Here is a 71,403-nt window from a genome sequence, read left to right on the forward strand (position 1 = left end):
ATGAGTATATCACACTCAACAAACTTCATGATTACCTAAATGAAGAAAGGTGTAATCCATTGAAAGAATGTTCACAAGTCCATAAGAATTATGAAAACTTGGACGCAAGTAAACATGGGTTGAATGTGAAGGATATAAGAAAAGCTTGAAATTCTCAAATGATAAACTTGAACAATATGATAAGGCTCTCCAAAAGCAACCTCAAGATGTAGTTATGCTTCATCAAGAGACTGAAATTCTAAAAGAGACTTTATCCAAATTTGTTGGACGCATTGAGAAACTTAACAAAATGTTAAGATACAACAAATTCCCAATTGATGAATTTGGAAATGGATATAAAGGAAAGAAATATGTTCATGATGAAGAAAACATAGTATGTTATTTTTGTGGAAAGGTTGGACACATGACATCCAAGTGTAGACATCTACCAAAGATTAGATCGTCCAATGCTTTTGAGAACTAACAAGAAAGGACCTGAGAAAATTTGGGTACCTAAAGAAAAAATAATTCATGTTGTAGATTTTTACAACCATGGACACACCAATCATGGTACCTGAACAATGGTTGCTCACGTCACATAATAGGAGAAAAATGTATGTTCCAATGTCTGAATGTTCCAATGTCTGACTCCCATGCATGGTGGAACAGTCACTTTCGGAGGAAACCATAAGGGGAAGATAGCATGAGTAGGAAAGAAAAGTATTGACCCCTATCCTCCCATTGATAATGTACTTTTTGTTAAAGGGCTTAAACATAATTTGCTTAGCATAAGTCAATTATGTGATAATGGACTTGATGTTTTCTTTAGCAAAGAAGGGTGTGTCGTCCAACACAAAAATGGGACCCAACTCTTCATTGCTAAGAAGAATGGTAACATGTCTATTATCCATCAAAGAAAATTACTAGGTATGGCACAAGAAACTTGAACATGCAAGCTTGAGGTTAATATCGAAAAACCAAAGCAAGAAAGTGTTCGGGTTTTAAATCATATAAAATAGGCACTGATACCAAATTTGAGATAAATAAATTTATATGAGTTTAAAACACCGACACAACACTTACTTGTTGAAGACATGATCTAGAAGATGAGAATTGTCTATGCGTAGTGCGACCTGCAGAAACCCAAAAGTCAAGTCTTCCTTTACCTGATCACACTCTTCTTATTCTAGAGTTTTAAATGGGGAAAACCCTATAGAGCAATTGATAACCTAACGACAAAGGGGGCCTAGCCTTGCTATTTATTTACTCTAGGAACCTCTCATTATGGGCCCAGTGGTTAGGCACACATTGTTTTCTCACACTAATTGGAATTAGATGTCCAAAGCCCATAAATAATTAATTACATTATTAGTGGACTTATGTATCATCAAATGGATCATAATATTAGTCATTTTTAGCCAAAAAATATTATAATTAGTTGTAGCTCACAAGAATATATATAAAAAATTCTAATAGTTGAGAGATTGATCAACACAAGCTCCTCCACTAGAACATCATTGTTGTCGAATTTGACACTTTTGTGAATGATTTTGATCCACCAATTTAGCACTTGGGGATCAACAACAACTTACTTGGTGGTATCCCAATTTATAGAAGGTTTGATATTTATAGCAAAATATAGGGAAGATGGGGCATGCCTTGATAACTTATTAGTTATTACAAGGCTTTTGCCAAACTCCTCACTGGTCAAATGCTCATGAAGTTAATGTGGGGTGCTAGAATGATAGGTCATGGCTTTTTGATTGGTTCATCACCTTCAAAGGTGCTATTTTATGATGGTAGTTTACCAATGATATCTTCGGGTTGGGTGGGAGTTTATAATGGTTACTTAATATTTGCATATAGATTGTTAAATATGGTGTAACTAGTTGTTACCTTCCTTGGACTCTTTGTTGTATTTGTTTACTGGGGTATCAATTATACCCGTTCAGCACACCAAAAGTAGTTTTTAGTGGCAATGATTTTACGCTTTAGCGACAATCTATTTGCCACTAAAACATTTACCAGCAATTATTGTTTGGCCGTTGTATCTGGGGTCCCTATAAGGTAAAAGGCTGCGGTTATTGTCAGAAAAAATGTGTAAAATTAACAGCAATACTAGCGGCAATTGAAATGGCCAGTAGAGGTAGCTTTCCAATTCTTAGGTCATCCCCTCCACTGAATTTTATCATTGCGTTAAAAGCTATAATTATCCACATCCAGACAATACTAAAAACTAGCAATATATAAGATCAAATACATAATGTAAACTAGTGTCATGATCTCAAACAGACAATGAAACAAGCCAAACAAGTAAATAGTAAATTACAAAAAGACTTGTGTTAGGGATCGATTTTCCAAATGGCCAAGTAAAAACACAAACTTCAAAATAGTATTAGGACTGGCGTCCAAGAAGTCTCCCAAAGGACTAGTGTTTATCCAACCTATTCTAATTAAACAACTATGGTTTTATGAAAAGTATTTTCTCAAAGGTTTGTTGAGATCAATTTAGATAACAATGAATAGTAAAATAATTAAATAAAGAATAATTGTAAAAATAAGAGTAATGTGAAATGAAGTAACATAATTGATCATAGTGTTGATGTGAGAATGAAAGGTTCAAACAGTCAGGGTTGGACTTGGTTTCCCCTTATTTCAATGTAATAAACACAATTAATCTAATTATGCATGTAGTTTATCCTCAATTCACAAATATATTCTAATCCTAATGTCTTAAGTGAAAGAGCCTAAATTATTTAAATTAATCCCCAATGTCTTGCCAAATTATTCTAAATAATCAATAATGTTGAGTAAGAATTAATAGAGTCTAATAGGTATTGACCTATGTCTCGCGAGCCAAATTAGGTATTCATTTTAGTTTCAAGAATCAAAAGAGTATTTGTCATCTAAACTAACAGTTCATATGCTCAAGCATTAACAATAGAAGAAGAGGAATAAATGCATAAACAATTGTATTAAAAGGGAGAATTACATGAAATTAGATCATTCGTTCCAACCCCGACAAATGAGGAGATTAGATGCTCATAACTTGATTAAAATCCTCCCAAGAATTCATACAATGTGTAATGAATATCAAACTAAAAGCCTAGAAATGATATACTCTCTCACAGAACAACTGCTTCAATTCGTCCACTGATGACTCTTCATTTGCACTCTAGGTTTTTATAAATTGCTATGGGCTTGGGCTTAACGTGACATCCTCTCTTAAGCATAAGTAATGTCTTGCTTAAGCAAGACCCTCTAATTTCTTTCAAGGCATATTCTAACTCTTCTTGCTTGAGCGTGAATAGTGTCTCGCTTAAGCGAGCAGATCTCCACTTATAATTTTTTACTTAATTTCTTGCAAAATCTCCACAAAAACATCAAGAAATTCTAAAAAGTAACAAAACAATGATCATAAATGATAATTCCTAATCTATCCTGTTAAAACAAGACTTAATATATAAAAAAAATGTGAGATAATCGCCTCAAATCATGTGGGAAATTAAAGCATATTTGGTGGTTATCAACTTGTAATTCCAAGACCTTTGTATTATAGTCAATGGCACTAGCTCAGATTCACCACCAAACCTTACCATCAAAATCAAAAACAACAAAACAACATTGATTCGACTAAAGAAATAATTTACAATTGCTTTAGTATCTTCTGTTTGTTTGGGTTGAAAAATTAAATGTCCAAACACAGGTGGTTCTCTGTGAGGGTTGAAGGATTTTATTCCAACTCCTTGGGTTCAAAAGGCATGGCCTTTTCTGCACCAAAATTGAACAAAAACCATCATGTTTGTTAGGCATGGATGTGGAAGGATAATAATATACTTTTATTATAATTTTTTTTCTTTTTACATATCAAACCCTTTTAATTTCAATATTTTTTTCTCTATTATCACTTTATTTCTCTTATGCCAAAAAACCTTTTTTTGTCTCTATTTCTCATATTTTTCTTCTTTTCTTTTTGTCAGCTACCTTTTTTATAACAATGTCGAATTACCATCAAAAGCTTTTGGGATCTCCAAAAACTTTCACAACATAGGGCACGACTCTAGGTCATTTCTCAAAGACAATTCATCAAGTACTCATATTCTAATTCAAATATAGGGGGAATTTTTATTTGTTCAATGTATGTGTGTATTAAAAGCATAATATAAGGTTCAAATATTAGATGAATCATAAAAATGAATTTTAAAAGCTAAAAGTAAAGATTAATATATTTATAAGAATAAAATTTTAGACACAAAATCCTTAATGAAGTTGGCCAGTAGTTGTTGGTCAAATCAACAATGAAGCTGAAGGTAGAGGAAGGGCAACAACATAGTAAAGGACAAGCTTTCTGATGGAGTTGTCGGTGATTTCGAGCTTGATATTTGCATATACAATTGATTTCACCATCGTCGGAGTTGTCGGTTTTAACATGCAACCCACTACATCTACCACTGCCTCGCAACAAATACTACTTGCTACCACCACTGTAACCTCATAAGAATTGCGTAGCACAACACCAACCGTTTGTCAGGGCTGGCCCTCAGTCTTACTTGGAAGTGCCAGGACATAAGACCCACATAAAAAAGGACCTAAAAATTTTCAAAACTTTTTTTATATTATTTAATTTATTTTTATAATTAAATTAAAATTATTATTTTATTTTATATCTCTTTTAAGATGTGATATGTGATTAAAAAGGATTAACATGTTGGTTGTTAGTTTTTTTTTATGTACTATTTTAATAAGTTCATACTGAATGAAAATTTTCAGTTCATTATAACATATGTCAACATGTAATTGATTTATGATAATAAACTTTAGATATTTCTTTTTAACAAAATGAGAAATAAACAAAAGCTCAAATTATAAATTAATGAAGAAAAATAATAAATATTAGTATATTAGTAAAGAATAAAAATGTGAAATATTTAATATGAAATAATATTTTGTTAATGATACATAATAACGACCGAAATAAAATATTTTCTTCAAGAGAGAAAATATATCTTGAAAAGATAAAACTAAATCAAATTATAAATATATAAGTAAATTATAGTTATAAAAAATGTGATAAGTTCTCATGATTTTCCCAAAATATGTAAAACATATATAGTTAGATGGAGATAGATTTTGAAAATATAAATATATCGTTTTAAATGTGAATTTATCATCCCTTCTACAAGGATGATGATATGGAAAGTCAAATTTATTACCGATTTGTCTCATTATCATGTCTATTTTATATATAGATACTTATATTATATAATTGTTTTATAAATAAATTATTTAATAAATGATAACATAGAAATAAATTAAATTAAAAATATGATATCATTTTAATATTTATTAAAACTACATTATTCATTTAATGTAATTATGCATCTATTTTTTATATAATATATATTTTTATTTTTAAATATTTAAATATAAAAGGTCCAAATTATTTTTCCCCTTAAGTTCATAAAATTTCCGAATCGGTCTTGGCGTTTGTCCTCTTGTCTATGGGCCTGTGGGTCTACAATGTCAGACAAAGTACTTGTCAAAGATGGAAAAAAGAAGGGTGTTGTTAGGGGCACCCAGCAACATTGCTGGTGCACCCAAATTTTTTTTATAATTCTCAAAATACCCCTCACCGTGTTTTTTCTATAAAAAGCTGGTTTATTTCGTTTTGGTTTACATTGTTGCTTTCTTTGTATGTGGTGAAGTTAGAGATCTCTGTTGTGGTGTGTTATTATTCGACCAAGGTACATATTTTATAGCTTTTTTGGGTATGTTTTTTTTTTGGGGTACGGGAATGTTGGAATACACTGTTTCAAAGGCACGGAAGAAGTTCTTCCACACGTCTTCACGGAAGAACCTTCTTCCGCAGTTGATATTAACAACTGCAGAAGAACATTCTTCCGTGCATTCCTGCGGAAGACTTCTTCCGCAGGAATGCACAGAAGAAGGTTCTTCCGTGAGTTAATTTGTTTTTTGGTTTTTTAAATTTTTAGATTATTTTGTATATGCCTATGTTATATTGGTTAATTCTATTTGTAATGTATGTCTAACATTAAATACGTAAGATATGATTATATTAGTTGGTTGAAGTGTTGATTTTTTCGCGTAGGTTGAAGTGTTTTTTGGTGATATGAACTATGTAGTTATAATGTTGAAATTGGGTAATTAAAAGTTGAATTTGTTTTTTGTTGAGTTATTGATGTAGATGATATTTTTGAATTAGTTTGTTAAATCGTGAATTAGTTGAAATTGATAGTTTGAAGTTATTTATTTAGTCAATTTATTTAGGTTGTTGTATTGTTCAAATAATTTACTTGTATGGTTAATAGTTGATTTTTTGGTGTAGGTTGAAGTGTTTTTTGGTCAATTGAATTATGTAGTTATAATCTTGAAATTAGGTAATTAAAAGTTGAATTTTTTTTGTTAAATTATTGATGTAGATAAAATATTTGTATTAGGTTGTTAAATCTTGAATTAGTCGTTATTCATAGTTTAAAGTAATTATTTAGTCAATTTATTTATGTTGTTGTATTGTTCAAATTATTTAGTTGAATGTTGAATTAGGTGATAGTTATAGTTTGAATTAAGATGGACGAAGATCAATGGACATATGACAATACGATGTCTGAAGAAGTTGATATGGATTTTGAAGATGAACAATATTGTGGTGTGAATGAAGGACATGTTGATTGTTCAGACGCTTTTAATACTTCTTAGGTAATCATGTTGATCAATTTCAGTCGTTTGGTTTAATGTATGATTTGTGTAAAAATTAATATGTCGAGGTTGCATTGTAGGTCTTTGCAACCCGAGATGACGTTTTGCATTGGGCTCAAACGGTTGCCCATGAAAACGGTTTTGTTGCAGTAATTATAAGGTCTAATACATATACTGGTAGTAGAGGAAGAACTTCATTTGTGTTAATTGTGTGTGAAATGAGCAGTCAGTACAAGTGTAGGAAGAAAGAATTTGTTAGAAGAGACACAGGCATTAGGAAATATGGTTGTCCCTTCAAGCTTCGTGGGAAACCAGTGCATGGAGGAGAAGGTTGGATGGTGAAGTTGATCTGTGGGATTCACAACCATGAATTTGCGAAGACCTTAGTTGGACATCCATATGCTGGGAGATTGACAAATGATGAGAAGAATATCATTGCTGATATGACAAAGTCAAATGTGAAACCAAGAAACATCTAACTAACGTTGAAGGAGCACAACGCCAATAATTGCACCACAATCAAACAAATCTACAATGCAAGAAGTGCATATCATTCTTCAATCAGAAGAGATGACACTGAAATGCAACACCTAATGAGGCTTCTTGAACGTGATCAATACATTCATGGGCATAGAATGAAGGATGAAGTTGTGGTGTGTGATTTGTTTTGGTGTCACCCAGATGCAGTTAAGTTATGTAATACGTGTCATCTTGTTTTTTTTTATAGAAAGTACCTACAAAACAAATAGGTACAAACTCCCATTGCTTGACTTTGTGGGGGTGACACCAACAGGGATGACTTTCTCTGTTGGGTTTGCATACCTGGAGGGTGAGCGTGTGAACAATATTGTATGGGCATTGGAACGGTTTCGAGGCTTGTTTTTAAGAAATGATCGCCTTCCAGTTGTTATTGTCACAGATAGAGACCTAGCCCTCATGAATGCACTGAAAATTGTGTTTTCGGAGTGTACAAACTTGTTGTGCAGGTTTCACATAGACAAGAATGTGAAGGCAAAGTGCAAATCGCTAATTGGTAAAAAAAAATGTCTGGGAATACGTAATGGATAGCTAGGGTACTTTGGTAGATTGTCCTTCAGAATAGCAGTTTCCTGAGTGCCTTCAAAAGTTTCAAGTAACGTGTTCCCCGTGGCCAATGTTCATTGACTATGTATGTGAGACATGGATTGTCCCACACAAGGAAAAATTTATCATGGCCTGGACGAATAAGGTGATGCACCTAGGCAACACAACAACAAATAGGTATTTAAATGTTTTATTATTTTAGTCAAGTTTCTTTTAATGATTGTTAAGAACATGATTGTTATTAATTTGTCTTGTCTGTTGTGTGTTTTAAATGTAGGGTTGAATCTGCTCATTGGGCTCTGAAAAGGGTATTACAGAATAGCCTTGGAGACCTCTGTAGTGTTTGGGATGCCATAAACAACATGATCATGCTACAGCATGCTCAAATTAAAACATCATTTGAAACAAGTACGCATGTCGTTGGACATGTATATAAAAAAACCTTATACAAGAGGCTTCTGGGAATGGTTTCAAGGTACGCTTTAAATGAAATTGCGTATGAGTTTGAGCGTGTACGCTGTTTTGGAAACAATCCGTCTTCTTGTGGTTGTGTTTTGAGAACCACGCTAGGTCTTCCTTGTGCATGTGAACTACAAAGGTATGATGGTTGCAGCATCCCACTTGATGTAGTCCATATGTACTGGAGGAGACTTAGTTTTTCAGACCAGGGGTTATGTGAGGCCGAAGTCAGCATCAAGGAAGAAATGGATAGAATATATAAAAGATTTGAGGAACTTGATGTCTGCGACAAAGTTACTTTCAAGAGTAAACTTCGAGAATTCGCGTATCTTGATGAAAATTCTATGTGTCCTCCTCTGTCAAAGGTTAACACCACTGGTGCACCGAAGAAACTGATGAAAAGAAGCCAAAGATCGATAAAGCGTGATCCGTCATATTGGGAGTATGTTGATGCTTATCATTTAGTTCAAACAACAACACCTTAGTTAGACGTACTGCATCATCTTCTGAACCACCAAAGCCAGCAAGGATGATCCCGATGTTGGATCAATTTGCGCCATTTATACAGGGTTTCATTGAGGACGTTGTTGATGTGAAAGCGGATGGTAACTATGGATATCAGTCAGTTGCCGCTTTGTTAGATATGGGAGAAGAATCTTGGGCAGTGATGCGCAACGAATTGATTAAAGAACTTGGCAAATGATCGCAAGACTACATAAACCTCTTTGGTGGCACGGAGAACAGTTGAGGTTGTCCCTACATGTGGATGGGTTATCCAAGGTATGTTGTTTATGCTTTTTTTTATAAATAATGTTTACATGACTGGCACATGTATGTTTTTGTGATTTAGGTTAGTGTGGACAAGTGGATGGATATAACGGAGATGAGATATGTCATTGCATCAAGATATAATGTAATCCTTGTATCGTTGTCACGACAACAAAGCTTCACATTTTTTCCTCTCAGAAGTCAACCACCACCCGATTCTTCTATGCACCACATGATATGCGTCGGTCATGTGTTTAGTAATCATTTTGTTCAGGTCCATTGAAAATTCATTTACTAAAATATTTTCAATTATGCAATAACTTGGCTTGTTCGTTTAACTTATTATTGTTATTTCACTTACAACTGGTTTATCTCAAAGATCGTTGTCCTTTACCGCCTATGGCGTTGTTATGGTCAATCAATTCATATCCTCAGGCAAAAAACAGTGGCCAACTGCATACGTAGGTAGAATGCAACAATACTTAAGCCTAATGACAATTAAAACAACGCATGTAGACCTAAACGAACACTGAAGTTGTAACATTTATGTATCTGTATTTACGATTGGATTTGTCTTGATGTATTACGTCAGTATTAAAATACTAATGAATTGTTGCGTGAACAAATCGATGAGCAGGTCCATTTAAAAGCAATGACGTGCTTGTCATGCATCAGTGTCGTAAGTCACAAAGCGTTGCATGACGTGACTCGACATTCATTGATATGACAGGACAAGTAGTGATGCGATACGACAATGACTAACGTGACATGACATGACTATGAATGATTTGACTCGACATTGATTTACGTGACACGACAATTACTAACATGACACAACAATGACTAATGTGACACGACATTGAATGACGTTACATGACATTACTTTACTTGTAAATTTAAAAATGGAAAATGGTCACGCGTCTGTTAAAAGTGAAGCCATGCACCTGCTCGCCATGTATATAAATGAGACATGGCCAGGCACCCATGAGTCGCACATCAAGTGGTATTCACATTCTGTCAAAAAAAAATTCGACAGACAATGACATTCTTAGGAGAAACTCCCTCTCAGACGATCGTCAACTCAAGGTTGGCCTTCATTTTTTCAAATGGATTCGTTATTTACAATGAGTGTGGGGTTTATTTTCAAAGTTCAACTCCAGTGCCCATGCGAGTACCAAACATGTGTGATTTTTCAACTCTTAAACGCAGAATACACAACACCCTTCAGCTGAACGACAATCAATTTGTGGATGAAATTCATTATCGGTGACCACTCGAAGATACAGGTAACAAAATTCACTTCCAATGTATGCAATTGAAAGATGACATGGATGTGAACACAATGTTAATGTCTAATGATTGATTTTCATGTGTTGGACCGATTGAGTTGTTATGCACCGTTGGTAGAACACCAGATGGAATTTTAAACTTACTTGAACGCACTAACCCCTACTCGTGATGCAGTTCTGTATTACAACGGAAGGTGGAACATGTTACGCCAAAAAAACTTTGTAGGTTATGCGTTCACAGGAATAAATCTCCAAAAATTTGATATTCCAGAAGGATGTACCATAGATGAACTGAAGGATTTGATAAAGCAAGTAGCACTTAAAGGAAATCCTCCTCATGGGATTCATGAATCCCAACTTGTAAGGTGTTTGTTTTTTTGACAACCTGCTCATTTGGAGTATTCAGACAAAGTTTTAAAATTTGAAATTATTGAGCTGAAAACTGATGACGACATGCTGAAGGTGTTGGTAGAGTCCAATTACTGGAAACAATTTGTGCCAATAGAAATTTTGGCTCTCTTTAGTAAACCGGTCATGGAAAATGAGGACGAGGTGGTTACGTCGTTGCAGGATTGAATGCTAGTTTTATTTTGCGGTGTTTCATGCGAATTATATTTGTGTCCACCATGTTCAACTAAATGTAATGTGTTAGTGTGTAAACAACTCTTTGTCGCTTTGTTTACGATTATTGTTTGTAAACAACTCTCCACAAATTCAATTTCAAATCCAAGTGAAATTTGAATAGAAATTCAAATTTTCCTCCAATTTTGTGTGACACTTAGGCTATAAATAGAGGTCATGTGTGTGCATTTTTTTAACTTTGATCATTTGAAAATTAAACTTCAGATTTCAGAGCTCTTTTAGAGCACAAAATTTCGTGTTCTTCTCTTCCTCTCCCTTCATTCATCTTCTTCTTCCTCCAAGCTCTTATCTATGGCCTCCTATGGTGGTAAGCTTCTTCTAGACTCATCTTCTCCTTGAAGTGGCGTCTCCTCTCTCTCTTCCTTCTCCATTCCGCTGCCATTCATCTTCCAAGAAGCAAAGGAATCCATTGATGAAGAAGATCCTAGGCCTACAAGCTCCAATGGAGCTTACATCACTGATGCACCGTCGGAAAGTGCTCGTATATCCAGCACTACAAACACAAAGTCAACATCAATAAAAAAACATGTATTTCGTTCTAGTTCAATTTAAATTATAAGTAACACAATATTTACCTGAAATAATGCAATGTAACTAGCCATCTGTCGTGTAGGGGTCTGCGACGCTTCATTCAGATGGTCGTACAAGTGCACCAATGTTGCCACTCCCCAAGAGAATCCCCCTGTCTGGGCCAGGTCCCTGAAAGCCTCCAAGTGCACGACATGAACATGAGTTGCACTCTTGTTAGCGAAAAGTGTGCAACCGACCAAGTGGAGGAGATACGCGCGGGCTTCTACAACCCACCGTCTGGCCCGACACCTGTTCTGGTACACCTCCCGAAGCCAGGACAACCGAACATGAGGCCTAGACGCCTGATGGGTCTCAACTCTAGCCTCCTCAGGGCTAACCTCAAGCAGCTCCGTCAACAGCACGACTGCGTCGAAAGTAACCAGCGGCTCGAAGCTATGTAACGTACTAGTGATGGGAAGGTGTAGGAGTGACGCCACGTCATCTAGAGTGATCGTCAACTCTCCTACTGGCAGGTGGAAGGTGCTGGTCTCCCTATGCCACCTCTCGACGAAGGCGGATATAAGTCCAGGATCAGTGGTGATTACCGAACACCTGATCAGTGGACTCAATCCGGTGGCCGCAATCATGCGTTCTATCTCAGGCGCTGGTCTCCCAAATTTATCTACTTTTCTATCATGGGAGACCAACTTCAGCTCGGGTCGTTCCTAAATTGAATAACACATAACAATTTATAAAAATGTTTATATAAAAAACAATCCAACTATAAATAATTATCATATAATTACTCAACGTCAAAATGTAAGTACCTCTCCATTCCAGATGCTATGTGCCACGTGCTCGACAAAACCAGTCAAAACTGATGGGTCACGTGGCCCACCAAGGAATCCCTCATCGGCAGCAGATGACCCCTCACTACCAACAGTAGCCACTCCCTCTGCGTCCGCAGCATCGACGGCGCCTGTCATCTCCGAAGTAGCATTAGACACATGAGGAACATCCTCATTCAACTGAGGCACATCCTCAGGTGTCTGAGCAACGTCCTCAATCACATGAGAAAATGAACCCGTTGCATACATACTGAAGCAGTTGGCCTACAATGTTGAGGAACTTCAGGTTGATGCGCATCCTGACTCATGTCTCTGCCTTTACCAGTTCCTAAGGCACGACCTAAACCTCTTGTTCTAACCATGATCTGAAATCATGAAGAACATTTACTTTTTTTGGTAAAATTAAGTATTAATATAATTGGTAACAAAGTTTTGTCATTACTAATTTGTTCAAATACAAGTTTTGTATGTTTCTTACTAATTTGGTCAAATTAAGTTTTGTATGTTTCTTGGACATGATCTTGTCATGTGAAATTTGAACATGAGAGGATCCATTCCCAATTCACCACTTACTACTTTTATGATTTAGAACTATTGGTTAACCTATTAAGAGTGATCTAGAGGTAACTTGTTTATCTTTGTAGCTATTATTCACCTCGTAGGAAAAGATTTCGTTGTTTTTGTGCATATGTTTATGGATCAGCTTCATTGTTCTTAGTATTATTTTAGCTACTCATTATGATGACAAGACTTTGTTATTGTTTTCATAATTTTATTTATTTGGATTGTCTTGTGTGTATAGGGACAATTTTTTCTCGTCTCATGATATGTGTGACATTGTCACTTGTTGGCAGGGGTTGAGTTGTCCCCTGAGTGATTTGGCTTACTACAAATAGTGCATGATGATTTTTATACCAATTTGTTAGGTCCTGATCTCTCATATGCACATTATCTTTCTGAACTACATTGTCATGTTGCCTTATTGTTTGTGTGTGTGTGTGTCTATTCTATTACTTACACAAATATCAAGAGTTCCTTACAATGAAATATTATCTCTATTTTGCAGTTCCTTACAATTACTTGCACAGATATCAAAAGTTTTATGAGGAAGGGGAGAGAGAGATTTTATTGACTGAAGTGTCTTCTTTGAGGGAACAGGTACTTGTGTTTCTAGAATTAATAAAGAAATAATTTCCCTTCTAGATTCCTTGTTTTTTAAGATTCTATGATTTACCTTTGTTCTGTAGTTGTTTCAATATCATGGAAGAAACTCCATGAGGGTAATTCAAATCATGATATTCAACCTCAGGTTAGTCTATAATTACCTGAAGTAGTTCATGATTTCCATTCCATTGAACATTTTATTCCCTTTTGCCTGTTAAAACAAAATGTATGCTGAAATTGTGTTTCTAAACCAGACTTACAGAGGGATATATTTGTACAAGTATGGTATGGAATTTAGTCATTGTTAGAATAGTATCTTTAATCAATTGCTTAAGCCAAAGAAGTTGTTCAAGTATATGAAGTAAAGCTGAAAACAGTAGTGGCAAAACAAGGGAACAAAATAGTTATTGAAAGTGCTAAGCAACTGAAGTATTTTCAAGATGAGGCTAGATCAATACAGAGTGATAAAAACTAAATGCACAGGTGATGCAGCAATTCTCAAGGAAATTATTGAGCATGACAGAGTCTACAACTTCCTTGTTGGTATGAATTCCGAGTTTGATCAAATCAAAATTCAAATTTTGGAAAAACAAATTACATGTGTCAATGACATGCCAGTTATTACACAAAGTGAAGATGGCAGGAATTTTCCTATATCATTGGCTAAGTCAAAAGGAGACCATGAAGCTCAAGTGTAGCATTTGTGACATAAGATAGCCTGGTTTCATGGATAGGTTTATATATAGTTGTGTTTCTGCAGATATATTTTCTTAATTTTCTCTATGAATAAGTTTTTTTGGTGTACTAATGCCTTTTGTTGACCAGAGTATCTCTAGCTAAGAGTTAAAGAAGCTATAACATTGTAACTTGGTAATATAAATTCAATTTTTCATTTCTCATATACATATACACTTTGTAATAGTAAATAAATAAAAAACTAACTAATAATATGAATAAAATGATGGTTCAGGGATAATTTTCAAAATAAAAAAATAATATACAATAAAACATGTTGCTGCGGAAGAAGGTTCTTCCGCAAGAAGGATTTCCTTCATGTGGAAGAACCTTCTTCCGTAGAAACATATGGAAGAACCTTCTTCCGCGACTATGTGCGGAAGAAGGTTCTTCCGCACGTTCACATGACCTTCGTCTTCTTCCTTGCGCAACAAGCAAAACACAAAGGTCATCTAACCTAAAGCCAGCATACACGATTAAAAGAGAAAGGAGGTTAGAACACTAACCTAGACGGCGGAAGGCGACGAAAACGCAACAAAAAACCTTGGTAGCTTCGGCAATGGAGGAAGCGCGGAGAAGAAATGGACGCCTGAGGAGAGGAAGGAAGCGCGTGGAAAAAAAATTTGAAATCAATGCTGAGTGCAATTCAGAAACATTTTTTTTTATAATTTTTAATAAAGGGTAATTTTGTCCATTCAACTAATTGCTGGGTGCACCAGCATTATTGGTGGGTGCACCTAGCAACACCCCAAAAAAGAAAGACATGTTGCAGAGAAGCAAAATCAAACCAGTTTTATAATTCTTAAATTTTAAAAAACTAAATTAAAAAAAAAAACTGTTTTAGAAAGAGAAACGACAAACAGGCTATCTATTAATTATTATCTACTTTGCTTTTTTAAAGCAGGAAATTGAAAGTAGACGACGTCAATTTCTATGTGCATGCATATGTATAAAAATATTTATTTAATAAACCCACAATTTCCTCGAACTCACTGAAAGTGGACTTTTCTATAGTTGATTTACTTAGACTAGTTTCTGATCGAAATACTTTTCAACTTACACCAGTCACGGATTTTAATTTCTATTTACACCATGCAGGAAAAACAGCCCTGTACGTAGGCCATTTAAATAAATTAATAAAAAGAAAAGTCTTCACTTTCACAGTTACGTGGAAGGTCGCATGAAGAAGACCACTTTTTTTTTCCAACGTGCAAAAGGCATCTAGCCCCGACCGATGAAGACGATATTAAAATATTGAATAATAATATATAAATATTTTATTATTTTATAAATTCTATTAATGTTTTTAATTTTTTTCTATCTTATCACAAATTCTAAGTACTTATATTATTTTTTTCTTTTTTAAGATGTTTGCATAAGTGTATGAGATAACCATTAAAATTTTCGCCCAAGTCATTTCAAAACATTTAGTTAGGAGTCAGGCTAGGGGCCAATGAATATATATAATCATCCATGTATTCCCTTCAAATATAACTTTCTCAGGCCTACACTTATTCCTAATAAATCAACCATGTTACTGTTAGCTACCACGTCGTGTATTCCCTGCTTGAAAACTTTTCTTCTTTTGCACATCCTCATCCTTCCAATAATTGTTCAACCACTTTCCTTCAACATAACCAACTTTAACGATACTGAAAGCACAAACCTGATATTTGGTGGCGAATCCAGGATTATTATTCAGAACGGAACCATTGTTCTCAACTCAGACATCGGCAATGGAGTTGGACGAGCCACCTATGGCCAACCTCTGTGCTTCAAAAACTCTTCTAACGGACATGTCACAGATTTTTCTACTCGCTTTTCGTTCACCATTGATGTGTCCAACAAAACCTTTTTCGGTGATGGCTTTGCCTTCTACGTGGCACCTCATCCCTACCAGATTCCACTCAATTCAGGTGGCGGCCGCCTCGGCTTATACGATGATAACGCACCGGCACCACACAGTAACATCGTTGCTGTCGAATTTGACACTTATGTAAACCGTTATGTTGATCCAAATATGAGGCACGTGGGGATCAACAACAACTCTGCGATGTCTCTTGCTTATGACAGGTTTGATATTGAGAGCAACATAGGGAAGATGGGGCATGCGTTGATAACTTACAATGCTTCTGCCAAACTCCTTTCTGTGTCGTGGTTCTTTGAGGGAACTAGTTCTGGTTTTACACCTAATGCTAATTCTCTTTCGTACCGTATTGACCTAGGGGAAGCTCTACCAGAGTGGGTCACTATTGGGTTTTCGGGTGCAACCGGCTCGTTAAAGGAGGAAAATGTTATTCATTCCTGGGAATTCAGTTCAACCATGAACTCTATGCATTCAGAGGTAAGCAATGAAAATGATGATAGGATCATGGTTAAATACAAGTTTCAAGTCAAAGCAGTAGTTGTTGCGGTGATGACTACTTGTGTTTTTTTTGTGCTCGTGATTATTGGAGTTTATTGGTTGATCATCAAGAAGAGAAGAAGTGAGGATGGTTATGATCTGGATAGGGAAACTATACCTAGAAGATTTTATTACAAAGAACTAGTAGCAGCCACCAATGGATTTGCTGATGATAGAAAGCTTGGACGAGGAGGCTCGGGACAGGTTTACAAAGGGATTCTGAGTTACTTAGGAAGGGATGTTGCTGTCAAAAGGATTTTCACTAACTTGGAAAATTCCGAGAGAGTTTTCATCAACGAGGTTAGGATCATAAGCCGTCTTATACATAGAAACTTGGTGCAGTTCATAGGGTGGTGCCATGAGGAAGGAGAGTTTGTGTTGGTTTTTGAGTACATGCCTAATGGAAGCCTGGACACAATCTCTTTGGGGAGAAAAAAGCTTTGGCGTGGGATGTTAGGTAATGTTAGCTATTTTGGTTTAATAAATTATTTGGTTTACATTTAAATTTCTGTACATGTACATGTACATTTTAACTAATTTTAATCCTTATATATACATTTCTTAATTCATTTTAGTTCCCACAATTTTAGATATTAAGGACGAAAACATATTATAAAAAGTGTATGTATATAAGGACTAGCTAAAGCGTCTAACTTATAGATGTAGAAATTAAAACATAAAGATTATAAGGTATAGCAATGAAATGAGTAATTAAACCTAGTTATACTTTTATCTTCTTTTATATGTTTTTTTTTCCAGCTTAACATATTTATCTACTCTTATTGAAACCTTTGCGATATTTTACGTTCTCAATTCTCTTTACAGGTATAAGGTAGCTTTAAGCGTGACTTTAGCACTTCGTTATCTTCATGAGGATGCAGAGCAATGTGTTCTTCATAGGGATATTAAGTCAGCAAACGTGTTGTTGGACACGAATTTTAACACCAAACTTGGTGATTTTGGGATGGCAAAGTTGGTGGATCCAAGGTTGAGAACTCAAAGGACAAGGGTGGTGGGGACTTATGGGTACCTTGCTCCAGAATATATCAATGGAGGCAGGGCTAGTAAGGAATCAGACATTTATAGTTTTGGTGTTTTGGCTCTTGAAATTGCATGTGGAAGGAGGACTTACAAAGATGGGGAGTTTCATGTGCCTCTTGTGAAATGGGTGTGGCAACAATATGTGGGAGGGAATGTTCTGAATGTTGTTGATGAGAGACTAAACAAGGAGTTTAATGTGAATGAAATGACAAGCTTGATTATTGTGGGGTTGTGGTGTACTAACCCAAATGACAAGGAAAGGCCCAAGGCTGCACAAGTAATCAAGGTTCTTCAGCTTGAAGCGCCATTGCCAGTGCTACCACTTGATATGCATGATCGTCCTCCTCCTTCTCTAGCTATGCACGCACAACAACCCACTAATTATTCCTCACAATCACTACCTTTCACTAACAGCATTATAAGTGTTGGACGTTAATTTGCTAAGTTAGGCTTTGAACTCATCTATTTCAAGCAGTAGGTTTAAGTAGTTATGCGTTTTATGTATAATTCATTTTGTTTTATGATTTTGATTTCTTTTGAGACAAAATGTAATGGTTGGAATATATAATTTACCTTTGAATAATGTTTGTTTCACTTTCTTAATTAAGTTTTTACACTAACCATTAATGGAAAGCAGTCATGTGAATTATCATATAATTCTTAAGCTATCAATTCCTTAAAAAAAGAAACATAAAGAGAAAAAAAAAATCTAAAATTTAAAACAACTAGACAACAAAAGAAAACGTGCAAGACTAAGCAACAAGATTGCAACTACCTAGAAAACTACAAAAAACACAACTCCACATATATGTTGCGCCACATGGAAGACCTTGACCAGCCTGCTCTATGACAAGGTTACCCGAGGTAAAAGTTGCTTTATTGAGCAACACTTGAATTATGAAATTAATAAACAATATACACCTAAAAGGGGGAGTTTAATCGGGTGTTCGTCAACATGGAAAACTTTTTTTTTCGCAAATGACTTTTTAAGTTAATAGAAAAGGAAATCTTCCAACATTAAAACATAAGAAAAGGGAAAGAAAAAGCATAAAACAAGAATTATATTAGTTTGCTCAACTTTGAACCACATCTAATCCCACCACCCAGAAGGAATCCATTTAGCCTAACCAGGTTAGGCTAAGTATTCTTCTCAGCTTGTTCGGGCCTTACAACAGTGATCTTATATATAACTCAACATCACAAAACCTAACTATTTGTTCATCATCAAGCCTTTCCAAGTTTACACAAACAATATGCTTGATGTAACAAAAAATCAACTCATTTATGAGAATATATATATATATATATATATATATATATAAGCGGCAAAACGATTATATATATAAATAAGAGGGCACTAGAAGTGCCCTTGAATGTATACATAGTAAATAACTATCCCTAAATCAACATATATAAATGGCCACTGGTTACAGAGAATTTACGAGAGTGATCAAATAAATTCTATGTAACCAAAGTCAATAGTTGATCGAGAGACCCCCAAACCTAACTCCGTGATATATATAACAATTACAACTACAATGATTAGATGTCCCTTCCACCAATTGACGGATTCAACCAAGCTATACTATTGTAGCTATGAAATGGATGTTAGCAGTATCATCCCACTTCCAACACCTAAATCCACCGACACACAAGTCCACTCAAAACACCCCATCAGAAACTATCCAAATAGAGAGTCCCACATACTCGAGTTAAGTCTAACAGTAACATCAACAACACAACACACAACTCATATTCCAGGAATATAATTAGTCATGAAGGCAGACACTTGGGTTACTAGCCCACTGAACATACAAGAATTGGAAGCTAGGATGTTTGTTGGACAACCACGTCTATGATAAGAAAAAAGGATATCATCAAACAATTTTGTAAAAGCAACCTCAGTATCATTGAAAATGGCTGCATTTCTGGCCTTCCAACGCAAAAACATAACTGCGCGCCATATGATTTTCCAAGGATTTAACTATGAAGGGCAATGTAGTCAAATTCGTAGCTCGAAAGTGGAACAAAGAGGAGATAAAAGATCATGATTAAGATCGTAACACGACTCGTAAGAGTTATACAGGTGTATAAAAAAATTATATTTACAAACATATACATACATTAAAAAAAAGTTATAAAAGTATTATCAAAATGTATGTTTATTTTTTTATTTTATTATACCGCTTGCAACGGCAATTATTTTCTTTTTTCTTTTTTGGAAAGGCTGCAATTATTTTCTGAACCTCAAGCATGTGATGTCGGCCTAATCATTGCTTTTTTAAATCTAGTCGTATCGATTAATTATTTAATTCCTAGATGTAATTTTTTTGGAGTATCGTTCGGATTTAAAATTAAATTTTTTTTATAGAAAATATATATATATATATATATATATATATATATATATATATATATATATATATATATTTATAAAGTTCCATTCCAAGTTAACTCTTATTCAAAGATGAAGCCTGTCCACAGCTTTGAGCCTGCTATTCTAAGTCGTCCTCGTTCCAAGTCAAGAAAGATGAAATCAACAGTCATATTCTTATATCACTAAGTCAAGGCCATTTCAAGTACGTTGATGAAGCTTGTCCACAGCTTTGAGCCTGCTATTCTAAGTCGTCCTCATTCCAAGTCAAGAAAGATGACATCAACAGTCATATTCTTATATCACTAAGTCAAGGCCATTTCAAGTACGTCCGGTTAGGTAATATATATATATATATATATATATATATATATATATATAAAATTCATATCTTAATTATTTTAAAAAGTTTAATTAGATTCCTTAGTTATTAAAAGATTTAATCAAATCCTTTAACTACTTTTAAAAAAAAAAAATTCAATCAAAAATTATATATTTTATTATACAGAAGAATCTAATTACAGTGTTTTAAGTAATTAAAGAAACTAATTGAAGTTTCAAATAACTAAATGATCCAATTGAGGAACCAAAATGAACATTTTAATAATTAAGAAATTAAATTAAACTTTAAAATATAATTAAAAAACCAATTGTATAAAGAGTATCTTAAATGGGTGTTTTTGAACTAAGTTTTTAAGCTCAAAAGTTCTCTGATAGAGGTTGGATTCTAGAAAAAACATTTTCAAAAATTTATTTTTTTCAAAAAAATATTATTTTTTAATATCTTTTTTCATAGTTAACTTCAAACGTGAAATCTAAAAAAAAAAATTATTCAAGAAATTAAATTGATATTAAAATGTACTGTTAAAACATCAACGAGAAAAATTCTTAAACCCTATAAGACAATATAGAACCTAAAAAAAATCATTCAAAAATTCAAAATAAATTCTTCCACTACAAAACAAAGACTATTGTATATATAGATCCTAGTCTATTTTTACGCGTCATATAAATTATAAAATAATCGGTTCCATGACTCCCCTATATATATATATATATTGGTGAATCCCCTAAAAATATATATAAGACAATGATGAATCATCTTTTTCTCAAGCCAAGTCTCATATCACTCAGCCGTAACAAACAAACCATGTTGGCTACCTCTGCATGTTTCCACTACTTAGAAACTTTTCTTCTTTTGTGCACCCTTATGATCCTTCCCATTGTTAAACCACAACCACCACTTTCCTTCAACATAACCAATTTCAACGACAGTACTGGAATCGCCAGCCTCATTGGATGTGTAGGCGTAGCCAGGATTGGCAACGGAACTATAGTACTCACCAACTCACTCAACAACAACAACGACAACAACAGTAGTTTTGATTTTGGACGAGCCATCTATGGCCAACCTATGCGCCTCAAAAACACTTCTAACGGACATGTCGTCGTAACGGATTTTTCTACTCGCTTTTCATTCTCTTCATTCTCCATCGATGGGTCCACTGAATCCGATTTCGGTGAAGGCTTCGCCTTCTACATGGCACCCATTGCCTACCATATTCCGCTCGGTTCAGGTGGTAGTCGTCTTGGGATATACGGTGACAAAGTACACGACCCTACTAACATTGTTGCTGTCGAATTTGACACCTTTCAAAACGTTGGTTTTGATCCACCACTAAACCAGCACGTGGGGATAAATAACAACTCTGTGGTTTCCCTGGCTTACGCAAGGTTTATTTTTTTTTTTTAATTCAAAAATATTAATTATTAGTTTATTAGTTTTTGTTAATAAGAGGCATGGAATTCACCATATTACCCTCCTTCTTCTTCTTCTTCTTCACCACTTAATCAATCTTATAATTCGTGTCAGGTTGGATATTGAGGGCAACATAGGGAATATGGGGCATGTCTTGATAACTTACAATGCTTCTGCCAAACTCCTTGCTGTCTCATGGTTTTTTGAGGGAAGAAATAGTTCTAGTTCTGCGCCTGAAGCTTCTCTTTCACACCAGATTGACCTCGGGGAAATTCTACCAGAGTGGGTCACTGTTGGGTTTTCGGGTGGGAACGGGAATTCCAAAGGGAAAAATGTTATTCATTCCTGGGAATTCAGTTCAAATATGGATCTAAAATCCACTCGTAATCCAGAGGTAATAAACAAAGGAAGTGACGACATAACTAAATGTAAGTTTCAAGTCAAAGTAGTAGTTGTTGCAGTGACTTGCTCTATTATTATTTTTGTGGTCATGGTTATTAGTGCTTCTTGGTTCATTATCAACAAGAGAAGAACCGGTGATGGTTTTGGTTTGGATCATAGAGCAGCTATTCCTAGAAGGTTTAGTTATAACGAATTAGTTGCAGCCACCAACGGTTTTGCAGATGATGGAAGGCTCGGAGAAGGAGGCACTGGACAAGTTTATAAAGGGATTCTGGGCGATTTAGGGCGCGTGGTTGCAGTGAAAAGGATCTTTTCTGATGTTGAAGATTCAGAGAGAATGTTTACGAACGAGGTGAATATTATAAGTCGTCTTATACATAGAAACCTTGTGCAATTCTTGGGGTGGTGCCACGAGCAAGGTGAGCTATTACTGGTTTTTGAGTACTTGACTAATGGAAGTCTTGACACTCATATCTTTGGCAACAGAAGAACTTTGACATGGGATGTGAGATACAAGATAGCGTTAGGTGTGGCGAGAGCACTTCGATATCTTCATGAAGACGCGGAGCAGTGTGTTCTTCATAGGGATATAAAGTCAGCTAACATTTTGTTAGACACGGATTTCAATACTAAGGTTAGTGACTTTGGGATAGCAAAGTTGGTGGATCCAAGATTGAGGACTCAGAAGACAAAGGTGGTGGGGACGTATGGGTACCTTGCTCCAGAATATTTAAACGAAGGAAGGGCTAGCAAGGAATCTGACATGTATGGTTTTGGGGTAGTTGTGTTGGAGATAGCATGTGGAAGGAAGACTTACCAGGATGCGGAGCATAATCATGTGCCTTTGGTGAATTGGGTGTGGAAACATTATGTGGAAGGGAATATTTTGAATGTTGCTGATAAGGGATTGAACATGGATTTTGATGTGGATGAAATGACATGCTTGCTCACTGTGGGACTATGGTGTACCCTCCATAACCACAAGAAAAGACCACATGCAGAACAGGTTATTAGTGTTCTTAAGCAAGAAGCTACATTGCCAAAGCTTTCTACATGAAATGAGAGTGCAAATGACGGAGTTACAGTGACGTGAGAGGTCGCAAATGAGAGTGCAAAAGAGTTTGAGTGAGAGTGATGACAATGAGAGGTTTCAAAGTTATCGGGCTTCAGGGTTTTGGTGGACAATATCAATTTTCTTAAAAAGATGGATGTTAAAGAAGTAAGTTAACATCGATTTTATAAAAAAAAATAGATGCTGAGTTTTTTTATGTTTTCAGTAACATAGATTTTCCCATTATCAGTTTTTTATAAAATTCATATTAACATGAGTTGGTTAACATCAGTTCTATTTAACATCAGTTCTATTCAAAATCGATGTTATCAAAATTGGTTAACATTCATTCTTTAAAAAATAATATTAAAAAATTCGTGTTAATATCAATTTTACAAAAAATCAATGTTAAAAAATTCGTGTTATTTATGAAATTGTCATCACATTTTTATTAATATCTATTTTATGAAATTAAAACCATTTTTTATAATAGTGTATGAAACAAACCTTGTCGTGGGGGTCGAGGTCGGGGCCAATTACCCGTCGTTTTTGTCGGGGAACTTGTTTGTTACACCTGAATATATAGAAGTGGAAAAACTTCAAAAAGTTCAACGAGTCTTGGCTTATTCCACTCGTTCTATGCAGTAAAGACTTGGTTCAATTATACCAAGTAAATAACATGTGAATAAACATATATACTACCATATATCAAATCAAAACTAAATCAATTGTATTATCTCATTGTTAAGCTACTTCTTCTTATTTACGTTGGACTAACATACCATTGTATTAACGTTTTAAGCCAAAAGTTGAAAAAATCAAGAGAAAGAAACATGCCTTAAATGTCATTTTTTATGTCGTGCACGAGATCATAGTAATTGGGACTCAAGCAGTACACAATACGAAGACCAATTAAAAAAAAAAGTGTCAATCAGTCAAACTTCATGTAGCTCCTTTTATTTAAACAAGCTCGATCAACCAATTTATAGAACAACCTTAATTTCTCTGTCAAAATTAAACAAATATTTTGCTATTCCACTTTCTCTCACCCATTAGCCTTTGATATGAATTTCTTATTAACACCATTAAACAATGAGAAAAAAAAGAAAAACCACTGAGATTACCAGCGAATATGGTGATCACAACTTTTCTTGAAACAACTGAATCTATAAATTTCAACATAACAAACTTCAACGACCCTGAGAGTGCAAAAAACATGGCATAAGAGTGATGAACAACGAGGGGTCCATAGACCTAAACATAGTGAGCTATCTTTTTCAAGTAGGAAGAGCCTTGTCCGGAAAAGTTAGAGTATATAAATGAGGGACAATTTTAACCCTTAAGTTAACTTTATTCTAAAAATCTAAAATTGTTTCAGAACATATTCAAGATTAATTCAAAGGGTCACTCACTATATTATCCACGCATCAAGCCCAAAAAATGCTAGATGTGAGGGAATGTATTGAGAAAAACTCAAGTCTGATATTAGCTAAAAGTAAAGTAAGTTATAGTGAGGGGCAATCCTCACCCCTTGAATTAGGTTTTGGGGTTGAGTTAGGCCTAAATTCACATTCTAAGAATCTAAGAGTTCTAACCAACATATCCACGTCGTTCACCTTCACCATTGAAAGAGCTGCAACAGAAAACATAGGTGACGGTTTCACCTTTTACATAGGCTACCAGATTCCTCCAAATGCAACTAATGGCACTTTTGGCCTTTTCAACGTCACCTCCAATCCCTTCATTCCCCAAGTTGCAGCTTTGGACTTTGACTTGTGACACTTTGTTTATTTGCCTTTTTTTTAATGGACTTTGTGAGATTTGATAAACTTCTTCATTAAATGATGAAGATGTACCTTTTGACTTGTTGGATGCTTGTAGCTTTGGGCTTTAACTTATAATTAGTTTTTCACCTGACTCATCTAATGATATTTGTTGTGGTGAAGTAGACTCCTTTTTTTAATAAAAAATATTAATTAGTGAATGAAAGTGCATTTGCAAAGGGTATACAATATTGGGTATGTCAGTCTTATTTGCATTTTGGGTGTGAAGGAGTTCAAGTGTTGTTGAGCTTAGAATTTGTTGCATATCTCAATTGAACATTGTGAATGTTGCTACATTGGTATCATAAAGACTTTCAATTGTATCTTGAACCTAAAAAAGATTTAAAAGTTTTCAATATTTATTTAACTGTTATAAAAAATAATTCTTTATATACAAAACATTAAACTTGGTTGTTGGGTACTTGGATAGCTGTTTGCATTCTCTACAACTGTATTGATTTACCTTTTTTGTAACTTTCTTTTGGCATCTCTCACATGCAACATAATTCTAATCGAACCATTGATCTCATTGATTGTTGCATGAATTGTGAACAAATTATCCGATTATTTTATATATGTTAAAACTAAGAAAAAATAAAGTATTATTGAATATTATGAATATCTGTGGCTCTGATTCTCATCTCATGAACATTATATCTTGCAAAGATCTCTATTTTTTGAAATTCTCTCGTCAAGATCAATGTTGGTAGAACTTGGAGGAGATAGTTCTTTTATTTGATGTTGCTCCATTTTTTTTCTACAAAGTAGTTATTTAAAATAAAATTTATAACTTTTTAGCTACATCAATCAAAAAACTAGAATAAACTAATGATTTTGTTTATTGAATGTTACAAAATGTGTATAATAAAATAAAATAAAAAAGGAAGTTCATTTTACTATATATTGAACTTTGCAAAATTAGGATTGTCTAGATTGATATAAATCTTTGTACTTGAAGTTGAGTTGATCGAATACTCATCTGAAAAATAATTATTAAAATATAATTATTAGTAAATTAAAATTATTATAGTAAATAAAATATACAAAAATTATTGTAAGAAGAAAGTATGATATAGACTTAATTGAATTAAAATTCTTTATTTATTAAATAAGTTGAATTGAAAACAATACTTAAGATAGTAAAGAAACATCTCAAATAAATAAATAAAAATCAAATTAAATAAGCATGCTAATATAAAAATAAAGAGATAGAAAATTATGGATCAATTTTTTATTTAAATGTTATTTAAAGATTTTATATATATATATATATATATATATATATATATATATATATATATATATATATATATATATATATATATATATAAGTAAAGGAAAAGAGATAGAGTAATAAGATATATAAGGTATAGAATATAAATTTTGTTAAGGATTTTAAATGTGTGAAAGTAATCAAACCTTTGAATTTCTTAACCATGATAAAAGTGATTGCAATTATCTTTGAGCTTTCTTCTTGAATGTTGATTGCTTTTTCAGATTTTGAGACTATGTTTGTCTACAAAGTAACTTTAACAACTTCATTTTTTAAAATAACCAATAAAAAGGAGATGTGAAAATATAATGTTCTATATTACATTATATTGTTTAAAGAAATGTGTATATTAATGAATTGTTCAAAATTATTATTTAAACAAAATTTATAATTAATAAAGTAAGGATAATTTATTTACTCTTTTAGTTGCAATTTCAATCTCCTTATTTTTTGTTGGTTTGCCACTAACAAGTACCTTTTCATTTCCAAGTGCATGAAGTATACCAATAATGTCTATAATAAAAATATGAGATATGTTGGAGTGAAATAAATTAGTTATGAATTTGCAAAAAAATTAATGTTGTACTTGTTAAGACAGCTCTATCATCCATCCTCATCCTTTGAGCTAGAGTTTCCATTGAACCAAACTCAAAATAGTATAGAGGAATGCTAATGGATATGTTATTGATTTTCTTGACAACATTAGTAAGCAAAAATAATCCTTTAAATATTCTTTTGAGAGGTTTATATGCATCACTTGTTGAGATAATTCTTAAATTATATATGGTGTATAAGTTTGCCTCATGTAAAATATCATTGAATTTTAAAATCATATTTTCCCGCTACATATAGTGGACTTTTTTATTGCAGTATATTTAAAAGTGCAAATCAGGTTAAAATTAAAAACATTAAATAAATTTAATCAATATAAAATTTGTTTAAAGTAATTTAATGTAAAAAAATTTGCATTTTGTGACATGTAATATTGGAGATAGTAAATAAAGTTATATTTGCAATAGTTAAAGTTGATGTGAAATATATTTTTTACAAACTAATATGAAAAATAAATAAATTTCAACTTTGTTTAACCAACATATTTTTTTATAGATTAGTTTGAACACTAATTTTAGATCATGAACTTTGTTGATGTGAAATATATATTTATATTTATAGAATAGAAAATATATTAGAATTTAGAAATTACTAATATGAAAAAACTAAATGATATGTAAAATATATATAAAAAAATAGTTATAGAATATAATATAAAACATTGAAGAATGGGGATTGTGAACTCGAGAAATATTTGAAGATCAATAAGATTGAATCAAAATATTTTTGTATATGATTTTGTTATATTGTGAGTAACATTAAAGAAAGAAAAAGGAAAAGAAAAGTGAGGCATAAAAGGAGAATGTTTTCCTTTTTGATATCATCAATTTTGTTAACGTGACGGCTTAAGAGTAAAGGAATTCAACTTTTATATTTTATAAATAGATTATTTGAAAATAAAATTTGATAAAAAAAATTAACAAAAACATATATAGAAGTACAGGACCTGGTGGTGATTAAAACAAGTAATGTGATAAAAGATATAGAAGAAAAATATATTGTGAAGAATATGTTCTGAAAAAATATATTCTAAAAAAAAGTATATGAATGTATATTGGAAAGAATATGTTGTGAAAAAATATATTCTAAAAAAAATTATATGAATGTTCACCGACCCCACCGTCGGAGCCGGTAAGAAAGAAAGAAGCCCAACTAAACTAACGACAAGTCAAATCGTACTTCTCCTTTCATTAAACTATATTTTCTTCACGATTTCCTCTAATTACAGACATAGCCCCGCATTCGACGAAACGCAACCTCGTTCATTGCAACTCCTCTGTTAAACTTGTGAGTCATTTCATTTCCAAACGCTTTAGAGGCCCATCTTCCAATCATGTGAATTTTGTAATTTGTTTTACAATATAACAATTGGGGTTTTGTCAAAATTGTTACTTGCTGTAGTTTGATCTGTTAACATAGGAACTGAAGTTATTATAGTAGCTAGATGATGATGATGATGATGAATACGATGATGCTTTTTGCTCCGCCTTTTTCCCTCTGATGTTGTTTGGCTTTACCTTTTTGGACTAATGAGTTTATGATTTTACTGTTTTTTATTTGTTAGAGATTAGAGATATGCAGAAGTGTTCAGAATTGCTTGATTTTACTATTGTTCAATTTTAATGCCGTCATGATGATGAAATCTAAGTTTGAGTGTGGAAACCAAGATGCTATTGTTGATGATGGAGAAATTAGTTTGAATAATGGTCAGCTGCTACTGCAAGACATTCAAGAAATAAGCAAAGCTCTTTATGCCCCTTCTAGACCTTCCTTCTCCTCAGTTCATAATCGATCCAAGTCTGCGGGAAAAACCCATTTGTCGAAACCTCAAGTTGCCCTAACCCCCGGATTTCTAAAGGAAGATCTGTTTCCTAGGGACAAGAAATTGTCTTCAGCATGGAATTGGAAGAAGCCTTTGAAGGTTTTGACCCACATTGGTGGTCAAAAGTTCAAATGTTGCTTTAACCTTCATGTCCACTCTATTGAGGGCCTTCCTTTGAGTTTTGATGGCATTAGGTTGTGTGTGCATTGGAAAAGGAAAAACAACATTCTGCAGACACGCCCAGCAAGGGTTTTCCAGGGTGTTGTGGAGTTCAATGAAACTTTGAGTCATGGATGTTCTGTTTATGCTAGTCGTGCTGTGTCTGGTCACTCTGTCAAGTACGAGTCTAAGCGTTTCTTGATATATGCCTCTATTGCAGGGGCACCTGAACATGACATAGGGATCCATCAGGTTGATCTCACAAGGCTTTTACCTCTGACTTTAGCAGAGTTAGGGGGTGATAGAAGTTCGGGGAAATGGAGCACAAGTTTTAGGTTGACAGGAAAAGCTGTAGGAGCGAGCCTAAATGTTAGTTTCAGCTATCAAGTAATGAAGCATGAGTTAATGGAATTTGGTGGTGATAATTTGAATGTTCTCAACCTTGTTAATCTGAAGCCAGGCAGGCCAAGCAGCACAAGCAGTGTTTTGGATTTTAGTCCTATCCCTTTTCATTCTGATGATATGATTTTATCCCGTGAAACATTGATGAATTCCAGCTCAAGTCTTTCCAAATCAATCAGTTTCCTATATCAAAAACTTGATGAGGGGAACATCCACAATTCAGCACAAGCAGACTCGGAGCATTTTGGACCACTTAAATCCCATGTTGTTACAGAATCAGAGTCACCTCTAGAATCAAATCAACATGAACCTGATGACAATGAATTTTCCATTATTGAACAAGTAGAAACATTGGAAGGGGATTCCTTGGAACTTGGTCAGATAGGAAATCAAACAGTTGATTTGTCAACAGTTGAAATCATTGATGTGGATGATATTATTAAGGAAGATGACATATTTATTGACAAGAACACGAGATTTGATTCAATGGATAACATATGCACTAGTTGTGTAAATGACACTATGGCAGATGACAGCAAACATAAACGCAGTAGTTCATGTGTCAGTATAACTTGCATCAAGGATGCTGATATACTTCCTGAGACATCAAAGTTTCTTGACCAAGAATGCTACCTTAATGTTAAATCAAATTATAAATCACATAGAATGGAAAAAAAATCAAGTAGCTTGGATTTTATCACTGAATCTATTGCAAATGATTTCTTAAACATGCTGGCCATGGAGAGTGGTTCATTTGGCTCAAGTTGCGATGGTGATCCCAAGTCTCCCAGAGAGAAGCTTTTAAGAGAGTTTGAAGAAGAGGCTCTAGCTTCAGGTAACTTCACCTTTGATTTCATTGCAAATGAAGAGGAATTGGGGACAGGTACAGTTGTAGATAGTTATGGGGATTGTACTGTGGACTCAGATTTGTCTTTATTTATTCAAGCTGCTGAAGAGGAGCATGCAAGGGAGAATCAGTTATTGATGCAGAGAAGGAAGGCCAAAATTCTTGAAGACCTGGAAACTGACTCATTGATGCAACTTTGGGGTTTAAATGAGAAGGATTTTGAAAATTCTCAGGGAACTTATTCTGGTGGTTTTGGAAGTCCAATTGAACTACCCAATGAAGAATCCTCCGTATTACCTTCAATTGGACAGGGGCTTGGTTCATTTGTTCAAACTATGGGTGGAGGCTTTCTGAGGTCCATGAGTCCTTCCCTGTTCAGGAATGCTAAAAATTGTGGGAACCTCATCACCCAGGCTTCTAATCCAGTTGTTTTACCTGCAAAAATGGGTAATGACATACTGGAGATACTGCAGCATGTGGCTTCTGATGGAGTTGAAGAACTGTGTCATCATATCTATAAATTAATGCCTTTGCAGGATATCACTGGGAAATTCATTGAACATATTGTGCAGAAAGCGACAACAGATGAAGGGGCTCCTGTAAGGTTAGCAACTGTGTTTGTGGCATTACTTGTGAAAGACTCTTTCATCTAAAGTATTTGATTTCTTTTTTTCTGATTTCCTTTCTTAATTCTGTTTCAGGCAGGGGTCATGGCAGCATGATTTGTTTGAAGAATTTCCATGTGGTTATTTAACAGATGAAGGCACGAGCTTGGACACTGTGTCTCCTGAAGCTGTAGGTCCCATGACTGTTAATAAGATTGAAGCCCGTTTGATCGATGGGTTAAGAATACAGTCTGGCATGTTGAATGAGGAGGCACCATCATATATCCGTCCCCAACATGCAAAGACACCTGCTGTTGGAGGCAGAAGAACCAACTGGAAGGGGTTTCCCACATCAGAGAGAATTGCTAAATTGCAACTAGAAGATTGTGGAGAAAGTGGCAATGATAATGATGGATTAATGGGGCTGTCAATAACATTTGATCAGTGGTTGAGATTGGATTCTGGCACCATTGAAGGAGATCAGAATTCAGAGCAAATTTTGAAGATCCTTGAAGTACACCATTCTAAAATCAGAGAGTTAGATGAATTGAAAAATGCCACGGACTGGTTAAAATCATATGGCAGAAAGCTCGGACATTATGGACTCTTAGGGAACCATCTAACAGTGGCTTTTATGATCCAGCTCAGAGATCCTCTACGAAATTATGAGCCTGTTGGTGTTCCAATGCTGGTTCTGACTCAGGTAGAAAGAGTTTGCATTAGTGCAACACCACAAGACTACAGCGATTTTCTTGATGAAAAGGAAAAGGGAATGGACAATGAGGCCCTGCTAAATGAGACAAGTAGCAAGAGTATGGAATATACGAATACTGACAACGAAGCCACTCAATTTCGTTTTAAAATCAAAGAGATTCATCTCTCAGGAGTCCTCAGCAAAGCCGGAAGCAAGCAACGTTGGGGTACTGCAACTCAGCAACAGTCTGGGATCCGGTGGTTACTTGCCAGCGGCATGGCCAGTGCTGCCAAACATTCATCTTCAACATCAAAGGCAATTGTATTATCATCCCCTCTGTTTACCAAGAAGTTGCTGAATGAGGATGCCCTGTGGAGCATTTCTTGTGTTAATAGTATCATGGGGCCTAATAGTAAAGAGCTGCCAGCTGAAAATGTACACATTCGGAACCCTGATATCATCTTCCCAAGTTGAACTGTCAGATCATTTCTTACATGCAATATAGTCATTTTTTTCTTTTTTCTTTTTTTAAATTTCTCCATGTAGATAGTTGTTATAGTATGTTAAGTTATACGAGTCAGCTTGCCCAAATTTTTAAATTATATGTTAAAATTTCTGGTCTTCTTGGAAGCGACCCTTTTTTCTTTCAATTACCCTTCCTGATGTATACTCAAATCTAAAGACTAAACACAGTTTGGCTATTTTGTTTGGTTTGATATGCAACTGCTAATGCTGCTTGCAATTAATAAAATGTGACTGATTACGTCTAAATTATTGTGCCTTTACTTTTCAATTGTCATGGCTAACTTGTTTGTGTATAAAAAATTTCTTAACCACAATTGCCAGTTGAGACATAGGCATGTAAGAAAAAATATATAACAAAGTAAAGTTGAATTAAACTTCTTTTATAAGATAAAATTGGTTCATTCATAAGTTAATCTATAAATGTTTTCTCATTTAGTTTCTTCAAAAACTGATTTTTATTTTTGTTTAAGTTAATTTTAACTTATAGGAGAAACTTTTATAGGTGCATATTAAGAAACTTTTTCAAGCTTAATTCATTTTAATATTTGTTCATGCTGCTAAGCAGTCTTCTCTGAACTCTGAATTGAAAAATCTACTTTTTTGACCCTTCGTGAGTGCAAACATGTTTGACTCTCCAACCTGACTATATGGTTTCACATCCCGTAACATTTACCTGATTGGATACTAATCCTTTTATTCAGTTATATTTTTTCTATATATACTTTCTAGACAGCTTTTTTATAATTCAATTTTTCTCTCTATCTCTATCATACTATTTAATTTATCATACTATTTAATTTATCTCACATTTTTCTTTAAAAACTTCGTACCCCATTACCCAGAGGTTCTTCGCTATGCGAAGGTATGGGGGAGGGATATTGTACGCAGCCTTACCCTTGCATATGCAAAGAGGCTGTTTTCGGATTCGAACCCATGACCAACAAGTCACCAAGGCACAACTTTACCGCTGCACCAGGGTTCGCCCTATCTCACATTTTTCTTTCCTCATGTTTTTTTTAGTTGTAAAAAAAGTTGTACAAATATAATTTTCCCCCTATTATATGAGCTGACCAAGAAGGCAAGAATTCAAGAAAGCATTAATTTTGTCTGTTCAGTTGTTTAAAACAAACAGAGTTTCTTAACCTGGGCCTACTCAGGATTTTTAGCACAATCTCTTCTAAACTGTATGTAGGGGGAGGGATAATTCTTAAAATTCGTACATAATTAGTAAAATAATTGGTTTTCGCCTTAAAAATGGTCGTATTAGGATATTATAAGGGGGGAAAAAGTGATATATATCTTTACTTGTGATGCTATATACTAAGTGGGAGGATAAACATAAGCCTCTAATTTCTTTAATGGCTCGATAGTTTCTTAAATTCTGATGCGTCTTTCAGTCTCCAGACTCCAGTTTTAACATGAAGACTATGTTTGGACGAAGGGTGATGAGAAGATGGAAGAGAAAACTATTAAATGTGATAAGTGGTTTCTCTTATTAGGGAGTTCAATAATTATGAAGCAATGAAATGTTGGAGAACATATTCCGCTTTCCAATGTCCAAATGTTGTGCCTCTGATCTAATTGGGGGTAATTAGAGAACTAGCTTTTCATTTCATCTTTTTTTTTTATAAAACTTCCAATCATTGTCTAAGAATCCAATAATAGATCTAAGTCTCTTGACTGGATAAAATTTTTCAAAAAATACTTATAAGAGAAAAAAAAAAGTAAGAAAAAACAAACTAAACTCTATAAATTAAAATCAACTTATGCTTCTTAATAATTGGAGAAGTTAAATGAAATGATCAAGCTTCTATAAAAAGTCAAGTATATAAGTTAATTTTAGCTCATATAAGTAGCCCAATTTATTTTATTTTCTTTTTCTATAAATTTTTGTAGAGAAATTAATTTATCCAAACAAAATCTTAGTAGTAGGCTTCAAACTTCTATAAGGCAATTGATGAAGGGAATGAATATTACAGACAGAAAATTTCCAGACCTTTTTCTTTATTTCCATTAGAAGGACAGTATCATTCTTTGGATGAAGCGTGCGTTTGATTTATTTGCTTATTTACTTGTGATGAGTAGAAAAAACTCAATTTTTGGTTTTGTCGGAAGTGTGCCGTGAATTTCTGCTGATAGAATCAAAACATTTTTGGACGGACTTGGATATATGACAAGTCTTTCTACCGCTACAAACTCGTTACACTCGTAGTGTTGGTCCTTTAACGCTCATTGTTACTGTTTAAGTTCATAACATGTCGGTTTTTTTTTCCCACTTCCTTGTTATCTAGTCGTCACAGGAACTTGTTCATTGGAGATCATGTTGTCTGTTTCTTCCATGACTTACCATCATGTATCATATGTTTGATATAGTAGCATGAAGCAAAGCAGGTATATATATATATATATCTTTATTCCTTCAGATATGAAGTTTCATGCTTATTAAAAGAGATTGATATATCTTATTCATTTTCCATTTTTTATTAGATCCTCCTTATAGTCGTATCGACCTGAATTAATCTTGATGAGATAGCATGGTAACTGTCAGAAACTTTTGTCGTAAAGATAACAAAAGCATACTTTAATTTCCTATATTTCCTTAAAGATCTATTCTACAAGAGCAGTTATTATTAGTTATTATCATTGATGATGGCTTAAAAAAAACATGGCAAAAGCACTTGCAGTATTTAATAAGAAAGTACTAATAGATGTGGCCAACAAAACATAATATATACACTGCCAAAACTTCTCTTCATATTCGACCTAGGAAGAACTTGGATGAGTGTGGTTGCCTTCGTAGGTTGTTATTACATACCTTGGGTCATCCTTGTCTCTCTCCACTCTCTTTTTCACGTTGCATCCATCCACTGAACACCTATAGTAATTCCTGTTCATAAAAAGAAAAATAAAATAGAAAACTCCTGTATATATAGCATGCATCTTTCTTAAGTATCGTGGTTTTAATTTAAGTAGTAATATATTGCATTATATATGTTCATTGATTAAGTAGTTCTAATTAAGTATGCAATTAATTATTTGTTTTGTGTTTCTTTACTCTCTTTTCTAATTAATCGTTTATTTGAACTCTTGTCGAAAAATGTTTAATTAAGGCCACCATATTTTATTATATAAATATGTATTAGGCACACATACCTTGGATTGGGACTGTTTTTCACCATTTTCTTTCCGTACTTCCTCCATCTGTAGCCATCATCAAGAACTTCAATCTCTGACATTATTTTGAATGCAACTCTCTCTCTAACTTCCCTATTCTCACGTCCACTGCTAGTATCTTCTAATATTACACACAACCAATAACTATAAGCAAAAGAGAATATACAAATAGTTGAAAATATTCATATCAGTTATTTTAGTAATCAATTGTATTATAGCATGTTTGGATTCTTGTTTGGAGTGTTCCAAATTCAGTTTTGAAAGTAAACTCAATTTTATCAAATGTTTGATCATTTTTAAAAGTATATTTGCACACTTATATTTTACTTGAAACCAAGTTTGTATAAAAGCAAGATCAAGATTTCTTTTGCAAACTTAGTTTACAGACTAAAAATTATCTCAAAATTAAGTTTGTTAACTTTAACCCAAACATGCACTTTGTCATTTGAAAATGACCATATAAACATCTCAAAAGCTACAAAATAAAACACACTTTCATCATCTCATGAGGAACAATTAATTTGATATAATTGGATGACCGTATAAAAAAAATTTACATTGTGTGTCAGTATATATGATTATTAAACTCATTCATTCATAGTTGAAAACGTTCATATCAATTACTATAGTACTCAATTGAACTAGTAATTGAAAATGGATATATAAACATCTCAAGCTACAAAACAAAACACACTTTCATCTCATGAGGAACTACTAATGTATATGCTTACTGCTAGAAGACCCTTCAAAGTGGCTGCTTCCTCCTCCAAACTCACCTGCATTACTGACTTGATGAACCTGGTTTGAGACATTCTCAGAAGCAAATGACTCAAGACCATCATGCATCCACTGATTATCATCGAATTTCAAGTACTCAGAGAGCTCAAAAGGCCACTGGTTGGTGAAATCATCACTGTCAGGTGTATCTGGTGGTGGTGGTTTTGGTATTTTGTCTGTCATTTTGGTACAAACTGAATTATTAGAAAAGAAATTATCACGGCGCAAACAATATATAAACGCACACCACAGTCATAGTTTTTGGTAAGGCGGCTTCATGGTACCTTCCTTTAATTATAGGAAGTTTCGAAGGTAATGAGCAAAGCAGCAGAAATTTAATGCCACGTACCAATGTTTGTGAGTCAAAAAGAATATTTAAAACCAACAAAGGTTGGTTCAGTCCATACAAAAAAAACATATTTATATCCCATAAAAATTTAGGTTCGATTAAAAACTCTTATTAGTTAGTAATTTATAAGTACATATGTAAATATTCATTGAGTCTTAATATCTTTTTGACTTTGGTTATCTCCCTAGATTTAATTCACCTAAGCATTTTTAAAAATAATAATAAAAAAGAATATTCAAGAATAGTGAATAGAGGACAAAGTATGAGTGGGGCACACCATCAGGGAAGACTTGGGGAAGACTTTCAAGAGATGCTATATAATGTTGATTATTGAGATTCAAAAGACTTGTTAGAGTTAGACCAATTAGCCCCTTCACAACGGAAGTGCAAGTCAAAAGTGATGGTGTTTTTTTGTGGTCTAAGATTGCAAGTTTCTTCGAAACATAAGTAAGTCACTGCTTTCATCTGAGCTACTAGAAATAAATTGACTTCATCTATCTTACGTACGTTCTTTAATTAATTTACCCTCCCGCAAGTGGAGGGTGCTCTAGCTTCTAGACTATGATCTTAGTGTGCCATTCAAACGTTAATGGATTAAGGATTAATTAAGTGCTTGCTCCGAAAAGGTGAAAAATAAAGAAAATGAATAGTGAAAATAAAAGTCTGATTTATTTCTCTCTCCGTAATTATGCATGATTAATGCAAAAATTCATAGCTAAGTTTATTTCAATGAACTTATAGAATAAAGGGTTCTTACATTCGCAACTAATTAAAAATCGGATTAAGAAATAATTCTTAAACTAGTTATTGTAAAAGTAAACAAAAATTTCTAATTTGTTTATATCGTTAATATATATGCATTTCTAATTCCATGTCAATTTTTTTCACTGTCTCTCATTCTATGCCTTGAAGTATTATAACATGGTCTCATTAATATTGATTTGGATGCCCATTTAACTACTACATTTTGTTATGGTTTCATTTTAACTATTCCAAGTATTTGCTCAACGCTATGTCTGAATATAATAATGTGTAAAATGCATTGAAATGAGACAAAATGAAACGAAGTGTAATGGAAGTAACTGATAAAGCAAAAGAGAAAGAAAAAAAATATATATTTTTCATTATATTGTTATGATGGAACTAAAAGGTATATAAAAAAAAAAGTACTTCTATCACATACCTAAAATTTGAGCTGAAGGAACAAAAAGTATTGAAAGAAATAGAATGAAATGCATTTCATCATATTCTACTCATCTTAATTGGCACAATAACAATATAATTTCACTTTATCACTTTTCATTAGTCCAAAAATGGCCTAGGTTAAGATATCAAGAGTGTAAGTATGATTTTCTTTATTACAATATTCAATAAAAGCAACTCTTAATTCAGCACATATGATATAGATTACTAACAATAGTATAATTTGATACATTATATTTCATTTAGCTTCAATGAAATTTAGAAGGAATTTATTTTACTTCTAAAAAGATATCATTTGTTGTCAAAGCATATGCTACAGGAACTTCATCTTTTAGTAAGTGCTGTCACATTCGTGTGTCCCAAGTTCGTACAATCAGTTTTCGTTGACTCCAATTGGCTTTGGTGCGACCAGAGATTTGCATTATTTGCGATCAGGAGAGAAGGTGAACTTATACCAAACTCTGGTCTGGTAATAGGAATCTTAAAATAACACACTTGCTGGGAAATTAGTAGGTATCTTCCACGGTCTTTCATTTTTGGGGAAACTAGTGATTCAAATTAATAAATACAGCTGTACATGTGTAGTTGACGTCATATTATCATTAAATTATGCATCATCAATTGCCTCAACATGCAACATGTCAATTCTCTGGATTACATTAGAGATCAAAAAAACTTCAAGGTTTATTTAAATGAGGGGAAAAAATAATATATATATATATATATATATATACATATATTTAATTAAAGAAAATATAACAGAGAATTATTTAACTTATAAAAAAATTTAATTTTGTTCTTCAATTTAAATATAATTTTTTCTTTCACTTTTCTCTGGACGATCAGAACCCAATTAAAGAGTAAAGAAAGTAACTGCAGGGATCAGCTTCAACCTTCAAGTACTTCTCAGTAGGCATATGTCTTAAATCAAAACCTTAACTCTCTCTCTACCCTTATTTCTGGAAGCGTCGCATTACTGTCACACTAATGTGTTAATGTTATTTTAGATTAAATTCCTCATTTATTTTTTTTTATGATTCTTATCTTTTTAATTTTTATAATTTAAAAATAAATTTTTTAGTTCCTATAATTTATATTTTAATTTTTATAATTTATATTTTAATTCTCTTTTAGTTTTTAATTTAAAAATATTTATTTAGTCCTTATAATTTATATTTTAATTCTCTTTAATCTTTCTCAAAAATTATAAAAACTAAAATAATAAAAATCATAAAATTATAAGAATCAAAGGAGTAATTTAATTATTTTTCTATATAAAAACTAATGTCTCGTTATAACATTGGATTCCTTAATTCATTATAATAAAAATAATTATTATTTAATTGATAATAATAAATTTATTTTAAATTTACATATATTTTTTAAATTATTCTTATTATTAATACTTATTTTTTAATAATTTAATAATATATTTTTTCTTCTTTTAATGAGAGAAATTTTATAATCTAAAAATAATTAATATAAGAAAAATTATAAATTAAATTTTATAAAAAAAAAATATATTATTTTAAATTTAAGTCTTATTTGAGAAAATAATATGTAATTATTGAGCATTATTTTCAAATAATTAAGTTTATACAGTTACATATGAAATGAGTAATTTAGTTTATTCAGTTATAATAAAAATTATCGTTGTAGTAAAATTAATTTTCATCATTCGTTGTTAGAATTTTTTTACGCCTCCCTTTTATCATTTGGTAACTTTAAAACTTAAATTAAATGTATTGTCGATCTTTATTTCCTTTTATTTAAGAACCTTTGTGTAAGAAATATTGATGAAACTTTTCTGTTAAGAATTTAAAAATAAAAAAATATATATTAATTTAGCATCTCAATCTTTAAATTCATTAAATTCTATTTTTGAATTATTATAATCAAACCATTTCATTAGTTTTCTTTTATTTAAATCTCTTCAATACTTTATTCTTTTCTTCTCAAAATTTATATAATTGAATTCATTAATTAAATCCTGTTCTCAAAACAAACCAATCGAAATACTATATTTGACATCAAATTAAAAACTTCCAAATATTCCCTTTTTAAAATTTTAAGTTCATCCGGTAATTTTTTTTTTCAAATTTCATTAGAATTATTATTTCTCTAACCCTTTTAAATTATTTTCTTATAAAAATCTATTAATTTTTAGTTTTTAAAATATTAATGGAAGAGTTTCAAACCCATGACATCTCCTTCTCTCATTCTCCCTTTATAAATACTAAATTTTATATCGTCCCCTCGTCCAAACCTCCTTACCTTATCTCATAGTCAGCTTAATTTGACACTTTTATTTTTTAATTACCTTTCAGATTTTACATTAGAGATAAAAATAGATAAAATTTAAATAAAATATTATAATACTTATTTTTATACTTATGTTTTTATATTTTTTTATGTTTTTTATGCATATAGGTGCTTAAATACTTATACTTAATTAGATTTATTATTTGCATTTTAATTCGAAAAAATATATATTTTATGTCTCTATTACAAAACATAACAAATAAAATATTTAACTAAACTTAAATCTATCAAAACAAATTAATTACAAAATAGTATGTCCAAAACTTTTATCAAGTTAATGGACTTAAAAAAACAATTCAAATTTAAAATTAAAAAAAAAAACTTGCGAAATAATTAGTTTATAAATTCGTAAATCAAGTACTTGTATTTCAAATATATATCTTATACAAAAATAATCATTTTAAGTAAGAATAAAAATAATTAATCTGGTCTATTAAACTAAATTAACCGGTTAGGATTAAAACACACTTAAAATCTCACTAATGTCTCACGTGACCTTTTTCTCAAAAAATCACAATTCACAGTCCCATCACTTTACTGCACCAAAAATAAAAGAAACCCATGTAGGGTTTTTTTTCTATGGAAGAGAGCAAATCAGATTCGCATATGATGTGTCTGAAATCAAACTCCCAAGATTGCTTCAAACCTTAATAGATGGCGAACAATTCAGCATACAAGTTACTTGTACAACCACATATGCCAGAAAAAACTTTAATCTATTGGGAGCAATGATCTCAAAGAATGCCTCCATGATACTAGAAGGGGCTTGAATTCAAGTCATGCATCACTCAATTAATACCCAAATTATTGTATATCCAATTCTTTTTTTTTTCTTTTTGTAAAATTGGTGCTAAAGCTAATCCGCAAGAAAGCAAGGCAGCAAACAAACACCTAATACCATTAAAAGGGATAAAACAAAGACTGCATAAATTGGAGAGACCAAGTCAAAATCCCAAGAACAAAATGATCAACTGGGGGAAGAGTAATCACCATTAGCATTTCAACGCTGCCTACATAAACACTAAAGAGACTACATGCATTTGTACTTTTACAATTATTTTGCAAACGTGAATACTGAATTTTAATTAGTTATTTTATTAATTTAGTAGTTTAAGCAAAGTAATCAATCAATAAAATTGATATTCTCAATTCCATCTAAACGCATTGGGTTAAATTCTGTTATTAGAGACTGGGATAGAAATTGGAAAGCAGAGAACGTAACAGAGAATTAACTAAGATCAAGAAATGCTGAACAACTGATATAGCAATAGCATCATCTGATTACAACATCACAAACTGAAAACACCATAGAACCATTGCAATAAGAACAGAAAAACCTTGAAACAACTAAAAGATAAGATCCATCTTATCCTTCAAACAACATTACTTCTTGCCCTGCTTCTGCCAGAAAGGGAAAACAATCATTTATTAAACTTCGTTCCACAAGTTGTTCAAGCAACCTTAACCTGAATAGTCCTAGGTTTCTTAGGCTCAGGTGGAGGCAATTTCTGCACGGTTACACTAAGCACACCATCTTGGCACACAGCAGAGATTGCATCAGTGTTGGCATTCTCAGGCAGCACAAACTTGCGCATTAACTTCCCAACCCTTCTCTCCATTCTCAAATACTTCGCCCCTTCTTTCTCTTCGTCCCTCTTTCGTTCCCCACATATCAGAAGCAGGTTGTCGTCTTCAACTTGAACCTTTATGTCCCCAGATTTCAAACCCGGCATGTCGATCTCGAACACGTAAGAATTCGGATACTCCTTCACATCCGCAGGTGTTGCAGCCATTGCTTTCGCGTCTCGAACGTATGACCATGTTGGAGCATTGTGTGTCTTGTTGTCTCCTGCACCGTCCTCTGACATGTCCATCATGTGTTGCAGCGTGTGGAACAGTGGAGACTCCAAACCCATCACTCTGAAATCCATGTCTTTGCGAAATATGAAAAAAAGAGAAGAATTTTGATACTGGGATTTTGTTTTTGCGAATGTTTCTGTGTAGTCGAAAAAGGGTGGGTGGGTGGCAATTTATACGGGATACATAGATAATTCGAGAAAGAAATGGAAGTTTCTGAAGATAACTACTTAAAGTGCGCGTTTTGGAAATGGAAGTTTCTGGAGAAAGCAATTGTCTGCTGTGAAACTTCCAGTAGGTTCGGTTATGTTACGGACAGCTTCTGAGTCTTCGGATCTTTCTAGTAATGTCCAGAATCTTGTGCTTGTCAGGTAATCAAAGTTGGGGGCTTTTTTTTTTTTAAGACAAAAAAAAAAGTTCTGGAGTTTTATTTTTTATTTTTATCATTGAGAAATAAACTTTAAAAAATTATCTGATTTGACAAACTTATGACTTAAAAAACAAATCTGACAGCGTGCTTATCTTTGAAAATATGAAATTATTTTCTTTTAAAAACTTCATTAATGTAGTTGAGCAAAATAGATTCCTTAGCGACTCAAAACTCAAAATATACATGTTTAAGTATTAACTCTATATGCAGTAGAGAGGAAAGAAAGTGAGAGAGGAAAAAAATTAAAATTAAAATTAAAGAAAACAAATGAAAAATATTCTTATATGTGTTTTTTCTGATTTTTTATTTTTATTTTCTCTTCAATCAAACACATGAAAAATATTCTTATGTGTCTTTTTTCCTTTCATTTTTACTCCTTTCAAACGAACTATAAGTTACAACTTACTTTAATTAATAAATCATAAATCAAAATAATCTTAGATTTGTTTGAAGGTAGAATAAGAAAAATAGTATAAATTTAACATGTTTATTGTTTGATTCGGTTGACGTTGTTGATTCCAAACATAAAACTTTTAAATTAATCTGACCCATATATAAAAAAAAATACAATTTTTTTTGTTTTCGATTCATTAAGGTAACAAATTGTTTTGAATTTTAATTTATTTAAAATAATTTAGTTATTTGAAATGGTTTGAATTGATTTTAAAACATCGTCTACTTAAGTCCTATATATATATATATATATAATGTTGTGTTGACTTCTATACCATCTTATAATATGCAGATCAACTGGTATATAATCAACAACATATCTGTGAATCTGTGTTCATATGTTGATAGTGTATGCATCTTTAGATGAAGTCACGTAATGAAACCAAGGAAACATGCAGGGTGGCTTGGGTGCGTGCATAGCTATGAACCAACATGTGGCTTTGCTAGGTAAGCTTATATGGGATGTTCTGAATGCTAATAACAAGCTTTGATTCTCCCTTTTATCTGCAAAATATATGAAAGAGAGAAATATATTCATGGCTCGATCTCAGAAGGGCTTTACTACTAGGATCTCCATGATGAAAAGCACTTGGGATCGGAAGATGCCCTAAGATGAATTTTGGCGATGGTCTAATTAACAAGTTTTTGGAACCGTCCTTGTGTATTAAAACAACCAATTTGTGTGCTCTTGTATCCGTGGTGAACGTTCATGATATTGGTTACAAGACACGTATGTAATCTACATGGAGTAATGACTATTGTAATTTGACATTTTGTTAATCCATCTTCCTAAAGATTTTCATTTGGAAATATTGTTTCACAAACCAATACGCAAAACGTAATGTTTATTACTAATTGTCGGATTCACAAAATAGACTTTGCTATTTCAGGTAGCTGAAACTGGTTGTGAAAATAGAAATATCACTTTGAACTCATTTGTTACATAACTGTCATCCATGTTCATGGTATTTCTATATCGCTTATGGGACTGATAGAGGTAATCTTATGATACAAATGATAGAGGTAATTTTTGTTTTTACTGTTTCATTGTGTTAACACCTGTCAAACCTGTTGAAACATATTCTGATCAAGTATGAATAGTAAGAAAGTCTAAGTTAAGTATGAATGACAAGAAAGTGTAAGTTAGGAGAAGAACATTTTAGCATTCAAGAAAAAACGAAAAAATAAAAATGAATAAAGTTAAGCAAAAAAGAAAGAGAAAAATAAGAGTGAGTGCAGTAAAGAAAAAAATAAGAGAGTGAACGCATTTGCAAAGAAAAAAAAAATTGAGTGACTTGTTAGAATTAGAAAAACTACGTATACTCATCTACAACGATGTTTACTTCACTCATGATTTGAATTCTTTTTTCCCCTGTGAAATTGTTTCTTTGTTACAAGAATTTAATGATATTTTTTCAAAAGATTTATCTCAAAAATTATTTCCTTTAAAAGGTATTGAGCATTAAATTGATCTCATTTTAAATTCATGTATTCCAAAATAGGTCAGCCTTAGAGGAAACAAAGAAAACTTAGAAGAAGTGGATGGATTGTTGCAAAAAAAATTTGTAAGTCAAGACAAACCAAAGATGAATGTAATGTACTAAAAAAAATACAATAATCACTCTTATAATTTGTTTTTATTAAATTGAACATTCACTTTTTTAAACACTACAAAATATATATTAATTGTTGATTTTCTATTTTATTGATCATTCTTTCATGTTTTAAACATGAAAAAAATTAGTTTGAGGTGATAACATAAGAAGCACATAATTTTTAAATTTTTTTTTCATAAAATATCCTTATTCGTTTTCTTAACTTTAGATTACTCTAATGACTATCAAAAAATACATGCATGTAAATTGGTTTACATTAAATTTTAACAAATTGAATCAATATTTAAAATTTAATTAAATAAACCAAAAAAATTACATATAATTAAATATTAAAATAATTACTGACAAAATTCTTTCATTCATGCTACTATTTAAACATCATTTTTTTCTGTTTTTTTATTCATAAATAAATGTCTTTTGTTTTTCTTTTTTAAAATTTACTGATAAAAGTTTCCGAGAGTTAATAGATGATATTAAAATATATGAAAAAATATTAAAAAGATAACGAATGTAATTAAAACAAACTTCAATGTAATTAACTAAATGTATTATGTAGTATCCTTATTAATCCAAGTAAAACTTGATTTAAAGACATTATGGTGCTTTAATATAGAGATATAATAATGTTGAGATTTCCAATTATCCTACATGCTGAAAGTATAGTCTTTTATATAGTTAGGATGTTGAGTTTAGATAGTTTGTTATTCGTACACTCTACAAGTTTATTTGATACTGATTTATGTCGTCTACCTTCCCTTTCCCCCTTCTATCACAGCCCGTAAATATTTCCTTGTTAGGTTCTGCTATTTCTTTCCATGGAAAAAACACAGAACCAATGACAGAGTTGTGGCAAAGATGAATTGAAAAATTGTGAATCGAACAGAAAAGGAAAAGATAATTGAGAGCTAAGATCATTGGCTGATATTATTTCATTATCATAACACTACAAAGCCACAAATCACTTCAATAAGAAATTACAAACAAACCAAAAAAAAAATCTTGAAACAACTGAAAAGTAAAAACTCTGCTTCTTACAGAGACAACCCCTTACCCTTCACACAAGAATTTGTCTAAAAGCGAAACGCTCGTTTATTTAATTTAGTTCTTAAGGTTCAAGCAACATTAACCTCAATAGTCTTAGGCTTCTTAGGTTCAGGAGGAGGCAATTTCTGCACGGTAACACTAAGCACCCCCATCTTGGCACACTGCTGAAACAGCGTCCGTGTTAGCATTCTCAGGTAGCACAAACTTGCGCATTAACTTCCCAACCCTTCTCTCGATTCTGAGATACTTTGCTCCTTCTTTTTCTTCGTTCCTCTTTCTCTCCCCACTAATCAGAAGCACGTTGTCGTCTTCAACCTGAACCTTTATGTCCCCAGATTTCAAACCGGGCATGTCTATCTCGAACATGTAAGAATTCGAATACTCCTTCACATCCGCAGGTGTTGCAGCCATTGCCTTGGCGTCTCGCACATATGACCGTGTCGGAGCATTGTATGTCTTGTTGTCCCCTGCAGAGTCGTCTGGCATGTCCATCATGTGTTGCAGCGTGTGAAACAGTGGAGACTCCAAACTCATCACCCTGAAATCCATGGCTTCTGTAATATGAAAGAAAAAAGTGCTGAAAAGGAAAGACTTTTGTTACTGTGTTTTGGGAATGTTTCTTGCTAGACTAAAGATGTGTGGTGGCTATTTATATTGAGGAAAGAAATAAAGTTTCTAGACAGAATTAATAGGATTTGGTTTCTTTGTGCCTTCTCATGATGTTCATGTGTTGTCCCATCAAAATAACACTGTTGTGTTAATATTTAATTGTGATATTTAATTTTAAAAATGTCTTATTTTATAAAGAGAGCAGAGGGACAGCATGAAAAGAGACAACAGAAAAGTCAAATCTAAATTAATAGTGGACATAAAATGAAAATTTTTGGAGAAAATTATTAGTCTTATGTGGAACTTCTAGTTCAGTTACCTTTTTAATAGTACCTTTTCATTTTAAGAACAACACTCATTAAATAAATTTTTAAATACATGATAAATATAAAAAAAATGTTCAAAGTATTGAGTCTCACCATAAATCAAAACTTAGTTTAATTTATAATTCATAATTAAGAATAATCTTAAATTTGTTTGAAAGTAGAATAAGAAAATTGATATAAGTTTAATTTGTTTAAGTTAACTTCAAACATAAATAAATAAAAACTGAATTGAATAAAAGAAATACAATTTTATGGTTCTAGGTTCATTCAAGTATTAACTTGTTTGGATTTTTATTTTATATAAAATACTTTAGTTTGAAATGGTTTGAAGTGATTTATAAACGCCATCAATAGGTCGTGAGAAGACTGAAGTTAGTTGACATTGTGATCATCTCGGATAAATTTGTGAGGAGGCTTAGAAGGGAGCTAATGATAAAATTATGCACATGGTTGGATTGTGTCACTCAACGAAATCAATAAAATAGGTTTAGGTGCACACATCGCTATGAACCCAAATGTGGCTTAAATGGGAAGAGATGGGATGTTCATATGTGCTTTAGTTGATATGTTGTTTGTTTTATCGACAAAGTATATGAAAGGAAAATGTCTCATGGGAATAAAAAAAACTACATATAATTAAATTAATTACATCTCAATTCCTACTACATTATCTTTACGGCTAGATTACTTAAATGGAGTTGGTATAATGAAAGTGTGCTAAATCTGCAGAGCTTCAAAGTGTGTATAAAAATACTCCACAAGCTCATTTCTTGCGGAAAGCATTCCTTACGAAGGAGGATTAGTTATGTCACTCCAACTCTCGAAATTATAAGGGTGTGTTTGGTTTATATTTTTATTTTTTATTTTCATCTTCTGAAAACTGTTTTCGTTGATATGTTGTTTGTTTTATCGGCAAAGTATATGAAAGGAAAATGTCCCATGGGGATAAATAAACTACATAGAATTAAATTAATTACATCTCAATTCCTACTACATTATCTTTACTGCTAGATTACTTAAATGGAGTTGGTATAATGGAAGTGTGCTAAATCTGCAAAGCTTCAAAGTGTGTATAAAAATACTCCACAAGCTCATTTCTTGCGGAAAGCATTCCTTACGAAGGAGGATTAGTTATGTCGCTCCAACTCCCGAAATTATAAGGGTGTGTTTGGTTTGTATTTTTATTTTTTGTTTTTATCTTCTGAAAACTGTTTTCATTTTCAAAAGATTAGAATTCTGAAAACATGTTTTGGTTGACTTCTTGTTTTTGTTTTTAGGAAATAAAAACACTGAAAATTTATGATATATTAACTTCTTATCTTTTTTGTATTTTTACATTTGTTTAAAATTATATTCATTGTCATAGCATTTTCATTTTACCCAAAATGAGGTTTGGGTTTTGAACTAAAAACACTGAAAACGAAATTTTATTGTTTTCATTTTCTGGTTGTTTCCTGTTTTCATTTTCATTGAAAATGTTTTCAAAATTCAACCAAACACATTTTCATCACTATTTTCTGTTTTCACTGAAAAATGAAAACAAAAAACAGTCAGACCAAACACCCTCTAAAGATTCCTATTCATATTTTTCATCGAATATAGAATAAAATCTTCAACGTTAATAATTATTTTAGTCTTTTAAAATGTGATATGGAATGTTTATAAATTAATTTATGAAAGATAAATAATTTAAATTTAATCTTCAAATAGGTAAAAAAGTACGATAAATGATTGGCTTATAATTAAATTAATAAAATCATTTTATTATCAAATTAAATTAGATAAAAATCAATTTGATAATAAATTATATTTTTTTTAAATTAATTTAATATTAAATTATAAAATTTAAGAATAACTTTATTATTAAATTATATACACAATTTATTTACATTCAAGAAGTACATTTAAATTTTTTTCAAATATCAATTTATGATCAGAACGGATCTTTAGCCTAAAAACCTTTACTGGTAAAGTTACTACACAATGAATCTATCCAGATTCTTAGCAGACACGCGTTTCAAGAACTCATAGGTAGTAATCATGGTTGCCGCAGACATGGACATAGAAGCCCACCTTGGTCCCAAGCCTCTGTAACAAGCCAAGATTCCCCCTTCCTTCACCAAGTTATGAACCGCTTGCACAAGAGTCAATGGCCTCCTTCGTCCATTAATCTCTTCTGCATCCAACACTTGCAACCTCGTCTTGATCGTGTCAAGTGGCATAGTCACAATAGTCGAAACCCCACTAGCCATAACTGCACTCAACCCTTGCACACCCACCATCACCTTCGAATCGCGTCCAAAATTTGAATTACCACAACCACCAAACACGCCCCAAATAAGCCTGTTTACCATTGAATACGAAGCCCACCAAACTGCGTTAGAGGGAGCATAAGTCACTATGGAAACCCCAAACCCTCTGTAAAACCCCCTTGGCCCTTCAACACCCAGAATTTTCCTAAATGCATCAAAACCATTCCTGTAACACACTATAAAGAAAAAAATTAAACTAATAGTGACAAAATCTAACGACAAAGTCTTTTGTCATTAATACTTAAATTGAAATTTCAGCGATTTTTTTAAAAATTGCATATAATTTATTTTGCTGCTAATTTTACCTTTTCTAGGATCTTACAGACCAACGTCCTAACAGTAATTGTTAAAAATTTAAAAAAAATTATATTTATAAAAATTATAAGAGAAGATAAAAAAAAATCTTAAATAACATAATTTCACATGTCGCAATATAATTATAAAGGTACGAATTAATATTTTTATTTTTTATACTGACACTTATAAATATCAAAATATTTTTTATTTTGAGTAAAACTGAAATTGGGTGAATTTATTTAAACTTAAAAAAAATTAAGTAACCAAGAAGATTTATTTCTTGAAAAAAATTATTTATTTTAAATAAAAATAATTTACACAAACACATTAAAAAACTATAAAAAAATTATTTTCTTATTAGATGTTTAAGTAAAATTTTAAATTTGACTTTTATGCAAAAAAATGTAATTAAAAAAATTCTATTAGGAAACACGGAAAAAAGATCAAAATGGGAATTGAGTGAAATTGATATAAGATTTTTTAAGTAAAATTTTATATTTGAATATTACAAATAAAAAAAGGGGGGATTAATAAAAAAATAAACTTTACTGAAAAAACGAGCAAAAAAACACTCAGAATTATTGAGATCGTGGATTAGATTTAAATTACTTTTGTTGCTTTCTTGAACCATGAGTCTTTGGCTCACGACATCAACTGGGGTCCACACCAATTGTGCCGCCATGGCGGAAGCTACGCCTCCGGCGGCATTAGCGATGGCAGCGGCCGACGCATCGGAAAACCCCAAGTGAGCGGTGGCGGTGCCGACGTTGCTCTTCGTGACTTCAAGCGCAGACATGTAAAGCGCACGTGCGGGGATTGTTCCCATTAAGGAAGTGCCGAAACCTCGGTAGAAACCTCGGAAACCCTCGTAGCGAATGATGGCGCGTGACATGTTGCGGCACGAGATTTTGGCGGAGGAAACTTGCTGACGTGTCTTCAAGACCACGGCGGGGTAGAGGGCGGCGGAGAGAGAGGAGAACAAGGCTGCTCCCAGGAAGAAGAACTTTGACTTGTCGAGCATGTGCCACTCAATTTCCTTCGGTGCGTGAGATTGAGGTTGGAATTCTGAAATGTTAACTGCTGAAGAATCTTCGTAGGTGGTTGTTGGAATCGAACTCATCTTGGACTTGGACACTTTTTTGATTCGTTTGTTGCAGCTTTTAATATGCAAAGGTTTACAAGTGCAAGAAATTTAAGGTTAGTGTAGCTAAAAGGACATGAGAAGGAAAGGATCGATGGGGTTGGGTGTGAGTGTTTGAGAGATGGTTAATAAAGAAAGAAGTGGGAGAAGGAAACAAAAGACACGGGTGAAGAACATGTACAGTCGCTGTATAGGCGACTAAATAAAAATTTATTAGGTTAAATTATATATTTTTTTTATTTCTCTATTTTAGTCACTAAATCAAATAAAATAAAAACCAACCAATGATTTACATAAGTGATTAGTGATTCAGACTATGTTTTTTAACCAAATAACTCAAGGTTTAACTTTTCATCTTCTTAAAAAATAAATCGTCGTAAAAGAAGAATAGATATCTTATATGCACAGACAATTGTGGACGAACATTAGTCATTATTTTCGACAAAGTAATTGTAATACTTATGTAAATGTTAGTAAGACATTCTTTAACCAACTCTTTTGGACATACTCCCTACTATTAATTGAAATTTATTAAAAATTGTAGGAGTTTTAGGGTTCACTTCTTAGTTAATATTTCTTTTTCTTGAATTTGTAAATTTCAATAAATTTTAACTAATGATTATTTTTTTGTCCGACTAATTAATCACAATAAATTTGTTAATTATTTATACTATTATTTCAAAATTACTCTTTTCTTATCTTTCTATCCACTTAATTGATTCTCATTTATGTTTAGAGAGAAAAAAATTAATTAGGGGTATGTAGAAAAAAATAGTTAATACATCTAAAAAATAAATAATAGTCTTATAAAAAAATGACAAACAAATTTCTAAAAAAGTCTTATAATTAAGAACGGAGGAAATAAGTGTGTTAAAAAATATAAGACTACTGTTTGAGAATGTGTTACTAATATTCTTTCATATATATAAGTAAAAATAACTAATTTTGTATTAATTAAAAAATTTAACTAACATTATTTAATTTTACTAATTTCAAATACTACTAAAACATAAAATTATTCTTATAATGTTCTTCATTTTGAAATTTGATATCATAAAAAAATATTAAAATAGAATTACAATTAAATTGAATGAAATTTTAAGAATAATATCATTATAAATAAAATTAGTTAAATTTATTTATATTGAATCAAAGAAGTACTCTTCTACTTATATTTCTCAATCTTTAATACTTCTCTAAATATTAATTACATTTTTATACAGAAAATATTAATTAGATTAGTATATATCCAGCAATTTCTTCCTGAAAGAGAACATTAATTGATGATTAGTTTTGTTACGGAAATATAGTTTATAAAATTTAATACTGATTATATATTACAAACACTAGGATTGTTTTGCCAACAGCAATATATATTATAAGTCACTTTCTTCTACCAACTCGAAATATAACAATCATATTAAGAAATTGATCTATATTAATAATATAATACAGTACTGTTTATAAATTCTGACGATGTGTACTGTATATTAATAAGAGGTAGAATTTAATGCACGTACATTTTTTTAAACCGGTTTAATGCACATACATATACATATACATTGTTAGTACAAAAAGTTTTTATGCTATATATCAATTTATCAAAAACTGGTTTTTTTTTTTACATTATTCACTTTTTTTGGTACATATCAAAAAATATGTTTGATCTCACTTTTAAAAATAACAATATTATATATTTGCTCAGCTGATGACTTTTCTTATATCTTTGTTGAGAAAGACTCAAATACTTACTAGCTATTTTGCTCTCTAAACAACCAACGTATAACCCATCTTTTCCACACAAATATAGTGGACACTAACTCCTCGATAGTCATCAAGTTGGTAACTGTTATGCCTATAAGTAGAATATGATCAAAGGAGAAAAGCACGTCTTCATTCATACAAGAAATACATCTAAAGGAGAGGGCATCATATATAGCATAAATTGAAGGCAAGGGTAGGGAGCTTGGGCATACCAAGACTTGGTAAGAACATTAAAGTAAATAAACTTTCATCTCTTAAAGACAAAAATAATAATTTTATCTTTCTAGTTGTATTAAATAATGATATTTTACTTAAAGACATATTAGTGTTTGATTACTAAAAATTTCTATATCTATCAAGTCACTATTAAATTTCAAATGTTAAATGGGTGAAATTCATTTCTACTATACTAATTTCCAGATTCTTCCCGTAGTCTCTTTCTACATCTGAAAGACAAATCTTCTAAAGGAAAATTAACAATCTTCACCTCATTTTTGGAGTGTATAGGTGAAAATGAGTGAGTGAGAGAGAGAGAGGGAGAGAATGATGATACAATAAATTATATAAGAAAAAATGATGAGAAACATAAAAAAAATGAGGTGATAATGAGATGGAAAAAAAGTTCATGTATGAATATAATTAATCAAATAACAATGATAGGTCGTTTATTTGGTAACGATGAGAAAAAAAATTGTATGTTTGAGAGGTATAGATATTTTGAAAGAAAGGGAAAGAGATTAAAATTTTCATTTTTAATACTTATTACCTAAATTAATATTTTTTAAATTAAAATAAAATAGATCATCTACACGGCTACACTTTAATGACTAATTTTATCTTTTTAGATCTTAGTAAGAATTAAAGACATGTATCAATAAGTTTATATAATTAATGTACTTTATTTAACCAATTGAGTTAGACCTAATCTTTCACTATCTTTATAAGTTATATAATTATCACAATTTAAAAATAAAAAATTATCTTCCTTTTCATTCTCCTCCAAAAGTACACTCTCAACGTATTCTTATAAACTAATGATGTAAATTTTTTATTATTAATGAACTAAATTGCTCAACTTTAATTTATTAGAAGGGCATTGATTTCCAATTCTTATCTCTTATGATTAAAGTTGTTGTTCTCTAGAAGTCGTGATACAATTTACTCACCTCTTCAAGATGATGGGAAGGATGGGGATGTGGCTTTTACAGTCTTCAAAGGACAGAAGACATATATAGGTTTTCAAAGGACATAGGTCTACTAACACACTGGAATGTCTTCACTCTTCAGCTCCGAAATCCAACCTAAACAAAAAGTCCAACCTTTTTCAAATTTTTTTATATGTTGATTTTCTTTCTGTCTATTTTTCGTTGTATGTTCTAAATACAATTCCACGGCCTATCTGAACCCAATGTTTCTTCTCCATCAGTCTTTGTTTAATTTGTGGCAATTTGGCATGGTTAACGTGTGATCGATGAACTCTTCTAGAATGTATTCGAAAGATGGGAATTGAAATTATAATTTTAATTAAGCCTTTTTAGAAGTTAATATAAAATGTATATTTTAATATTTGAGTTATGAAAAGATTTAGGCGTAAAACTAGAATTGTAAATATAATTTCAATTTTCTTATTTGATAAAATAGAAAGAAATAAATTAATGGCATGTCTCTTGTTTAAAATTTATTTAATATACTAATAACTTAATAGATTTATTATTATTATTATTATTATAAAATAACAATTATTTGAGTGGAATTGATTTTTGATAAAATGTTATGTTGTTAATCTAAATCCAATCTATCTAACAAAATTTGAGTTGATTCGTTTTATGTTTACTTAGCAAAAACGTTACCCTATTTAAAACATCTTTTTTTGTCGGCCAAACTCTATTTAAAACATCCATTTATTTGGCTGGGTCCGGCAAGTTTGAAGCTACTCGACCTATACTAAATGAATTTTATTTGCTTTTATCTCACCTAATCTCATTTTTTTAAACTTACCGTTTTGTTTGTTTTACTCCTGAAATTTATGGTGCTTTGGACAAATTTAACAAATTATGCATTCATAATCATTTAAAAAATATTTTGTATTTTTTTCTGCAAAATTATTAATAATACATTCATAATTAAAATTCTTTAAATTATTTTTTTTCTAGAAATCATTTGGCTTGCGACATCGTAGAGAAATAGGATTTTAACAATTTTACTTTCACAAATAATTCTTTCAGTAGAATTAACAATGACAAAAAAATATTAAAAAAAAACACAATCCATTTATATTACTAAAAAAAACATGCATATCATGTTAAATTTGCTCATTAAAAACAAAATTTATCAAAAAGCCTCTTTAAAAAAACTATGGCAAGTTATTTAAATGTAAATAAAACTAAGCCATGCTCTAGTTTTTATTTAAACAAAAATAGTCAATATTTAATGTCTGAATTTTAACGTGCTATTTAATGAAGCTAGCAAGTAATTGTTGTACTATCAAGTAGATTCTTCCCGTCTCAGGTTTCACCCATCTTTAACATTAGTTAGAAATTGAATTTTAAAAAAAATCCAAAAAAATAAAAATAGAACAGAATTACACCACGGGAGATAATATAAACTTCACTAAGCTATGGACACAACACAGTTACACAGCTACATTAAATTTAAAGAAACACATAACAAAACAACATTCAAGTCCACTTATGAAACAAATATCCTAATGGTAGATGAATCGACAGCAGCTCATATACCTAATGTAATAACATCTGAAGCAATATACCTGAAATTCACAGCAAGACTAATAAACTTGACCTACTAAACAAATTAGTAGTCATAAAATTGCCAAGATTATAGTCACCAACCATCCTAGCCATGATGTTGTCAAGGTCGAGCTCTCTTGTTGCTGCAAGATGGACATTTGTACTGCTTGATATGCTCGGCCCTTGCAGGGGTAATCTTCACGCACTTTCCATGGAACCATTTCTCACAGATGTCACAGCAAATCCAGAATTCGTCGGCAGCATAACTCTCTCCACATGCCCCACACAAAGTCTCTCCATGTTCATCTTCGTCTTCCTCTTCCACACCCACACCTTCATCGTCCTCGTCCTTGGATTGCATTGCTTTTGTGTACTTTGATTCAGAACCGCGCTGCATTTGTCAACCCAAAAGAGATTAACAAAAATATATAGTCAAATACCAATCAGAAGAAACCAGATCACATTACAAATAGTAAAAAACTTTTTTTGGCTCCCTACAAAGTAAGTACTTTTCCACTCCTAAGTTCAAATAGCATCTAAAAAACAACATACCACACTACTTAGTAAAGGACAATCACTTAAATAATTCACCCCCCCTTTCCCTGAATTAAGAACCCCTGCTAACACACCTAAAGTTTAAATCATTAAATCAAGTATAAAACAAAATGTGATTATTAGCCTATTTTTAAGGAGGGGAAATTGCTTTACCTTTCTAGCTTTTCAAGTGAACGTTCAGAAAAAAATAAACAAAATAAAAATATTTCTAAAAAATAATCCGCATCTGAACATGCACAAAATTTAGGAATTAGCTTCATTGCTAAAAGCTATATGATACTACTTAGCAGACTACTGCTAGAGAGAGCAGCTTGATTTTCAACCTTGCATACCTTAGAGTTTGACTTCGACTTGGTACTGCTATGATTCGAAACTGATGACTTTTCCTTTCCTTGTTTCTTGGCCATCCCTGTAACAACCTCAAATATTGTCGGAAGATCATTTATCATATTAAATAGTCGCTTCCTGCATGAAGATGAGAAATAGATATTACTTAAAGATGACAACTTCTCAAATTAATTACAAGTTACAACATATAGAGGTAAAGCCATCAATAGTAAGTCACAAAAGAATGCAAACTGAAGATTAGAAGAGTATCTAGGTAATGAGAAAATGTTTTTCTACTAGAAGGAAATAAATTATAGGGAAACAGAAAACAATTACATTGTTAACATTTAATATATTATTTGATATTTGAATAGACATATCCACAGTTTTATCTCTCACCAAAGCCTCAATTCTTAAGTTATATCCAGCTCTACTAGGCATTATAAACTACATGTTTGGTTTTCAACTCTAACGAAATTGGAACTGGATTGAACAGTCCCATTGTTCGTCTATTCTTCATTTTAGAATGAATATGATGACTCTTCTCAGCTTTGCTGGGCAATATTCTTTTGTCAATGCCATTAGAACTCATAAACACTATGTACTAAGAATTATATTTTATATTAACAAACATCTTTCATAACATGGGTTCCACACTAGTAATAAAGAAAGACACCAACCAAAATCCCATTAACAATGCAACACAATCCTATTATTTCAACTCAGTTAATTTTTCCTCAAATGAGCCAAAGAACACCATACTGAAAACCAGTTGCAACTGTCAAGGTAGACAACATTACATGAGGCAATTAAGGACATTCAGTACTACACAGTCAGATACTTCCTACTACTCTTATCTTTATTGCTTATGCATGCACCTCTTCTGTGTCTAACCATTTCTTTCTTTACCCTAATAATCTGTTTACTGGCATGCAAACAAAACAGCAAAAGAACTATGTTTCAAGAATAGGTCCAAACCATCCTTGAGTTTAAAACTTAGAAATAATGTGAAAACAGCGTCCCAATGATCCAAACAGCTGGCCCAAGCCTAAGCTACCTAAGGTTGGTGTTATCAACAATGGTGGATGGTGGAATATGGCCGAAGGACAAAATTCCTCCATTGCAGCCTGTGGCACAACCAACAGGCCTCCCTTCACAAATTGCCTATGGCGGTGGGTAAAAAATCCACCACACAATTCCACCATAGCATCCCCATTTAACAATATCGCCCAAGATCAAATGCATGCATCATTTAAGAGAAAAAATAATAATCAGTTAAACCCATATACATATTGAATAGAAAGGAAAATAGGTACCTGTCAGCCTTGTCAAATCCAAACCTAGCACCAAAATAAAAAGCCACAGCAAGCAACCAAGCATCACTGTGCACAGCAACCAAAGACAGCCAGTCCTTTTCTTGCATCCCATCTCTGGCAAAGTTAATGCCCAATGCTGGCTCTGGAAGCTCAGGGGGCACCTCCTCAGCTGGCAGATTGACTTCCCAATGCTCACTTGGAAATCCATAAAGGCAAAGATTTTCCTTCTCTGCATCACAAAGCTCACATAAATTGACTAAAATGTCTAAAGTCTCAACCAAAAATTTCAATAATACAAAGAACTTTAAATGCTATAACACTACCATAATCAGCAATTGGATTAGGCAATATGGTAGCATGGTGAAACAGCTTACATCGCTCACTCATGTGCCCAAAAAGAAAAGATTCATATTAGGCAGTACACTGAATACACAGAAATTGAAATTTAACAGATGTCTGAAATTTGTTTCCGAGAAAATAGGTAACCTCAAAAGACTAAATCCAGTATCATGAGTGAAAATGTCCCTATGGGCTACTCTTCATATTTCAATAAATGACCTTATTCCAGTCAAAATAAATCCCTCACTAACCCATCTATCTTCTGAAATCACGAGTTTCAATAAATTTCAAGTAACGTACACATTCTCCTTCTATTCAGATTTTCTCACGTTTATGCAGTAGGGCTAAAGAGTACTGGAGTATAAAATCAAGAAACACTAAGCTACTGATTAAGTTTTAGCTCACACTTTGCACATGAAAACTTACATATCACATACCAGATGTTGGGTAAAAATTTTGGATTTGAATTTTTTTTTTCACAAGAGAGGAGGAACATAAGATGGTCTCACATAATCCACACATCCAAAGTCTTCAACTAATTTGTATTAACCTTTTAATACTCCCCCAATTTGGACAATTTTAAACATCTAAACAATCTCATAAACTTCCTTCCCTTCCATTTCTCATCATTTTGTTTCAATTACCACCACTTCCAATTCCCAGATGTACCTATATGATCTGCATAATATGGCTTGATCGCATTCCATTAAAGACCAACCAAATGGTTATCTGCACATCCCTTGAACCCAATAATCACTTTACTGACGGTGAATCTTAAGTCCATTAACATTAAACAAATGATTAGACACAAAAGAGGTGCATATACTCATTCCACATCATGTCATATTCATACTTCTCAGGAGGGTTAAGGATTAGGACAATGATCCTGAAAGAATCTAAAATGCAAATAAAATCTAGCATTATATTGTGACCCACCAAATGTAATTCTTATGAAAGGAAGGATGGCAAGTTAATAAAAATCCGCAAAATGAACCCATTTAACAAAAACCCAATTCACCGTATTTCAAACAAAGTTTACAGGGCTATGTACAATTAAACATAATGATGCAAGCTAAAATTGAAAGCTACCAGCTGAAAATTTTTGCACTTGAGTTTGTTCCCATTTGTGGTAGCATATGACTACTTCAGTCGATGCTACATTAAAGCTATAACAACTAAAAAGAAGCAGAAATGGAAATCCACAAATGACCCCATTGAAAACAAATTAGATATGAAAATCAAAAACTTCCAAGTAATAGCCATTTACAAAATTGAGAAAGCAAGCAAATTAGGTATACAGCGTTTTTCCACACTTCCGAAAATTAAATTTTGGAAATCCCACAGCCTCAATACTCAACCAAATTCAAATTCCTCTTAAAATTGAAACAAACAAAATATAAATTACATTTACAAAAAAATTGCAACTGAGTTTCTGAGTTTCAGTCCACGGTACATTAAAACAACTAATAATAAAAAGAAACAGAAATCCACAAAATGACCTCATTGAACAAAAACATAATACATACATACACACACATACATATATACATATATATATATATATAAACTTCCAGTAGTCATTTACAAAACCGTGAAAGTAACACTTTAGAAAAATTAAGTTCGAAAATCCCACGGCCTCAACACTCAACTAAATTCAAATTCAAAACAAACAAAATACAATTTCCACTCTGCACTTCTTCAGAAATCAGTTCAATTCAATATTCAGACAGGAGAAAAAAAAAAACACACACACACAGCATAAACATAGACCAAAACAAATAATAAAAATACAATCTTTTTTTTTCTACGGAACGAAACGTTACCGGGATCGCACTGCTGGTAGAACTCTTCAACATCTGGAGGAACCACACAGAAACCAATTCAATTAGACATGCAAGAAAGAGAACAAAGAAAAGAACCAAACAAACAAACATCAGGGAGGCCAAACAAAAAAAGAGACAATTTTTTTTTGAAAGTAAAGGAAAAAAGAAAAAGAAAATTTGAAATGGAAAATGATAAGAACCAGTGGTGAGGGCTTTAATCAAAGCAGCTCTGCGACCCTTGAAATCCCTAAAGACCTCTTCGACGGTACGAGGATTGTAACCTGCGTCCATGATGTTTGTCTGTCTGAGGTTGCGGTGTTGTGTTGTGTTGTTGAATGGAAAAAAAAATAAAAAAAATGGGACTATGGAGGGAAAGAAGCAAAGGTTGTAACTATTTGACCCTTTTCTCTCTCTCTGTGGAGTGTGGAGAGTGTGCAACACAACACACACAACTACATTAACATAGCGTAGTACACACTGCACTGCACAGCCTTTTTTGTTAACCGGATTTGAATCGGGGAGAATCGGATTGTATTAACCGAATTTGATAAAAGCCCATTGAGTCCGTTTCAAACTCCTCACTTAATAACCCGTTTACGTTTTTTTTTTCTTTCTTTTTCCCCCTTTTTACGTCTCTTTTTGAAAATAAAAAATAAAAATAAAAATTGATTGCGGATGCCGGATTCGGATACTAGGGCTACTAGTCCGGGTGAGTCCGAATTTAAATTGATAGGAGAATATGATATGCTTTTTTAAAAGAAAAAACCTTCTTTTTTTTTTAACTGCGAGAATAAATAATAAACATTCTAATGACCCCTACTTTTGTTTGGGCAGCTACAAATTCAATTTGGAGAGTAAATTTATTTTAATGATAAATTTGGGTATCCTCAAATATATGTTTTTACATATTTTTTATGAGATATGATACACACCTCTATAATAATTTATGTAATATCATATCATATTTTGTGTTTATTTCTCTTCTCAATCCTATCATTTATCATTAATTTTATATTTTTTTATACAAATATTATTTTTCTAAAAATATTGTCTAAGAACTCAATTTTATAAAAGCAATATTTAGATTGTATTTACAAAGTTTAATCGAAACAAACATTAAATGGGCGGTCAGATTTTTTGAAAAACATTAATTATTAACAAAAATAATTATGGTTAACGAAAAGTAATCTATTTAGTTCTAGAAGTATCATCCTCTCTCATAAATAGTCCATGGAGTAACGGTATGGCATATATTTAAGATATCACACATCAATTAATACTTTAACATGATATATGTTTAAATATATTCATTTTATTATTAAAAAAATAGTTGTAGCATTTATTGATATTCAAATAAAAAATTAAATAATTTTTTATTCATTTAAATATAATAAATTGGGTCTTTAATGCTTTATGATATTTTTACTAATTTTAATTCATAATTTTTTTTAAAAATAATCTCTTTCATCATTTATTAAAAATATGATATACATTTAATATGACTTATTAATGACCACTTTGAGATGACATCCAACATATTTGAATGCACGTCAGCAAGGGATGGATATTGAGATGCATTAAAGAGGGTGAATCTTTTTTTACTCAATTATTTAATTATTAAATTTTAAAATAATTATTTGATAAATAAATTTTATAAAATTATTTATTATTAATTTTATGTATAAAATTAAAAAATAAGATCAATTGCTAATAAATAAATAACCAAATTAATAATTATTTTTATTTTTAGTTTATGTTTTCTTTTTTTTCCTTATATATACCAAAAAAATGTCTTGAGGGAAGGGGCTAGGTCCCCTTCTATTCGTCCAAGCATGTCATGTTACTAGCAAGTAGTTGGTTCAAAAGTAACTATGTTTAATTCTCATAAGCAAAGTATTGTCTTTGAACTTTAAATCTTGTAAAACAAAGAGTTGAGATGGAAGACTCCACAAAAAATAATGAATTAAGTTCTAGGCGAAAATTATTCATCGATGAAATTAGTGAATATTTCACACTTATAACATGGTTAAAAAAATACATGTCTCATTTTTATTAAACTATTATAGGAACATTTTTAAAATTTATAAGAACAAAAATTAAAAAAAAATATTTAATGGAACAAAATCAAAATTCACCATTACTAAAATCATATTAAATCCTAAATAAAGTACATAAACTTAATACATACTTAATTTTATTTATTTTGAATAAATAACCATTTGTTTTTAATAATTTTTTATAACTTTAATTATTACCAAACAAACACTTAATTTATAATGTGTATATCTAAGTAATAAAATATTAGAAATAAAAAAAATAAAGATTTAGTAGGCATTCATTTATAAACATAAATACATAATTGTTTTCCAAAAATATCGTTTAAGGATAGACTTAAATACATTTTTTATTCTTATAATTTAGGATTTTTTTTTTCTATCACACAAGGTTTTTCTCTCAAGAATCATCCTTGAAAGTTTTAAAAAAAAATTAGTCCTTATTGTGTCATGTTGTTACAAAATCATTAATTTGCTTAGGTCAACATGTGTCATGTCAAAAAAAGATATGTTTCACTTCAACATAATAGCCCAGTCACCAAGCAATGTTATGTCATTAATATTACATCATTATTACAATAGAGAGACTAAAATTGAAATAAAAGAATTTATAGGGACTAATAATGAAAAAAAAATACAAGAATGAAAAATAAAATTAAAGAAGACACATGGGCTAAAAGAAATAAAAACATATTAGAATACACAAATAAATTTAAGCATTAAATACAATGTATAAAACTAATCTAAAATAAAAATAACAATAAAAAAACATTTTTAAAAATCCATGCATTATTTTTCTCATGTTCAACGTTATAATGTCGCTCACCGATTGCTTAAACACTCCAACACTTCAAGTTGTCTCACTCACCTCATACATCATTCATTCTCTCTAAAACAAATATTTTTCATATAAAAAATACACACTTCAAACACTTTCGATAGAAACACACACGAACCATGAATTCATCACTTGTTCTCTTTTTTTCTTATTTAACACTTTTATAACTTAGTTTTTTCACATTTCTTTTATTATCATTCATAGTAGATGTGGGTGAAAATAAGTAAGGCATTTTTTCAAGGGCCTATGTAGCACCTCATTTTTCATAAAATAAATTAAAAGGGTTTTATTTAAAAATAAATAGAGTTTTAGAAAAATAATGAGGTTTTTGTAATTAAATAAATAAGGAGAAATAGTTTTATTAATTAAAATAATAATTTTAACGTAAATAAAATAAATGTGTTTTTAAAAAATAAAAATGATGTTTTATTTACTCATTTGATAAGGAGTAAAATAGATTTCATTTTTATAAATAATAAAATAAAGAAAATAGAGCAAATAATAGGTTTGGAGTACCCTAACTATAAATGGAGATATATTAGGTCAATTTTTATGTTTTACAACATATTTTTACTCTTCTTCTCAAATTCGTTATCCCTTCTTCCTATCCCAAAATTTTCTCTTTTTTTCACATACATCCAAAACTATCCTAGTAAAGTTATGATCCATGATTCGTTAATCGTTAGATTATCCTAAACTTTGTACACCATCTTTGGAACTCATTTTTGCACATTCCAACCGTTGGGATTTGAAAAATAATGTTTGTAGAGAGAGAAATGCTCATTCTATGGAGACGGTGAAATTGAGGTTTTAATCATTTCTCCTTATCTCTTACTCTCGGAAATCCTAACCGAGCAACCAAAAGAAAAGCTTGAGGAATCTTTGGCAATTGATAAAGATGCTGCTATTGTTGTCAGACTACACATGTGAGCCCACTCAGAGGTAAGGGATGAGTTTATCGCAATTTGAGTTAGAATGAACGTGTGTAAAGATCCTTAGAGGATCAGATTGAGATTTATTTTGGGATGTTTAGTGTATTGTAATTCTGCCTTTATGATTATAATCATGAGACTGTTATGTTTGACAGACCAATTGATTCCTTAATGCGAATTAGTTGATAAAATTGAGTGTTCTTGGTGTTTTTATGTTTTTGAACCTATGATTTTGATTCCTTTGATTTTGATATGATTATGTGAAATTTGTTTGAGAGATTTTACTCCCCATGTTGTGAGAAACATTTCCGTATATTAAGATTCAATGAGAAATACTTTCAATGCATTTTTAGTTTAATTATTCACTAACTTTTTTTTAATTGAAAATAATATATTTTGATTTAATATATACATGTTTTGTGCCATGTAAATATTAATATTGTGTGATGTTTATATGATTCATGAGGCGTGATAATATGTTCCGTTGGAATTATAACATTGTGATTGAGATTGAGTGTATGTGATAAATTGAGTATGTGTTGAATTGTAAGATACACGTGTATTGAAATTTTGTACACATTGAGTTGTGAGCTATGAACTGTACAATCACACAACTGTAAAACCCTTAAAGGACGATGAGTATTGTGATGGAATCCATTGTGGAAACCTGACGAGTTGAATCACTTTGAGGCATGACAAGTTAAAATGATTTTGAAAACAATTGAGTAGTTGCGTGTATTGCATAGTTCAAACTCCAATAACACATAGTATTTTAAATGCCTATTTTAATGAGATGATTAGTCATATGAACATAACATATTAATATTATTACTATGTGCTGTGTATATGATGCATGAGGCGTGATAACTTGATGTCTTGGGATTATGAAAGTGTGATGAACTATGTGCAAGTGACAAGTTGAGTATGTGTTAAATTATGAGATCACACGTGTATTAAGATGTTATGTGCATTGAGTTGTGAGCTATGAACTATACAATCACACGATTGTAAGACCCTTTAAAGGCGACGAGTTAATGCACGATGAGTATTGTGATATGATCCACTGTAGGAACTCGACGATTTGAATCACCTTGAGTCACGACGAGTTAAAATTATTTTGAGAACATTTGAAGTGTCGTATATTTTGTATAGTTCATAGATAGAGTCTACGTGTTAAAATATTTTCTGGGTTGGACCTGAATCAGGAGGGAGAGGCCCTGACGAACTTTTCAGAGTCTAGGCCTTTGGGGTAAATACACCTGATTTGAGTGCTTATTTGGTCTCCCTATGGTTTTACCTAGTGAGAGTGACATGACTTACCAGTGTGTGGTCTATCTTGTCTTGTACTCCTAGGTGCCCAACAAAGTTTTTCACTGACATTGTACCACATTGCATATAGGATTAAGTCTTAGTGTGTTTGTTCCATAGCGTCTGTGTAATGATCATCGTGACTGGTTATGTGATGATGGGTAATGAATTATGTGAGTGTGAGATGTTGTGTTGTACTTGAGATGTGTTGTTCTAAACATGTGATTAATGTGAAGGTGTGAAATGTGATTTTGTGATTAAATCCTTGGGACAAGTGATGTTACGAAATGAGTGGTAAAATGATGCGAATTGTGCTAAGTTGAGCATGTTATACTTATATTACATATGTGTGTATATGTGTGCGCGCACACACGCTTTCAGTTATCTCTACTTGTTTAGGAATATGATAACTCACTCCATGTGTGTTGTTTGTGTTTGGATCTTGTAATGATCTTGAACCTTGTGTTCGTGAAAGCAAATGGTTAGGTGGTTGGCTTTAAAGAATCTTGTGATAGAAGACGCTGAGATACAACGCTCTGATAAGATGTGACATTAGGACATGAGTTTTTATATTATTTGCATAATGTTCTGAACATGTTACTATGTGTTGTTCCACTTCTTAACTTGTTTTCTTTTTGAAAAAAATATTGGACGGCCTAGTTTTGGGCCGGAGATGTTTTCATACCCTTATTTGATAAATTTTTAATTTGATGATTAATGTGAATGTGAACTTTTTAGCCATTGAGTTCTTTTATACTTAGAAAATAAAATATATTTTATGTTATTCCGCATTTCTATGTATTTTATTATATAAATATGTATATCAGGGTAGAAGGTGTCACAACCTACAACCTAGTTAACGTAAGACTTGATTTGCTTATTAAAAAGATCAAATTTAGGTTTTCTACTAGAAAGCCCTTTTAAGCATATCAAACTCGACTTGGACTAGTTTGGTAAACCCGTTCATCTAAGAACCTGGCACCAATTGGATCAGATATGCATCAGACTTGGTAGAACTTGGCTTCAAACTAGTGACTCGGTGAGTCATGTATTTTTTAGTTTTTTTTTTTGTTTTTTACAATTGAACAATGTCACTCATATTAGAAAAATCAATTTATACCTTACACTTGTTTTGTTTATAGATTTGCTTACTTTTTTACCAAGCATAACCACATCTTAAAATTTGAAATGATAAAGTTATTGTCACATTCAATTTTTCTTTGCCTAATTTGCGTTTGCGTATTATATTATGTTTGTTAGTGTACAACATTGATAGTTTTAATAAATACTCCCTGGGGTTCTTTTTACAAGACACAAGTTTTAGCATAAAATACACTAAAACTTGTCTCTTATAAAAAAAAAATCACAGGTAGTAGATGATTATAATAATATATTTTAAATTCTAACTTAAGTTGTGTATACTGAATTTTGAAAAAATATATCGCATGCTCAAAATTCTAAACAAATTCTTAATTATGCTTCTAAATATGTTAAATTCTGTTAAATGTTAAATCCTAAATGTACAAATTTACATGTTATGAAATAATTTGATTTTTTTTAAATATAGACTGAGTCATAGGAGCAACTTGTGACTCAACCAATGGATTGACCCTGACCTGGTAACCCAATATCTCAATCGAGTCAATAACCAGTTCAAGTATGAGAATATTACTTTTAAGTAAAAAGGGCTAGGTTCATTTCTTTCTCCAAAAATAACCTATTAGGCTGACTTGTTTAATCATATCTTTTTTCATTGTAAAAAAATTATAGATTAAAAATATTTTCCTTTTTTTTACACTTTAAATAGGTTGTTAAATAAGCTCGCATATCAAACCAAATTTTTATATAGGCCAAGTCGACCTATAATAGGTAAAAATGTCAATTAGTTAGACTTTATTTTTTTTACCAATAATAGCCTCGGGTCTAACAAAACCTAGTTTAACTTGACTTGTTTTCATTCCTAACAACACAACTCACTTAGGAACATGTCACACTGACAACTATTATACATTTTGCACCAACGTCACTCTAATTCTTCATCCATTGTCACCATTAGTGTAGTGTTCCCTTTAGGGACTTTATCGTGCAAAACCAACATACACTAATGTAACACCCTACAACCATGGTTGAGGTCATACCATTGTGGATATTTCATTTGGTTGATTTATAAGCATGATGAATAGGTTAAAGGTGATGAACTTTATTTGTTTTCACCATGTATCTAAATCTAGAGTTTTTCTATTCTTTTAAAAGCTTTTGCAATCTTTGTTCTCTTGACCATCCACCACACACCCATCAGGTTGAGTCATTTATATCTCTTCCTCTAAATCACCATTCAAGAAATTTGTCTTAATATCCATCTGATGAATCACTAACTTATGGATTGCAACTAAGGCTATCAAAATCCTAATGGAGGAAATCCTTGTAATAGGTGAAAAGGTATCAAAAAAATCTATGTTCGGTTTCTGAGTAAACCCTTTAACAACCAACCTTGCCTTGTACTTATATATAGACCCATTAGGGTTAAACTTCCTCTTAAAGATCCATTTGCATCCAATAGGATTTGCACCCTCAGGTACATATACTAAACTCTATGTATTATTCTTTTTAATAGAATCAATTTTAATCCTAGTGGCTTGCTCCCAAAGGTTTGCATCTGTAGAACTAATAACTACTGAAAAACTTAAGGGATCGTCCTCAATAAGGTATGTATAAAAGTCATCTCCAAAAGATTTCTCTGTTTATGTCTTTTACTTCTCCTCAAATCCTCACTTATAGGTTCACTATAGGTTTCAACTAGTTGTTCAAGACTAGAAATGGTACTGGAACTAGAACTAGACCTCAAAGGGAAAATGTCCTCAAAGAATTTGGCATTCTTAGTCTCCATGATGGTGTCGCACTCAATCATGTCACTCTTAAGAACTAGAAACCTATAGGCAGCACTATGTTTAGCATAACCAATAAACAATCAATTAGAAGTCTTAGATCCTATTTTCCTTTTCTTTGGATCGGGTAACATCACTTTGGCTAGGCACCCCCACACTCTCAGATATTTCAGGTTCGATTTATATCCTTTCCATAACTCATAAGGGCTCAAATCTATTTTCTTATATGGAATTCTATTTTGTAAAAAGCAAGCAATCAAAAGGGCTTCTCCCCAAAGGTTGTTAGGAGCAGAGGAACTAACAAGTAAAACATTCATCATTTTCTTGAGGGTTCTATTTTTCCTTTTAGCTACTCTGTTTGACTCGGGTGAATATGATGGGGTTACTTCATGAATTATACCTTCATTTTCACAAAAGTCATTGAACAAAGTGTACTCATCACCCCTATCGGATCTTAACCTCTTGATTTTTCTATTCAATTGATTTTCAACTTCGGCTCTATAAGATGAGAACATATCAAACACTTCATCTTTGTGCCTAATTAGATAGACTTTAGTATATCTAGAGTAATCATCTATAAAGGTTACAAAATAACTTTTACCTCTTCTTGTCATAGTTTATTTTAAATCATCAAGATCATAATGAATTAAGCCTAGCAATTTAGTTTCACGTTGTACAAAAGGACATGATTTCTTAGTTAATTTTGATTCAACACATATTTAACATTTCTTACTTGGTTTATGAAGCGTGTTAATTAAACCTATTCATTACAATTTCACAACATACATTGGATTAGCATGTCCTATTCTAGCATGCCATATATCATCAGAATCAATCAAGTAAGCAGAAGAAAATGCATTCTCATTAATCACTTCAGAAACATTGAGTGCAAAGAGACCCTGATCACAATAACCCTTCCCCACAAATACATTATTCTTAGTCATAACTATCTTATCAAACTCAAAGGATATCTTTAACCAACCTTTCCCAATAATGCTACAGAAACAAGGTTAATTCTGATAGAGGGAACATGTAGCACATAATTCAAAGCCAATGTTTTCCTATATGTGAACTTGAGAAGAAATTTTCCCTTTCCTTGAACCGGAGTAGTTCTCGAATCACCTAGATAAACTTGTTCTTCTCGATCCCCCACAATAGTGTAGGAGGTAAACATACTCTTATTAGCACAAATGTGCCTGGTAGCCCCAGAGTCTACCACCCATTTGTTTATATTGGTGACAACATTCACTTGAGAAATGACCACAACAATAATGTCATCTCCTTAGCCCTAGGCTTAGGAGGATTGTCATTTCTCACAACTTTGTACTTGCACTGAGGAGCAAAATGTCCTAGCTTCCCACAAACAAAACAGACTCTTTTTTTTCTTGAAAGAAGGATTATAAGGAACAGCACGTGAGTTATTACGTTTGTACTTTTTCATGTTATTGTGATCAGTTTTGTTGACATATTGTTGATGAATTGACAAGTGCACCAATGCGTCCTAAGTAGTAAAGTTAAAATGGAAGTTGGAGTGTCAAATCCAAAGGGACTTTGTTTGTACTTAGGTAGATGAATATTTTATTAATAAAAGAAGTTAAAGAAAATTGACTTGAAAAGGTTATGAGAAAAAAATAATTTAAATTGGCAGAAAACTAAATCAAACAAGAGGAGAAATTAAACAAGAATTTAAATTAATTAATTAAAGACAGAAAAGATGAGAAAATACAATATTATTGTAAAAGGAAATTCAGAATATGAGAATGTTGGGAACTTAGCTTACCAAAGCTACTCTTTGATGTAATCTTAATGATTTTTCTCTATTTATAATTATTTTAATTTACATCTACATCTATTAGTATACTCTAACTTTGGTCCCCCGTATGAAAGAGCATAATTTATCTATTTTCTTTCCTAAATTCCTTTGCAGAGCTAAAATAATAAATTACATTAAGAATAAAGATGTATAACCGATAAAGATGTATAACCGGCTAAACAAATATAAACATATCTCTAGTGATGACTTTATTTAGATACTCTTTCTCAGTTCTATTAGAAAATAATATTTCCCAATGCTACCCCTAAAACTTACCATGCAAATGGGTGATCAAGTCACAAGCAATAATATTAAGCACATGAAAAGATAATGCAAATATAATATTCATAAATAGATAGGAAGAGAAATTACATTAAGAGTAATTGGCTGCCATATTTCTAACAAAGAGGGTTTAGCCTCTCATTGTCATGGAGACTTTACAATTACAAGCGATGAATATTTAGTAACAGGGGGAAAGATAAGAAAGGGAATGAAGCGAAATAATGACTCTCAATGTTTGCTTCTCCTTCTTTTATCTTTTGCCTTTTATAAGAAATTGTATTCTCTTGGAATTTTTGTGTGTCTTTTCCTTCTTCTTTCTTTTTTTATAGGTGCAGATTAACGGAATTTTTGCACTAATTATTATGCTTTTTGGATTCTTCTCTCTTGGAATCAGTCATGTTTTCCTTAATTAGTCTGATTTCCTTAATTATTCCTGTCTTCCTGAATTATCCTATTTTTTTGTGCTTTATTTTACTCACTAAGCATTATAAATCCAACGATGTAATTGCCAAGGGTCTTTGGATGTCTTCTTCTAGAGTATCTAGAGGTACCTAGTAGAATGCTCACTCTTCAAGGCGTGCAAATTCTTAAAGATTTTACCACAGTGGTAGATGTTGCAAAGGTCATAACATTAATTATTTAGTAATATTTAAAAGGTGTAAATATATTTTTGATTTCTTTAATTTAATGTTTTTTTTTTGTTCCCAATTTTTTTTTTAAGTCTTTATAAAATGTAATTATTTAGTCCTTAAAATATTTTAAATAACGTTTTAAACAGTAAAAAATTTAAACAGAAAAAAACATTATTTAAAACACTTTAAAGAAAATAAACATATTTTACAAGTACTAAAACAAAACAAAAATTACAAGAATAAAAATAAAAAAATACAAAATTACATAAATAAAAAATGTATTTAAGCATATTTAAAATCATTCACTTGTTTGAAAAAGTTTACTCATTGCAATTCTTATGTAACAATACATAAACATTTTAAAGAAATTATTCTTAAGTTTATTAAAATTTATTTTTTGGGTTAAACATTTCAACTTTTTAGTTTTTTTTATATAGTTGTGTGCTTTTAGACAAATATTCTATGCTATGAGAGGTATGTAATAATTTGCTTTTCTCCTCAACAATCACATAAATAAACCTTTTTTATATAAGTTTTTAGGCTTCTAATTCTTCTCTTAAAGTGTATTTTATGAGAACCACATCTGGCTCTTACCTTTTGGTTGTATAAACTACAAGTATATAAAAGAAAGGAAATAGTTATTATATTTAGATTTAAAAGATCATGATATAACCTATATAACTAGAGGTGAATGAACATGATATATTGATTAAACTATCGCAATGTACAAATAATTAATTATTATTTTTTATATTAAATGTCAATGTAGGCTTGTCAGTAACACAATTCATGATTGCTTTTGAAATAGTAAGAAAACAATAAAGCTTATTTATATTTATATGTATATTTTATTTGTGAGAGCAATGTGCAACATCCTGTATTTTTCAATTTATCTAATATGAAAATACAATATCATTTTAATAATAAGTAGTATTATTGAATTTACGATTGTGCTTAAAATTATATTTTTATAAAATAAGAATTTGAAAGAACACTTATTTAAATTTAGAGAAGATTTTATAAACTGAAAAAACTAAAATTGGTGTATAAGATTAAAACTTATAGCAAACATTACTTTGAAATCTTCTAATTTATATTTCTCTATTTACATAAATAAATAAAGTACTATTTTATTTTACATAATAGTTTTACGATTATATATTAGTTAAGCTAAAATAATAAATAGAACATATCATTAATTAGTTTTAAAAAAATATTATAGATAATTACAATTTTGTGTGTGAATTAAAAATGAAAATTTTAAGTTTAAATATTTAAAATATTAATAAATAAAGCCTTAGTAATTTTATATCTGTATAGACTATAGTTGATAGGTAAATTAAGTAATTAATTAAGAGAATGTTAGGTTCGATTAAATAACTAAACAATTGAAATAGTATTAACTAATATGGGGTTATCATTAGATTAGTGGGTTTAAATTTTGGTTCTCTTTTGGGCTTTACAAAACTGCAGGACCCAATTGCTCTTTTAGGTGCGTAGTTCTTTTTGGGCCAATTACACTCTCCAGAGTCCAGCTTAATTCTACACCAAGTAATGGAGCAATTATTATCAATCCTGGTGTCAGCTATGCGTGAGTTTTGAAAGAGATTGGGTGTGTGTTTGGTTTAATCTTAAATTGAACGGTACACATTCCTATGCATATTTTGTATGAAGTAGAAATTGATAACATTTGATTCAAAGATTGTTTGTGCGCCTTCCAATGTTAAACGAAACTCACACTAGACTTTTATAAAATAATCCAACGGCCAAAAATTTATGGGAGTTGCTAGATTCTTGTATTTGACATATGTGCTGAAACAAAACATTATTTTGTGCTTATAAGATTATTGTGACATGAGAGGTTAGTATGAAATTATTAGTTAAATTTGGA

General features: G+C 31.8%; 8 protein-coding genes and 1 pseudogene across 12 annotated transcripts; 3 read left to right on the forward strand and 6 right to left on the reverse strand.

The window, feature by feature from the left end:
- Positions 1-11,391: 11,391 nt before the first annotated feature.
- LOC102666005 (protein MAIN-LIKE 1-like) lies at positions 11,392-12,544 on the reverse strand. Its single transcript, XM_006601624.1, has 3 exons — positions 12,275-12,544; positions 11,513-12,172; positions 11,392-11,430 (listed from the first exon to the last, which is right to left on the reverse strand). Exons 1-3 carry the CDS (start codon positions 12,542-12,544, stop codon positions 11,392-11,394), a joined length of 969 nt encoding a protein of 322 aa, XP_006601687.1.
- Positions 12,545-15,610: 3,066 nt separating this feature from the next.
- Positions 15,611-18,761, forward strand: LOC100795785 (L-type lectin-domain containing receptor kinase IX.1-like; annotated as a pseudogene).
- A 2,066-nt stretch (positions 18,762-20,827) lies between these two features.
- LOC100796302 (L-type lectin-domain containing receptor kinase IX.1) lies at positions 20,828-23,510 on the forward strand. Its single transcript, XM_003549285.4, has 2 exons — positions 20,828-21,747; positions 21,887-23,510. The coding sequence occupies exons 1-2, from the start codon at positions 21,104-21,106 to the stop codon at positions 23,229-23,231; spliced, it is 1,989 nt and encodes a 662-aa protein (XP_003549333.3). The 5' UTR covers positions 20,828-21,103; the 3' UTR covers positions 23,232-23,510.
- Positions 23,511-28,059: 4,549 nt separating this feature from the next.
- Positions 28,060-32,233, forward strand: LOC102659940 (protein PLASTID MOVEMENT IMPAIRED 1-RELATED 2). Of its 2 annotated transcripts, none has more exons than XM_006601157.3 (3): positions 28,060-28,220; positions 28,498-30,767; positions 30,865-32,233. In XM_006601157.3, exons 2-3 carry the CDS (start codon positions 28,564-28,566, stop codon positions 31,934-31,936), a joined length of 3,276 nt encoding a protein of 1,091 aa, XP_006601220.1. In that variant the 5' UTR covers positions 28,060-28,220; positions 28,498-28,563; the 3' UTR covers positions 31,937-32,233. The 2 variants fall into 2 exon arrangements, with proteins under 2 accessions (XP_006601220.1, XP_014625526.1); XM_014770040.3 differs by having other exon boundaries at positions 28,061-28,220; positions 28,505-30,767.
- Positions 32,234-34,551: 2,318 nt separating this feature from the next.
- LOC100796836 (probable WRKY transcription factor 50) lies at positions 34,552-36,174 on the reverse strand. 2 transcript variants are annotated; one of them, XM_014769646.3, is made up of 3 exons: positions 35,893-36,174; positions 35,141-35,279; positions 34,552-34,874 (listed from the first exon to the last, which is right to left on the reverse strand). In XM_014769646.3, the coding sequence occupies exons 1-3, from the start codon at positions 36,119-36,121 to the stop codon at positions 34,751-34,753; spliced, it is 492 nt and encodes a 163-aa protein (XP_014625132.1). In that variant the 5' UTR covers positions 36,122-36,174; the 3' UTR covers positions 34,552-34,750. The 2 variants fall into 2 exon arrangements, with proteins under 2 accessions (XP_014625132.1, XP_006601221.1); XM_006601158.4 differs by having other exon boundaries at positions 34,558-34,874; positions 35,141-35,282.
- Positions 36,175-41,030: 4,856 nt separating this feature from the next.
- HSP17.9-D (17.9 kDa class II heat shock protein) lies at positions 41,031-41,814 on the reverse strand. The gene has a single exon (NM_001354822.1). The coding sequence runs from the start codon at positions 41,741-41,743 to the stop codon at positions 41,264-41,266; it is 480 nt and encodes a 159-aa protein (NP_001341751.1). The 5' UTR covers positions 41,744-41,814; the 3' UTR covers positions 41,031-41,263.
- A 3,252-nt stretch (positions 41,815-45,066) lies between these two features.
- Positions 45,067-45,845, reverse strand: LOC100813727 (17.9 kDa class II heat shock protein). The gene has a single exon (XM_014769671.2). The coding sequence runs from the start codon at positions 45,759-45,761 to the stop codon at positions 45,351-45,353; it is 411 nt and encodes a 136-aa protein (XP_014625157.1). The 5' UTR covers positions 45,762-45,845; the 3' UTR covers positions 45,067-45,350.
- A 2,146-nt stretch (positions 45,846-47,991) lies between these two features.
- On the reverse strand, positions 47,992-50,067 carry LOC100797365 (solute carrier family 25 member 44). 2 transcript variants are annotated; one of them, XM_006601159.4, is made up of 2 exons: positions 49,366-50,067; positions 47,992-48,635 (listed from the first exon to the last, which is right to left on the reverse strand). In XM_006601159.4, the coding sequence occupies exons 1-2, from the start codon at positions 49,874-49,876 to the stop codon at positions 48,124-48,126; spliced, it is 1,023 nt and encodes a 340-aa protein (XP_006601222.1). In that variant the 5' UTR covers positions 49,877-50,067; the 3' UTR covers positions 47,992-48,123. The 2 variants fall into 2 exon arrangements, with proteins under 2 accessions (XP_006601222.1, XP_014624979.1); XM_014769493.3 differs by having other exon boundaries at positions 49,327-50,058.
- Positions 50,068-54,293: 4,226 nt separating this feature from the next.
- Positions 54,294-59,344, reverse strand: LOC100797908 (PHD finger protein ALFIN-LIKE 4). Of its 2 annotated transcripts, XM_041011474.1 has the most exons (5): positions 58,969-59,344; positions 58,769-58,801; positions 56,607-56,835; positions 55,296-55,428; positions 54,294-54,799 (listed from the first exon to the last, which is right to left on the reverse strand). In XM_041011474.1, the coding sequence occupies exons 1-5, from the start codon at positions 59,057-59,059 to the stop codon at positions 54,530-54,532; spliced, it is 756 nt and encodes a 251-aa protein (XP_040867408.1). In that variant the 5' UTR covers positions 59,060-59,344; the 3' UTR covers positions 54,294-54,529. The 2 variants fall into 2 exon arrangements, with proteins under 2 accessions (XP_040867408.1, XP_040867409.1); XM_041011475.1 differs by lacking the exons at positions 58,769-58,801; positions 58,969-59,344 and adding an exon at positions 56,930-58,722.
- Between the last annotated feature and the right edge of the window lie 12,059 nt (positions 59,345-71,403).

Source organism: Glycine max, chromosome 17 (genome assembly GCF_000004515.6).
Source record: "Glycine max cultivar Williams 82 chromosome 17, Glycine_max_v4.0, whole genome shotgun sequence".
NCBI classification, from domain to species: domain Eukaryota; kingdom Viridiplantae; phylum Streptophyta; class Magnoliopsida; order Fabales; family Fabaceae; genus Glycine; species Glycine max.

Bases quoted from the DNA above. Each gene is read 5' to 3' on its own strand.
- LOC100796302 (XM_003549285.4), top strand. From the start codon at position 21,104: ATGATGAATCATCTTTTTCTCAAGCCAAGTCTCATATCACTCAGCCGT. The intron at 21,748-21,886 runs GTTTATTTTTTT...AATTCGTGTCAG, and splicing joins GTTTCCCTGGCTTACGCAAG to GTTGGATATTGAGGGCAACA.
- LOC100797365 (XM_014769493.3), bottom strand. From the start codon at position 49,876: ATGAGTTCGATTCCAACAACCACCTACGAAGATTCTTCAGCAGTTAAC. The intron at 48,636-49,326 runs GTTTTTTTGCTC...TTTTCTTTATAG, and splicing joins CGATCTCAATAATTCTGAGT to TGTGTTACAGGAATGGTTTT.
- LOC100796836 (XM_006601158.4), bottom strand. From the start codon at position 36,121: ATGACAGACAAAATACCAAAACCACCACCACCAGATACACCTGACAGT. The intron at 35,283-35,892 runs GTAAGCATATAC...GTGTAATATTAG, and splicing joins CTTTGAAGGGTCTTCTAGCA to AAGATACTAGCAGTGGACGT. The intron at 34,875-35,140 runs GTATGTGTGCCT...TTTTATGAACAG, and splicing joins AAAAACAGTCCCAATCCAAG to GAATTACTATAGGTGTTCAG.
- LOC100813727 (XM_014769671.2), bottom strand. From the start codon at position 45,761: ATGGATTTCAGGGTGATGAGTTTGGAGTCTCCACTGTTTCACACGCTG.
- LOC102666005 (XM_006601624.1), bottom strand. From the start codon at position 12,544: ATGTATGCAACGGGTTCATTTTCTCATGTGATTGAGGACGTTGCTCAG. The intron at 12,173-12,274 runs GTACTTACATTT...TATTCAATTTAG, and splicing joins ATAGCATCTGGAATGGAGAG to GAACGACCCGAGCTGAAGTT. The intron at 11,431-11,512 runs GTAAATATTGTG...TTGTGTTTGTAG, and splicing joins GTTACATTGCATTATTTCAG to TGCTGGATATACGAGCACTT.
- HSP17.9-D (NM_001354822.1), bottom strand. From the start codon at position 41,743: ATGGATTTCAGAGTGATGGGTTTGGAGTCTCCACTGTTCCACACGCTG.
- LOC102659940 (XM_006601157.3), top strand. From the start codon at position 28,564: ATGATGATGAAATCTAAGTTTGAGTGTGGAAACCAAGATGCTATTGTT. The intron at 30,768-30,864 runs GTTAGCAACTGT...ATTCTGTTTCAG, and splicing joins GATGAAGGGGCTCCTGTAAG to GCAGGGGTCATGGCAGCATG.
- LOC100797908 (XM_041011474.1), bottom strand. From the start codon at position 59,059: ATGGACGCAGGTTACAATCCTCGTACCGTCGAAGAGGTCTTTAGGGAT. The intron at 56,836-58,768 runs GTAACGTTTCGT...TTTGTGATGCAG, and splicing joins CTACCAGCAGTGCGATCCCG to AGAAGGAAAATCTTTGCCTT. The intron at 54,800-55,295 runs GTATGCAAGGTT...TGACAAATGCAG, and splicing joins AGTCGAAGTCAAACTCTAAG to CGCGGTTCTGAATCAAAGTA.